At 42.7% G+C, this 60,948-nt stretch overlaps 2 protein-coding genes across 4 annotated transcripts; one reads left to right on the top strand and one right to left on the bottom strand.

The window, feature by feature from the left end:
- Positions 1–258: 258 nt before the first annotated feature.
- LOC112256769 (sacsin) lies at positions 259–24,809 on the bottom strand. Of its 2 annotated transcripts, none has more exons than XM_024430253.2 (8): positions 24,580–24,809; positions 24,325–24,369; positions 24,022–24,109; positions 23,677–23,788; positions 15,570–15,716; positions 13,899–15,336; positions 13,535–13,623; positions 259–707 (listed from the first exon to the last, which is right to left on the bottom strand). In XM_024430253.2, the coding sequence occupies exons 2-8, from the start codon at positions 24,348–24,350 to the stop codon at positions 493–495; spliced, it is 2,115 nt and encodes a 704-aa protein (XP_024286021.1). In that variant the 5' UTR covers positions 24,351–24,369; positions 24,580–24,809; the 3' UTR covers positions 259–492. The 2 variants fall into 2 exon arrangements, with proteins under 2 accessions (XP_024286021.1, XP_024286022.1); XM_024430254.2 differs by having other exon boundaries at positions 259–686; positions 24,580–24,808.
- Positions 24,810–26,527: 1,718 nt separating this feature from the next.
- LOC112256770 (zinc finger protein 239) lies at positions 26,528–30,143 on the top strand. 2 transcript variants are annotated; one of them, XM_024430256.2, is made up of 2 exons: positions 26,528–26,932; positions 28,545–30,143. In XM_024430256.2, the coding sequence occupies exon 2, from the start codon at positions 28,697–28,699 to the stop codon at positions 29,735–29,737; it is 1,041 nt and encodes a 346-aa protein (XP_024286024.1). In that variant the 5' UTR covers positions 26,528–26,932; positions 28,545–28,696; the 3' UTR covers positions 29,738–30,143. The 2 variants fall into 2 exon arrangements, with proteins under 2 accessions (XP_024286024.1, XP_024286023.1); XM_024430255.2 differs by having other exon boundaries at positions 26,528–26,939.
- Positions 30,144–60,948: the final 30,805 nt, after the last annotated feature.

Genomic DNA, 60,948 nt, shown 5'->3' with positions numbered 1-60,948 from the left:
GGAATCAGCTGATTCCTATCATTTCCACTGGCATTGCAACAAAATGCGAACAGATTTCAAGGGGACTTCTCATTAACTGAAGTGCAAGTTTATTTGACAAGAACGTTGGGCATGATATTGAAATGGATGAGAAGATTAGAATGGACCCCCAAGAGCCTCCTAACCTATCATCTAATGGAGCACCTGCCCCGGGTGATGCAGTGAGGAGGCGGCAGCTCATACAGAGATTGGTGGTAAGAAACAGAATGCTAGACAATATACAAAGCATAGGTTTTTTATTCACGTTGTGGGAAACGTTCAACAATTGCATTATGTAAATTAATCAAACCCCTTCATATTCTTCCGAGTTCAGTCACAATCTGCCCAACCCGTTCTGGTTTTGCAGGACTGAGGTGGTCAGCATGCGAAATGTGGACACAGACATGGATGGGCCATCGACACCTGTAGCCAAACCTGGATAGCATTCCTGGCACCTGCTGATTTGGGAGCACTTTATCCCTGTGTGGAGGGTGCACGGGCTGCAACGCAGCTTCCCTTGGTGGAGGGGGCACGTTCACCTGGCGCAGTTGTCCAGTTGGCTGGTCTCAGACGATCCCGCAGGTGAAGAAGCCTGATGTGGAGGTCCTGGGCCGGCATGGTTACATATGGTCTGCGGTTTGCAAGGCCTGGATGTACTGCCAAATTCTCTAAAACAACATTGGAGGCAGCTTATGGTAGAAAAATTAGCATTCAATTCTCTGGCAACAGCTCTGATGGACATTCCTGCAGTCAGCATGCTAATTCCACACTCACTCAAAACTTCAGACATCAGTGGCATTGTGTTGCGTGACAAAACTGCTCATTTTAAAGTGACCTTTTATTGTCCCCAGCACAAGGTGCACCTCTGTAATGATCATGCTGTTTAATCAGCTTCTTGATATGCCACACCTGTCAGTGGATGGATTATCTTGGCAAAGGAGAAATGCTCACTAACAGGGATGTACACATTTTAGAGAAATACACTTTTTGTACATCTGCAAAATTTTTGGGACCTTTTATTTCAGCTCATGAAACCAACATTTGTTGGTTTATATTTTTGTTCAGTGTACATGATTCCCTGAGAAGACTTCCCTATTAGTGAGTGGCTGCAGTCATATCATGTGTTGAATGTATGAGACTACATGAATTGTATTTTGTTCCCCTATGGCACCATCATCCACCATACCTGCTATGTAAAGACCACTCTGTTTCCTTAGTGCGCTATTCAAACTTGAGATAAGTAGACCTTTATCCAATCTGTACTGGAAGTTCCGCGTTACAGTGTGATTGAAATTTAAATGTAATGTTTTTTGACTGAAGTCCATGTTTAGTGCTCAACTCAATACGTATCGCTGAAGTTCAACATTATAGCATGATTGAAATTTTCAGGTATTTTCCAATTGAGCCGACATATGCAGCGATTATTGTGAAAGCAGTTTCCACACACGCGGGAACATTGCCTACACATTTCAATCGAGCTATAGTGCCGAACTTCAGCGATATGGCTTGAATCGAGTCTAGTTTACTTATCTTCCTCTACTTATCTCCAGTCTGAATCCATCCCTTAGTGCACCGTGTGGGCCCAAGCAGCCACCTGCTGTTTGTACAGAGTTAATGTAAGATGTTCCAGCCGTTGGATCTTGGTGAAGATGTGTGTTAAGAGAGTGAAGATGATTAAAATGAACTTTTCAGACTAACATGTTTCTGCCTGAAGACAATGGAGCAAACAAATGAAAAGATGCCTTGTAACATTTTGAGTTTTAGGAGACCTATTATTTTCTCTTTGTTTGTTATTTAATGAACACCCTTGAAACAGAGCTAATACAATTGTGTCTGATCTGTGTAAATGTCTGGACCAAACCCCCCAGTCTGCCACAATGTATTAACGATGTCAATACCGTCTCAGCAATTCACCAATATCCCTCAAATAAAGTGAAATCCAAATGTTATTTTTTATTTTGAACCTTAAACTACTTGTAATTGGAAATGCATGATCTCTGAGGTACTTGAACTCTAATATTGTCATGTGTCAGAGAGGATGCAGAGAGAGAATGATCTTTATTAAATCATGTTTATTTTTGACATTTATTATAACAATATCTTCAACATAAAAAAGTGGAAAAACATGTTACTGTATTTTTGTGAGCATTTAACAATAATATGGTTATCTTTTTAATTGATTCTTCAAAGGAATTATTGAACCACTATGTGTATAACATACTCTCAGTAAAGCATAAGATCACAACATGAAAGTTACATGTAGCATTTCTAAATCAAGTGAAATAGCCTTTAGCATTTCTAAATGAACTGGGTGTCATGTTTTTGTTTTCTATCAATGCCCAATTGCAATATGTAAGCGATGTCTTTAATCAATGAATATATATTTCTATTTTGCACAGAAGCTTTGATGCCATGTCCAGCACCTCTGATTCGTTCTCATACTTGAACATCTGATTGGGAATGTGTGGTGATGGGTGGTAGTTTGGGTATTGAGTGGTCTTGGGATCAACTCCCAGCTGTTTCAGTTTGCTCACAATGTTGGGTAGAGTGTCTAACTGGGGGCTGTAGCGAGACACCCGCTCAGCTAGGCTGGAGATGGAGCTGTCTTTGCAATGATTTCCATGTCTTTTGTACTCTGCTGCCACCAGAGCCTTCTCCACAGCCTGATGTACCTTGAACAGAGTCCACTCTGTGGTCTTGCCTCCTGTGTCATTGTCAGCAGCGGCTAGGTCACACTGTGCTTGTCTCAGCCAGCGCTCAGCCTCTGCTCGGTTGGGTTGTGGTACATTTCCATGATGTGTCCAGAAGTTGTATCTAGTATTGTGTCCCCTGTAGAACCTCTCTCTCCCACACTGGTGGCGATGAGCTTCTTGGTTCCACTGGTTGTAGAAGTTTCTGAAATTTGTGTTCCACTGCTGTGAGGATGGGTTCCCCGTCCTGTGTGAGGATGGTTTCCCCGTCCTGCCGTTTTCAAGATCCTCAATTCTGTTTTTCAGATACTTGAATGCCTCCGTGGCTAGCTGTTGGCAGTCTGGGTTTTTGTCAGGGTGCCACCTCAGGTAGAGGCGTCTGATGGCCTTGAACCGCTCCTCTGCAGACAGAATCCAAATCTCTGCCAGACATTTGTCTATTTCCTTTTTGGCTTCTTCCAGAGACTGTGGTGAGGTCTTTGTGGATGAAGACCGCTGCACAGATTCTCCCAGTTGTACCAGGTCCATGCACGTTGCTCCAGTGGAAGAGTATGAGAAAGGCTTCTTTTCCCGTTTAAATTGGTAGAGATCAAGGGCACTGACTTCTATGACTTCATCTTTCCCAATCTGTATTTTGTATCTGTAGGGACTCTGTCCTGATTGGCCAGATGGCACACACAGCTGTTCCACTATAACTGCATAGCAACAATGCTCCTCCTCTGCCGTATTCTTAAAGCCAACATATTCCCCAGATTCATAGTTGTTGAGGAAGCTCATGTCCAGGGCATCGTGCCACTCTTCAGGAACAGGACTTCCTGGTTCCGGTGGCCCTTTCATGGAGTCCTCAGTATCAGCACTGTCATGGATTCCATTCTGTTCTAGAGTTGTCTTGACGTCCTTCATGCTATCACACGAAAGAAGGTGTCCTAGAACTAGCAGGAGGTTTGAGCCAAGAATGTTATTAAGAAGGGCATTCATCTCTTTAGTCAGTCTCATGATGATCTCACTCTTCACTTTGTGGGCCTGGTCGTCATTGTGTTTCAGGTAGAAGGTACAACCTTGCTGGCCCTTTTTTACGTACACCTGTGTGACAGCAGTGGTGTCACTCAGTACCTCCTGGCCAAGTTGAAGCACTGTTTCAAGGCTGTTGCAGCAGGTGATCTCAATGCCGCCAAAGGTTTTCTGACACATGGTGGCAGCATCGCCTTGTGATATCTTGCCCTGACACTGCTCTCTGATGAGACACACTAGACCATGCATGAAGGGAGCTGAGGATAGGTGTGCCCCAAACCATCCGCTGAACTCGCAGCCCTCCCCGTACTCACACAGTTGCATGTTGGATTCCACCACATTCTCTACTGTAATCTGAGAGAGCATTTTGGGTTGTATCTCCAGGGGCAACAACTGCATGATTTTACAATGTTCATACATGTCGTTCCCTAAATGGCAATTGCTCAGTTTCTCCAGGAGTTTCAATTTGTCTTTAATGGCACCCTCCAATCTGCTAACCTTGAAGACTGTGTCATTGAAATACAGTGAGGCTGAAGGGTACAGTCTGCCATCGGTTGAAGGTAGATACAAGGTCTTGGGAATTTCTGAGGTCAACTGATTTTCTTGCAATTTGATGATCAGATGAAAAAGCTGCTCCACAGCTCGCTTGACAGCTTTCTCCTGATTTGGCTGAAGGGTCTGCTTGTCGGTGGAATCTGCATGGATTTCTTGTAGAACTTTGCAGTACTGCTCTGCAGTAGGCTCGTCTTTGACGCCAATTTTCTTGAAGAATTCTGCAAACCTGACATCCTTTGGAGGAATGCAGTACAAGTACGGCCTGAACTCCATACAATGAAGCAGTATCAGAGCTGTTTGCTTGCTCTTTACAAGTGCAGAATCTTCCTCCACAAGCACCACAGGGAGATCAGTCAACGGCTTGGGGTCAAACTCTATTGTTTGTAGATAGGTGTAAGATGTCCGGAACACTTCAGCTCGTGTTCCAACCAAGTCAGCAGTTTGGCATGGTGACTGACAGATGTTTCTGAGGTTCTCTGTCACACGTTCAGAAGGGGGTTGGTCAACTGCACCTGCTTCTCTAATCATTTGAATATGCTTTTCATCGCAGTTTCCTACGTGCAGTATTGGCATGGATGTCCAAATTAGGCATGGGTGGAGGACATCTTTTTCAATCAGACAACCTCTGATTGAAACTACAGTCCTCTTTCCTGCAAATGACTGGTGGTAGTTGCACAACCTCTTTTGAATTTCCACAGGAAAAACAAACTTGATGTCAGCAATCGTTTTCAGAAAGTCTGGTTCTAGCTTTTTGACATTTCTTTTGAAAATAGTTTCAAACAATGTAGACGACATCAGTTTCAGCCCTTTGAGGCTGGCAGTGCCTTTGGCATCCAATTCAATTTGATGAGCAAATTCAATTATTTCCTCATCTGACACAGTGCACTTCATTCCAAGTTCTTTGAGCAGTTGCCTTGCTTCACTCTTGAAAATGATGTTCGCTCTATTATGAAATTCATTCCAGAAGCTTTCTGGCACAAATCTTTCTTGCGGCAGCATCACCTTGTACAACGTCTGATTCTCATCAAAGAAGTAGGAGGCCATCTGCAGATTCCCATGGATGTCCCGAATGAATTTCACATTTTTCATTATAGAGATGATTTTGTCATGGTACTGCTGATAGTCCTGTTTGAGTTGTAGTGACAACAACAGCTGGACAGAGTGGATAATTTGGTTGTTGTTTAGCTTGTGCAGGAAAGGCAGAATGAACTGGACATAGTACTCCAAATCACTTAATATCTTAATGCTCAGGTATTTTGACAAGCTCTCATTTACAATGTTGTATTTCAGGAAAATGTTGTTGTCATCTGCCATGTACACATCTGGAAAGCTTTCCCTGAACTCTGTGTTGAGGATGTATACATTTCTGGGTCCATCAATACGCTGCCGTCCATCCTGTATGGTTTCAAATAGTGGCAATGACTTGAGCTTTCTCTGGTAGTCCTGTTTGTTTTTAGATGAGCATATCCCAGACTGTAGGACATTTTGAAGTGTCTTCAACTCGTAATCTGAAAGATGCTGAAATTCTGAATGTTCCAGCTGGTGGACTTGGTCTAACACAGCACTGCTGTCGCTTGTCCTCAAGAGCTCAGGGAGTAGATATTGATGCAGATGCCTGTTCACATCTTGGAAGAATGTAAGGTCCAGTTTCATGAGACCAAGTTTCATGAGAATTAATATCATTTCTTCTTCTGAAAACAGAATCACACTGGACATCTTCCTCATTGTTTGTAGAACATATTTGTTGTTTAGTCTTGGACACACAACAGGCAACATTGGGCAGTCAGAGAACAGCTCCTTGATGGCTATCAGAGCCTGGTTACCATCTCCATTTGTTGAAGCTGTAGCATGTATGTGATAACTAAAGAATTCCCATAGTTCTTTCAGCCATGAGTGTATTATCTGGTTTGGTACATGTAGCCCACAGTGTGGATCGGTTTCACAGTTTTGAAGGAGATGCAGAAGTATAGGTTTCAAATACTTTGCTGCGACTGGAATTGTCAATTCTTTAAGAAAGTTCCCGTCTTGTAGAACCTGAAAATGTTTGGTGTTGGTTATTAAATCAGCAAAATCCTCATGATGTCCATGGAACATTCTGTAAAATGTTGACAGAAGCTTGGGAGAGTCAGGGTCAAACACTCTAAGAATCTGATCTTGAGTGAGAAGCAGTGGAAGTCCGGTGACTGAACTGGAACTCTTCCTGTTAGCATCTTTTTTAAGTCTACTGTCAGAACTGGACCTGTCCTCACTAACTACAACATTTTTGATACAGTACTCCAAGAGAATGGAGCATCTCATTTTGTCTCTGATCAAAGTCTGGCCAATAGGTAGAGGTAAATCCATTTCAGTGTGAGTTGGATCATTCAGTGGTTTCTTCCTCAGGTAGTTACCCACTGTCAAAGGACTGACTTTTCTCACTTCAATCCCAGCCGATTTGAAGCTGGTCCATATTTCCACCATTTTTCTGGATGAAGGAACCAACTGCATTCCAAGATCATCTAAAATAGAAACAATAGATCTATTTTCTTTGCTCAAATGAGGTGCATCACTTGGTTCCGTCTTGCTCACACTAGACCACTCAACAGTGTACTCTGTTATTGACCTGTGTTGAACTTGTCGAGTTGAGCCGTGTAGCACTGGAATAAGGTCAAGTTTTCTGTCATTGACTGACCTGTACACTTCATGAATCATTTCATGCCAATCTTGGCCAGTGTCTTTGGAGATGGTGGGGAAGAAACACAAGTATGAGCTATCAAGGACTGAATCAATATGTATGGAATTGACTTTCACTTTCTTTAGGTCACAACGGATGTAATTGAGAAGGTCAGCATACAATGGGGCGATGACATTCAATTTCAGGGACTCATTCCAATCTATCTTCAGACTTTTCCCATCTTCTTTCCAGAAACCCCGTCTGGAGGAATCTACCTCAAAGTTCCCGTTGACATGGACTGGAAGTCCAGTTTTACCAGGCAAGGGCAGGGAGCAGAATGCTTGTCCAATGAAGTCATCCTGTTTAGGCAGAGAGCTTGTGCTGACAATTTTTCCTCTTTCTCTAGGCTGAGAGCTTACACATGCTGCCAAAGCTGCCTGGGGAACTCTGCCAGTCTGTCCTTCCATATCAGTGTTTACTTTAAAAGAGCCAAACTGCTCTGCAATGATCCACTCGCTTTGCCTTTTACCAGATGATGAAATCTTGACACTGTAAATGGCTTCCTGTGGTGTTTGTCCGTGGGACAGCAGCGACTGTTGTACATGGTTTTGAAAAGAAACCCATTCTGCAATGCTCTTCTCATGTATACTTTTTTCAATCGAGAAAGTAGTCTTGAGCTTTCCTGTGCCTGGGTTGATTTCATGAAACTGGATTTTCCTGATGTTCTTCAAGAACATTATCAATCCCTCAGGGTCTTCACAGAGAGCTGAGGACAGTTCTGCCATATCTTCGACATTGACCCCATTGCCGGATATTTCGGAGGTTTTTGCCATGGCACCAGTCCTGATAGGCAACCTAAACATGGTGCCTTCTTTAAGAGAGAATTCTTTTGGGAGAAATGTATTGTAAACATCAATGAAGGTGTTCTTACATTCCTCTTCCCATAAGATTTTGACACCTGGTGATTCTCGTGATGCTTCAACATACTTCAGATTGGGATCAGATATGCAGAGCCATTTGTCACCGGTTAGGATCGAAGGACAGTCAGTCAGGTGGTAGACTGAGTTAAACCCAAGTCCATATTTTCCGGTTTTCCCTGGAATGTTGTGCTTTCCACCTTCTCCCAGCTGCTGAATACCTTGCAGATCAGCAGGAGAAAACACCTGGTTGTTGTACACACACAGTGCCGGGCCCTGAAGTGGATTCCATCTCTGTCCAAATGTTTTCTCTGTGCTGTGCTGTCTTTTGTCCCAAACAAAGTGAATTTCTGTGGCCTCTGCATCATCAGCATTTTGGATGAGTTCTTTCAGGATGTCCTTCTTCGAGGGATAAGCTGAGATTATGTTTTTAATGCGAACTGTCAGTTTCTCACGTTGTCCAAACTCTTCAGCAAATGGTGAGAAGTTCTCTACTGAATGCTTTAGCAGTGTGTGATGTCTTGTTGTGATCACCCCAAAATGAAGTGCAACGGCACGAGATATTTTTGCATGGCACAAAGTGACATCTTCTGACACTTCCATCCAGGGGCTGTCATTGAAATACAGCTGGTTAGATGGCTGCAAAACACACATTTCATCAGGTATGAGACAGTCATCCTGTTTTTCATCTTTGGCCTTATATAATCCCCTTTGGACTATTGTCAGACAAATTTCTAGATCATTATTGGAAAGTGGGCTGATGCCATAGGCTTGGCTGAGTTTCTTCAGTACACCATGAAACTGTTCTGGTGTGAATTGCTTTTGGATGCATAGACATTTCCAGAGATTCTTGAAACTGGAGAAGGCAGTTGGAAGCACATGAAGATAAGGTTTAGCATCAAATTCCTCATTTTTAGCCACAGACTTTACATCCACAAACCTGTCTTCAACAAGGATAAAGGGAATGAGTGTGCCCTCTCAAAAATGGCAGTCAATTCCTTCTCATCATACAGCCATCTGTTCAAAAAGCTGTAGCAATTATGGGCTGTGTTGAAGAGCGTCTGTTTGTCACATGTTTCCGAGTGCTTGGATGATTCCTGTAGCTGCTGAAGCACTGTCTCGAGTGATGGGCTTTCACAAACTCCCAGTATGCATAGCACTGCATCGTCACTGTGTATTTTCAGATTTAAAGAGTCTACCACAGACTGTGTCATGTCAACTAGATGGCGACATCTGTCACTGTAAATGTCAGTAGGCTTTTGAAGTCTGACTATTCCATCCTTCACTGCTCCACCCTTCCCTGCGTATGTAATAACTGGAGGACATGCTGGAATGAACACGGTGTTTCTCAGAGTCTCCCAGTGAGGCGAAGCTTCATCTTTTAGGGAGTCCCTCATCAGCTCCAGGATGCACTGGAGATGCTTATATGCTTTGCCTTTGTCTTTTTGCCAGATTTTGTCAATGGTCTCTGCTCTTTCTGTGATGTCCTCCAAAGGGAGCTGGTCACTCAGCATCCCCAGTTCTGACAGACGTTGAATCCTTTTAGGGGAATGAAAGTCATTTTTGGTTCCACCGAGGAACCGTCCTTCCTCTTGCTCAAACAAGTGTGCCACTTTTCCAGAAGTATTCACAAGTTTTTTGATGTACTGAAGTTTTCCACTTTTCTTTGTAGGAATGCATGGGTAGCTCCTTAGTAGATTGTCAATGGCATCGTTCTTCAGGTCAATAGCATGCAACACAAGAGCATTCCTACTCTTCTGGTCCATATTGTTCAGGTTGTTGAATACCACTTCTTGGTAAAATGCTTCCCAGTCAAATGTTCTCTGCTGGAGAATCTCATCTAAACCGGTCTGTATGAAACTCTGTCTCACCCACAAAGGCAGAGGAACAACAAGATAAGATGTGTTTGAATTGCTTTTACACACCTTCATTGCAAGCTCTCCAACAGCTTTGTCCTCTTGAATATTTGGGTGCAGAAATCTGGCTTTGTCCATTGAGCACCAGTTTTCCCCATCACTGAAGAGCTTCAGAGGTTTGCCAGAGAAGTGCTGACTGACGACCAAGTAAAATGTATCAACCAAGGGTTTGAAGGGTTTGTTCACGTTCTCTCCATTAGGCCAAAAGGTATAGTACTGATAACGTTGAAGGGTTCCATTTCTTGACATGTTCTTCAACACTAGCAGTGTACTGACATATGCGGTTGTAACAGCATCCTGAAGGAGAGCTTTATTCCAGTCGTATTTCACTCCACTCTCCCACAGACCTCTCCGATTAGAGGTCACAGCAAAGGATCCGTTCAGGTTCACTGGGAGCCCTGTGGCAACAGAGAGAGGGAGGAAGCAGAACGCCTGGCCAACCAGGTTGGTTTCTCCAGGGACCCATTTCCCTGTCTTTGGTTCTTTGTTTAAAGGTACAGCAACACCTCCGATTGGCAAGGAGAGCACTGCCTGCTTATTATCTCTCTGGACCATTTGTAAAGAATTCTTTGTCCCAAAGCAATTGTATAGGAGCCAGAACTGGACATCAGATCCATCACAATGTTGTTGCGTTAGTTCAGCTATGTTGGCTCTATGGCAGTCAATGACCTCTTGGCATTTCGCATCACGCTTCATCAGACATTTCAGAGCATCATTCTGTAATATTCCTAGAGGAGTGTCCTCTGGAATCTTGATTGTGCTCACAACCTTTCTGGTGGCAGTGAAAATATTCTCTATCTGGTCGTCTTGAGGAGGAGTGGAAGCATCAACCGGAAGGTTTTGAAGAGATACCGTGTTTATGTTCTTCAGAAAGAGGAGGTGAGTTTGTGAGTTGTTTGTCAGGTCTTGTTGAAATGTCACTATGTCATCTCTGTCATACACATTTCTGCTGATTTCTGACTTGACAGCCTCCTCTTGTGTTCTGAAAGGTAGTTTAATGAGCGTGCCCGGGTAGAATTTCTGAGTGCTGTCTCTTGAAAGATTGCAATTAAAAATCCGCTCATATGGTCTGAATTGACCAGGAAACCTGTGCAGAAGCTGCTCCCGAGACAAGTTGAGCTTGATACCAGGAGTTGCTTTGTTTTGTATGTGCTTTTGCAGGTGTGTAACATTTGGATCAAGTATCAGAAGCTTGTTGCCACTGAGGATTGAGGGAATATCAGTCACATGGTACACCGCATTAAATCCAAGTCCAAATTTCCCTATTTTTTCAACCTGGTTTTCCTTTGAGGCAGATCCGAGTTTGACAATGTTTTTCCAGTCATCTTCTGTGAACAGCCCGTTATTGAAGGCCCAGAGACACGGTCCCTGACAGAGAACCATGCCTTGGTCTATGAGGCTGTCAGCAGGGTCTTTGTGTTTCCTGAAATCCACCATGAACTTACAGGTGTTTGCCCCAGCATCTTCTGCATTCTGAATTAGCTCTTTGAAGATGTCATTTTCTTCGTCATACTCCTTCAGAATGTTCTTAATCCTCAGAGTTATGGGCTCCGACTGCCCACACTGTTCTATTCCAATGAACTCTGGGCGCAGGATCCGGGTGCTGAGGAAAGGGATGTTCAGCCACTGTGCCGTCGCCGGTGGAATCTCCTCGTGGATGACATGAATCTCATCCTGGTCATTCTGTAGATCTTCCAGACCATCCCTGCTTATATCACAAAACACTGTCTTTGACAATGGTTGCAGGGTAAATCTCTGACTCCCTGCCATGACCGGCACTGGGATATTGTCCCTGACTTTTTTCTTCTCTCTCCACATCCAGTTCAGAATGGCTATTGACACTTTCAGCTCTGAGGATTTTCCAAAAGATTGGGGCCTTTTTTCAATGGTCTGTTTGATGTCATGAAGGATGTCCTCTATTTCTTTCTCTGAGAGTGATGTCTTCACTCCAAACTCTGTCAGCAACTTTTTGTATGGAAGAAATTCGTCTAGCACCTTCTCAATGTACGAGCTCAGATCCAAATCAGGTGGGTAGTCCAAGACTACATCGTGAGGAAAAACAAAATGATTGTGTATCCACAGCCAAGGTATGACTCTTTTGTGCATCACTTCCCTGACCTCACAGATGTGATCTTGCATGTATTTGTAAATGCTATGCAGCTTGGTTTTAAACTGCACGTCTTTATCTGGATCGGTCATTGCCTTGGCCACAGCTGCCAATGCTGACAGATTCTCCACAACCTTCTCAGCAGGAGGTAGGCGTAGCAGACCAAGTTTGCTGCTTACTTTCTGACTAAAGTCTCCTGTAAGAGGCATGACATGCCCTACAATGCCAGCGTACTCTGAATGTCGTATCTCCTCTAGCTTGTAGAAACCTTTCCCCCTATTATTTTCTTTCATGATGTAAGGATTCTCACAAGGGACCCACTGCAGCTGTGATAGGTGCTGCAGCTGCTGAGGTGAGAATTGGGAAAGCAGGTCATTGCGATTCAATAGTCTTTGAAGTGCTTCTGCTTTTTTGAAAGCGTTTTGTGAATGAACATGTGATTTATCAATATGGGTGCCAACATGCAACACGTTGTCTGCTGAAACGTCAGTTTCCTTTGTCTGCAATCCAAGACGTATTAAGCTGTCAAGCTTCTCTGGAGTATTTGTGAACACTGCAGGAGGAAAGAATTCTCTTTCAAAAAGAACTTTGAAGGCTTCATTGTTTGGATCAAAAATACTGGAGGTCTTCTTCAGCTCTCCATCTATTTCGATAAAGCTCAAATCTTGGCATTTTTTGTGCAAGGTCCCATTCTGTGAGAAGAGGATACTGCCATGCTGTAATATCCAGGTCATAATTCCCTCTCTCTCTTGTTTCATGAAATACTTCTTCTCAACTCCATCAATCAAATTAACAGCCACCTGAGCAGTATTCAAGAGATCAATCTTGAGCAACAATAGGAGCCTGCGATCAGCCTCAGTTGCACACCGGACAATGGAATCCGGCATTGGGAGCTCTGTGGGGAGAGCTGGGGTGGAACCCAAATCCACTGCCTGCTTGTATTGGGTGGGAACATATTCTCCTGCCATTGATTGGAAGAGAGGCATCTTTGAGAGCAGGTCTCTCTCATGGACTGTGAGAGAATCCAGAGTAGAGAGGTAGGCTTTGAGTTCCTCTTTCTCATGGTAAGGAGCAGACCTGATTCCACTGATGACCTGACTAGCAGCTAAGTTCATGAACACTTGTAGAGTGTTCTGTGGCGATGGTGGTAGTACGTACGAGTCAAGATCTTGGTGTTTCAGGCATTTGTCTCTGTTAACGACTGTTCCCCCAACCTTCTTCATGACTTCCTTTATTTTGTCTGGTAAGATGGATTGCGTGCTTTTCTGAAAAATCATGATTGGATTCCGTTGTAGTCTTGCAAGTATGACAGAATGGCTAGTATCGTGTAGTGGTTCGATGGGTATCAGTGGCATGCCTTCAAAACGTCTCAGATCTATGCAGTGAGTGTTGAGACATTTCCAGAACTCTCTGAGCCATTTCAATGGTGGGTGCTGAGCACTCCCTACCTCCCAGGTGACATGACCTGTCTGTTTCCAGTCCTTTGGGAGAGTCTTCTTGGCAAATGTAGCCACAATTTCCACATCTACATTGAATACTTTGAATATATCTAAAAAGATGGAGATATGAAAATAATAGCCATGTGACAAACATGCAGGTATTTGCAATTCTACATGATATCCAAAACCTTTCATTGTTAAATATAATTGTACAATGTATTCTCTTACTTGTTGCAGCTAGTTGCTTCAAATGTTGGATGCTAGTGGTGCTGAGATCATCAGGCAGAAACAGGTCTTTGCAACCTGGCAGCAATACTCTGTATGAAGAGAATACTTACTTGTAAATTATTAATGGAGAAAGGGAATGGATTATCCATATGAAAAATACTATAATGTATACAGGGATGGAATTTAAGGATTTTTCGCATGGGCCAGCCGGGATAGAAGACTACAATGTCTAATAGCCCAGACGGAGAGCGAAGGGTCCAAAATCTATGCCGTGTGATATTTAAGAAGACACAGTTCTGGCATATTTTCTACTAGCCCTGTCTAGCTTTATTTCCATACCTGACTATGACAATTAAGAACTTACCTTGGAAATGTGTCATTGTCAATGAGAGTGATGTCCTTCTCTTCATTTGTGAATGTCTTGAAAGTCCCGTCACTGAGAGGCAGCATCTTCAGACCCCTGAGGTCGTGGTAATTCTCATCAGTCAAGATGTACTGCAGCAGAGACAGTTTGTCATTGTTGGAGAGATTAGACACAACACCTCTGCGGAGAACACCCCTTACAAGAGCTGGAGTCACCCATTTCAGTGTGTCCGGGTCTGGGAAGGCCAGCTGGACAGCTCTGGAGACATGATCTGGGAAGGTGACAAGTTTTTCTCCACCTGCAATCAAGGCCCTGGTCACGGCAGCCATCATTTCAGGCGGCATGGTATCGTCGGATGGGCACACAGCCACGGCGGGAGAAACAAACTGTCTTTCATCTTCAGCTAGAGAGAAGATGGCAGTATTCTGTTTGAGTAGACGTTGTAGAATGTCTTCAGCAATTCCATGCCACTTGTCTTTGTGTTTGGTCTGACTGAGGTCTGGCCAGATGTTGTACACATATGAGACGGGGAGTGTGGAGCTCTTGGCTAGGTTGGTGGCATCCTGCAGCATCAGGAGGTATGTGTGAGGGAGGACCTCCTTCACCAGCAGCTCATTCCACTTCGCAGCTTCATCATACTTCTGGTCTTCCTCCTGCCATTTGATGTGTCTCCTGTTGTCAGTGAGGCCAAAGCAGGCGTTCACATGGACCGGGTAGCCAGTCTTGTTGGAGTCATTGTTTGGGAGGGGCAGGAAGACACTCAGTCTGCCATCAGTCAGGACACTCGCCTGGCTACACTGGAATGCCAAGTCAACTTGAGGGCGGAAACTCAGCTTCTTGGCCAGTAAATCTAGCTCTGGAACATTTCCCTCTTTCATGCAGCATGTTGTCAAAAGCCACTTGGTCTTTGTCTGCTTCTTGCCTTCGGAAGTAGAGGTGATGGTTTTGAAGCAGGTTGATCCATCAATGTTTGACTCGTTCCTTGTCTTCAGACTCAGATCAACTGTGGGACTTGAGGTCACTGCAAGCCGGACATTAACAAACCCTTTGGTGTTGATGTGCTGCAGGGAGACTGATGACACATTCCTCAGGAACAGAGTGCTTATGTCTGCATCCGCAAGAAAGCTGTCGAAAAGCTGAACTACTTTATTGGAGTCATACAGGTTGTCTGAGATCTCTGAGGCCTCACTGCGTAAAGGAAACCTAAAGAGTGTCCCTTTAAAGTGCTTCTCCTCCTGGATGATATCCTTCCACCTTTGGCCACTGACTAGTTTGACAACATCTCTGAATGGTTGGAACTGATCTTGCAGATTCAGTAGAGTTTCCTTGTCTTCCTCTTCCTCCAGAGACCACCGGAAGCCTCGAATTCGCTCCCCAAAGAGCTTCTCTTGGGGGTCCAGGAAGCCCAAGTACTTGGAACTGAATATGGATGGCACATCTAGAAATGATCAATATTACTGAGTGTGAATAAAATGCTGTAATGTAATGAAAAGCTGGCTATGAAGAGAAATTAAAACGTAGCAATGGGCGGTATGACTACATTTACAGTATACCGGTACAGATCCATGTGCTGTGATATGGATTTTGGCATCTCAAGCAGACCTTGTGATATAGCTAGCACATGTTCATGGTTAGATTCTTTCATTGTGATAATAATACTCTGAGGTTCACCTGTTATGTGGTAGACAGAGTTGAATCCGATCCCAAACCTGCCAACTTTATTTGGGTCGTTGCGTTTGACGCTCCGGCCGGTGGTCTGGATCCCCTGCCAGTCCTCTGCTGTGAACTCTGCATTGTTGAAGGCATACAGAGCAGGACCTGCTCACAGACACAACAACGTTCATACACATCAGTAGTATAATTAATCAGGCTGTAATATACAATTCATTGGTATACACATCCTGAAGCTAATGCCTGATAAATCATGTAAATGTTCCTTACAAGCCAGAATGTTAAATAAAATTACATTTACACTTACTCTACCGATTTATCTGTGTGGTTTGTCCTTCAGCTGCTCAAAATTTGCATCTGAATCTGAATAAAGGTATATAGTTTGGTTTGGCACAGAGGTCAAATTATATTGGATATTCGGGTTTCTCTTGCTATTGAACCAAGCATGCCATGACAATGACAAAATGTATATTCTGAATCAGGAGGGTGGAGAACAATAAAGACAATTTTTTGTGTTCATCTTTTTATTTAAAATATTTTCTGGAGAATCCTGCATGGAATTTTGGGGAAAGGCTGTTTGCTGATCAAGCTCTGTGACAATTTTGGCCTTTATTGAACTTCACGAGTTAAAAGTACATATTTGACCTTCAAAATCGGACTGGCAATGAGTCAGGATAAGTATTCAAATGAAAGACGGCATCAAAGAGAAGATACTCCGCTATGTTCACCGTGTTTAAGTCGCTAACTGAGCCCAACTCCACGAGTTGGTAGAGGCTGCCATCACAGCCGAAACAGAGATGGCGGAGGTTCATCTCTCATGGCAAAACTGAAGTTATTTCAATGAGAAACAGCCACCTCACTTGACAAGATGCAAACCTTTATCGATTGCATGAAGACTACTCTAGAGAAAAATGATAAACGGATGACCCACATTGAAAAAAAAGAGGAACATGACAAAAAGCTAATACAACAAAACCAGGCTATTAACTACCTGATGGGCCAAGTAGAGGTATTGTAAAAAAAAAAGTACAGTTGGAATAATATTCAAATGTTTGGGCTCGAAACCAATGCAGAAAAGGGGCAGACAATTTCTACATTTGTGGATAAGATGCTGAGGGAGGTCTTGGAAATCGATACTGCTACACCTTTGGTCATGGAGAGAGCCCACAGAACGGCACCTGCAGCCCAGAGTAGGCCCGGAGCGAAGGACACACAGAGGCCCAGCTCTATCATCGTGCGCCTTCTCAACTTCGAAATGAAACAGGAGATAATGCAGCTGTTGAGAACCAACGGAGAACTATTCTACAAGGACAAGCACATATCTATCTCTCAATAAAAACATCACATACTCTGATGTTCCCTGTGAAGCTGCACCTCACCCATGAGAGCAACCCACATCTTTGATTCTGTACCAGATGCCAAGTCTTTCCTGCACCTCATTGGGATTATACCACCTTCCAGACCGAGGACAGGGTCTGAAAAAATATGCCCACTATGTGAAAAACTCCCAGAAGGAGTGAGACAGAAGAACTCAAGGCCCAAGAAGTAGCTCAAATCTACCACAGAACATTGTCCAGTCCACACTGACTATTGAAGCGACCCCTTCTTCTTAAGGACTTGAAACTATTTGAATTTATGCTCATAATTGGGAGTTTAATGCTGGAATAATTCATCAATCTTTGACGTACAGTGTGTCGGGATGAGTATTATTTAATCTGGAAAAAACAGAATAGCCTGCTTTCCTCATTCCCACCTTCTCTTTTAGTAGGCTATAGGGTAAAGATGATTTATTTGTATTCATTTTTTAAAATGTTTTATGGCAATTCCATATAGGCTACCAAAGTGTAGGTTACTGAAAATATTAGCCTAAAATTTGCTGATTATTTATTGATTTAGACAATGCTTTTGGATTACATTTCATTTCCAGCATTTAACCCTTACTGTTTAGGACAGTCTGCTTTGGAGATTCTCTATTGCCACTGTTATTTGCCCTTACCCTCTGGCAGAAGCTATTCGAATTGCCATAAACATTCACAAGATATCTCTATATACAGATGATGTCATCCTGTACTTGAGGCTGAGACAACAATTCCAAAGATATAAAAATGAATAGGTGCTACATCAGGCTATAAAATTAACGTTGGTAAAACTATTGCAATGATGACATTTGGTGATGCACCCTTGAGTATCAAAGACAACTACGCATTTAAGTGGACTGATACAAGCATGCCTTACTTGTCTTAATATTACGTCAGACTATTTGAAACTATATGCTTTCAACTACACTGTGATTAGTAAAATCACTGAAGATCTAGACCGTTGGATGCCCCTCTATATATATCTAGCAGGTCGGGTTGCTTCAGTGAAAATGAATGTCTTACCAAGACTGCTTTATCTGTTTTCAATGCTTCCTCTTAAAACTCCCGCTAAAACCTTAACTAGCCTAAATGCAGCAATAGGCTAATTTTAATGGCAAAATAAGAAGGCTACTATTAGTTATAAAAAAAACTACAGTTGTTCAAAAAAATTGGGTGGGCTTGGCCTCCCTAACCTTAAAATCATATTACTGGGCGGTGCAACTTAATCACATAGCATCATGGATTCAACAACCAAAGGATTTGTCATGGCTTGAAATTGAGAGTTAATATTGTGATATGCCTTTACATTGTATTCTCTTTATAGCAGACCCTATTTCTATTGACAGGGATAAACAAAACCCAAGTATTACTCTTACATTGAAGACATGGAGGGAGGTTCAACACCAATATTAAATGAGTAATGACTCATCTATTCCACAACCCAGCCTTTCTTCCTGCTACTATGTCCCAAGGATTTAGGGACTGGGAAAAGAGATGTCTTTGTAGTCTCTCAACTATTCAAAGGCTCAATTTTTAAATCATTTCAAGAAATCCAGGAGGAATTCATTGTATGCCAAACAACATCCGCAACATCTGCTGAAATGGCAGAGCGCGAAATTCAAAAATATTTTCGAAATATTTAACTTTCATACATTCACAAGTGCAATACACCAAATTAAAGCTTAACTTCTTGTTAATCTAGCCATCGTGTCCGATTTCAAAAAGGCTTTACAGCAAAAGCACACCATACGATTATGTTAGGTCAGCACCTAGTCACAAAAGATTTTACAGGCATTTTCCAGCCAGAGAGAGGAGTCACAAAAAGCAGAAATAGAGATAAAATTAATCACTAACCTTTGATGATCTTTATCAGATGGCACTCATAGGACTTTGTTACACAATACATGTATGTTTTGTAACCGAACAAGGGAGATTCAATTCAAAGTACTACATTGTTTTTTATGAGTCCTGATAAACTTAATAAAATTAAAAAAGGAATATCCGCTACGTGTTGGAGGCAGTGTGGACGAATAGGTACTTTATTACTTATTTTGGCAATGTCCAAAAATCCAGTATTTTTGGTCTGAAATTCTCCATGTTATACAGGACATCACAGGTATTATTATTCAACCAGACCCATGTCATCTCCTTCTAGGTATTGTTCCTAGGAATACACTCCAATCCTCTCCACTTTAATTGATAGCTTATCTTTTAGCAGCAGCAAGGAAATCTGAAACAAAATGCTGGAAAAATGAACATGCACCCTCAAAAGATATGTGGTTAGGTCTATGTGGGGAACTTGCTAACATGGAGAGAATTACATAAATCTTGCAACATAGACAGTATAGGTATGAAGGTGTCTGGTCAGAGTTCCAGACATATCTTACTGGTCTTATTCTGTAATTCATTTTTGTTTGTTTCTGTTGTTTTTCTGTGGCTTTATCCAAATTGTATTCTTATTCAGACTCTTGAAATATTTACACTATTCAGCCTAAATGTAACCTTAACATGTGAGTGTAATTACCCTCATTAAAGACAGCAAAGATATGTTGTGTATGTATGGCACATGTTCTTTATGTGCTCTTGAATAAAAATGTATAAAAAAAACAAATTAACACAATTTCAGATTTAATCTTTTTAAAATGTTGAAAATTCTAAAAATAAACAAGTGTAGATTGTTCTCCATCCTCCCGATTCAAAAAATACCATTGTCATGCATTCATTGTCAAGGCAATCTTGAATATTCAATGTTAAACAAACTTTACCTTGGTGGCTTTTGAGCAGTTGAAGGACAAACCACACAGACAACCGGTAAAGTATGTTTAAATGTAATTTTATTCAACATTTCCTAGGTTTCCATCCAATTGGCGACAGATTTTCATGTGAATATTCTCAAATCTACATAGAAAAAAATTGCTTGATGACACAGTGCACATAAAAGCACTTTTGCACTTACGCTTTCATGTACCAAAAATGTTAAATACGTTTTTTGTGTTTCCATCAAATGCTCAACTCTACCATGGTTTTGTTACAAAAACTTGTGATAAATAACATACTTGCTTATATGATGAGATACGGATAAAGATCATTTAATTAATTGGCAGCCAAGAACCGATCATCATGTCACCAGCATCATTCATATGATAGGGCCTAGCCTACCCTCAATATTTTTGGGAAATTTGCATGAAGCTCGTCACCGTGCAGTTACCCACCATAAGTTAAGTTCTAAATAAGTTATGTTCATGATAATTTATTCCATATGCATATGAACTCTGTATGCTTTTCCATGTCTTGGTGGTAGTAGGCTACAACCATAGAGAATAATGGAGGCCTCTAGTGGCCAAAAGGCAGTTTTAGCATGGGCAGTGCCATAGAGCCCCACAGTGGAGGTGTCATTATACCCATAAAACCTAGAGGTCAACAGTGGTATGGTTCCAATCGTTTTCCCACCATTTTTCACATAGGGGGTTTTAGAAACACTTCAAATAAGGGCTGTGTTTCGTGTAAGTTTACCCTGGCGTGACATTTTGATAACCATGTAAATGTCTCTCGGACAAGGTGACTTTTCTCAATATATTCGGCTCTATTAACTATCAGATTTGAAAATGAAATAGTATTTGTCACATGCGCCAAATACAACAGGTGTGGACCTTACCATGAAATGCTTACTAACAAGCCTTTAACCAACAATGCAGATGTTTTTTTAAGAAAGAAAGAAAATATTTGCTAAAAAAATGTACATATAAACTAAAGTAAGAAAAAAAGTAACACAATAAAATAACAATAATGAGGCATTATACAGGGGGTACCAGTACAGAGTCAATGTGTGGGGGTACAGGTTATTTGAGGTAATTGAAGTAATATGTACATGTAGGTAGGGGTAAAGTGAATATGCATAGACAATAAACAGCAAGTAGCAGCAGCATAGAAAAGGGGGTCAATGCAAATAGTCCAGGCAGCCATTTGATTAACTGTTTAGCAGTCTTATGGAACTTTTTAGACCTACAGTGGCAAGAAAAAGTATGTGAACCCTTTGTAATTCCTTGGCTTTCTGCATAAATTGGTCATAACATTTGATCTGATCTTCATCTAATAATTTAATAGTTTAACATTTGCAAGCCCTGCCACATCCGACGAGCGTCATTTCTGGTGTAGTAGTTTTTAATCTTAATCCTGTATTGGCGCTTTTGCCTGTTTGGTGGTTCGTCAGAGGGCATAGCGGGATTTCTTATAAGCATCTGGATTAACGTCCTGCTCCTTGAAAGTGGCAGCTCTAGCCTTTAGTTCAGTTCGGATGTTGCCTGTAATCCATGGCTTCTGGTTGGGATATGTACGTTTACGGTCACTGTGGGGACAACGTCGTCGATGCTCAAAATCTTGAAGCCGTTGACTGATGTGGTATACTCATCAATGCCATCAGATGAATCCCGGGAAAATATTCTAGTCTGTGCTAGCAAAACAGTCCTGTAGCTTAGCATCATCAGACTACTTCCATATTGAACGAGTAACTGGTACATCCTGCTTGAGTTTTTGCTTGTAAGCAGGAATCAGGAGGATAGAATTTATGGCCAGATTTGCCAAATGGAGGGAGTATGAGAGCTTTGTACGCATCTCTGTTTTGTAGTAAAGGTGGTCTAGAGTTTTTTTTCCCCCTATGGTTGCACATAGAAATGAGGTAAAACAGGTAAAACAGATTTCAGTTTTCCTGCATTAAAGTCCCCGGCCACCAGGAGCACCGCTTCTGGGTGATCATTCTCTTGTTTGCTTATGGCTTTATACAGCTCTTTGAGTGCGGCCTAAGTGTCTGCATCGGTTTGTTGCGGTAAATAGACAGCTACAAAAAATATAGTTGAAAACTCTCTTGGTAAATAGTGTCATCTACAGCTTATCATGAGGTACTCTACCTCAGGCAAGCAAAACCCTGAGACTTCCTTAATATTACAGATCGCGCAACAGCTGTTGTTAAATGGATCCAACCTTTTTTTTCAATTTTCACCTAAAATGACATACCCAAATCTAACTGCCTGTAGCTCAGGACCAGAAGCAAGGATATGCATATTTTCGATACCATTTGAAAGGAAACACTTTGAAGTTTGTGGAAATGTGAAATTAATGTAGGAGAATATAACACATTAGATCTGGTAAAATATAATACAAACAAAAAAACATGCGTTTTCTATATTTTTTTTGTTCCATCTACAATCAGATAGGAGTTTAGATGTAATAGACTTTGGCCACCAGATGGCAGCAGTGTCTGTGCAAAGTTTCAGACTGATCCAGTGAAGCATTACATTACTACACAATATTTTGTATCAAGTCTGCCAGGAGTTTGCCAAAATGTGCCGAATTGGTCAATTGTCAATTTAAAACTTGCACAAGACAGTTTACAGAATTGTCAATTTAAAGAAATGTAGCCAATTTATTCATTACTACATTTAGCTAACATTAGATAGTTAATCCATAGATTCTTACCTTTGCCTCGATTTGGCAATCTCGTCCAGATCATCATGGCATTTGCAGTTCTTCATGATAGCCACATTAGCAGCTAATTAACATTTCATTTTTGGGGGGTAAATACAGTGAATATATTGATAAAGGTCACCTTGTTCTAGAGAGATTTACACGGTTATCAAAACGTCACTTCAGGGCAAGCCTACACGAAACACAGTCCTTATTTGAAGTATTTCTAAAATCCCCTATTGTAAAAGTTAATGGATCAAAAATGATTTCAACTATTTCCCTGTTTAATCACTAGGTTTTATGGGTATTATGACACCTCCACTGTGGGACTCTATTGAGGGCTTCCACCATGCTTTCACCATTTTAAAGTAGTCAACTGGGTGGGGATTCCTATGGTTTATAGCTTCAATGACATTGCCCATGCTGTCACAGAAGCCATGATGGCACAGATATAAAGATTAGTCCTCTATCTATCTCAATGGCTACAACATAATTGCTTGACTCCAATATTTGTGCATGAAAGCATTCCCACCGCAATTGTTGCATCATGTATTTCACAGACCCCCAAAAATATCCCACCATGTCTAACGTATTTATTTTGTCAACATTGAGACATTTTGTCGACATTTTGTTTCCATAAGGTCTGTAGTGACTTTTCTTATGCTGCAGGTCATTCATCCGCATTAAATGGTTGGATGGAAACCTGGTTATTCTGGCTTGTACATTTACATGATTTTGCGAGCATTAGCTTCTGGCGGTAAATACCAATTAATTGTGTATCACAGCCTGATTATCAGAGTAAAACATCAGGACCTGCTCTCAGACACGACAACATTCATACAGATCAGGACCTACTCTCAAACAGGACAACAGTCAAAGTTTATCCCTCTTTTCAACACTTTTGCTTCAATATTTGTTTTGAAACCAAATCAAAAGTGATGGGGCATTGCCACACCGGTTTTAACATTTTTGGAAAAATGCCAGCTCCCCACACGTTTGCTGGTGGCACTGCATGAGCCAGGGCAAGCATGTTTCCTGATACTGTGACTACTTGTATTTTTGCATTCCAGTATGATGATCAGGATCCTAATCAGTTCTGCACCTGATATTAATCTGGGCATGTTGCCTTCTGTTTTATGCCTTTTTTTCCAGATGTTGTGGTAGAAACCCTTTCTACATGTACTGTCTAATGTGGGGTTATTAAAATGAAATCAGAACACTTTCATAAACCCACTGTCAAACATCAATGTTATTTATTTTCAATCTTCGCAAATATGAAAGAACGGTACCTTGGTACTTCCCCAGGCCTTCAGTCTTGAGGCTCTGTCTGTCGTAGCATCTCTCATCATGGAGGAACACAACCGCCGACGCCCCGGCATCATCCGCATTCTGGATCAGCTCCTATAGTCACAGTACAGATAAGGATAGGGATGTTTACATAGGTGCCTTTAACTAACGTTTGCATAGTAAATTGGTCTATGGCCGACTTATACAAAACAAGATACTCACACCTCTCCTTTAAATGTAGTGGCTGTGATGATATTTAAGTTAGGTTTACATGTTGGTGATTTAGCAGACACTCTTTTCCAGAGCGATCAGATGACATGATTAATTGATTGATTAATCAAACTCACCTTTAATATCTGTCCTCCATCAGGGTACCTCCGCAGGATGTCCTTCAGGTAATCAATGAAAGGGGGAGCTGTTGCACCAAATGAATGTCTTAATAGAAACAGGTTGAAGTGAAATTGTTGGATATTTTAGTTTTTACAGTATTGTTGAAAATGTAAACTCATGTAAACCTTCTATCTACTAAAATTCGAAATAAATGGTTTTAATTCTATAAACTCGTAAAATATAACTGACATTTCCACACACACCAAGCAACTACTTCAATTGGTTTAAAATAATTACACTGGTAAAAGTATTCTTCTTACCGTGTTTTTCTCTTACTCAAACTCATCCTTCCACATCGTAGGATTCTACAGAAACCAATGAATTAATTATAATAATCAGGGTTATATGGCAGGACAAATATAACTGTACTAATCAGACAGAAAACTAAAATGTCACTAGTTCAGAAATGTAAAAATCAATGTTCAAGTATCCTAGTCATAATTATAACCTATAAGTAAATGAGAATTATCATAAGAGATTTGTTGTATTTAAGATACATAAATTGATCAATTTACCTCAATCATTTCATGGAGTGTGAAGAATTCATCTGAAGCCACCTATGTCGTCAGACTAAATGTTCTTAGTAGGCTAACGGTTTTATATGCCCAGCGTCTATACGTATGAGCCTCTCCCCATTACCCATCCCTACCAGACTGTTCAACAGTTTCAGTTTATCAACATTTCCTCCACAGTGGTGAAATGAAACTTTACAGCCCATTTATCCTGTTCTGTCCGGCCAGAATCGGAATACCAAAGTTGTTTCGTTTTCATGCATTTCCGTGTATGAAACGAAACTTTGATCAGGATGTGAATGTAATTCAAACAAGGGAGCCTGTGAAAGCCTATAGCGCGGCAACTCCGTAAAAACACGCCACTTCGATACATGTGACTTTTCGTGACGCAAATCTCAGATATGCACAACTTCTAGTGATGAATTGTATTGCAAGCAAATATTGTTATTTTGAGGGAAATTGAGACGTTTGGTGGACAGGAATTATAATAATGGTTAATATAAACATTTGAACATTGGCCTTATGATAAAACATGCATTTGCCATTGGTAAGGAGATCGCATAGCAGTTTGTAGCCTAATGTGTTTCTTTGAGTTTTATTGTTAAAGGCCTACATCAAAATCATATTTTCTGGCATGACTGTTATATTCTCACTACACAACAAATATCAGGCTACAATTGATCTATCCATCGCTCATTCAGCTAAGCATGCTCGAAAGTAAATAGACCGGTAGCCTAGACAGTATCGGTAGGCTCCAGTATTGCTGTGCGATAGTTCAAGGTTTATTTAATCTCAGAGCCTATACCATGACAGGAGATCGAAACAAACATCTATTGACAAACAAAATATTGAACAACAATTAATATTTTGCACAGTATGGGCTGTAGCATTTACTTTTAAATTGTTTCTATATATAATCAATCATGCAGAATGCCAGGCCAGTGTTTGGCACTTGCTATAGGCGAAATGTATTTTTTGTTTGAAAAAGTCAATTGCAAAAAGATTAAAACATCCTACCAACACCTCTACAGAAATGTGCTAGAATTTAATTAATTAAGATACACCCAATTCCAACCTTTCCAAATCATACAGAAAATTAGGACGTTTTATAACCATAAAATTAGAATTATGGGCGTTTTCCAGGCAGGGTAGCGCTCATTCACTAGTACACATTTATAATATGGCTCTGATTTATCAATGAAAACATGCTTATGTTGTGTGCGATAGTTTCAGAAATCCCAATCATTTGTGTGGCAAGCAAATCCTAGAATCTTCACTTGACGGAATTTAGTAAGACATTTATGTACGTTTCATAAATAATGCCGCAGGTGCCCAAAATTATGACGTGCTGGTTTGGAGTTAAAAGCCCCCCTCCCTGCTATAATGTGCACTTTGTCACTTAAAAACATTTACACATTTCTCCTGGAGGCCGCTAGTCTTGCTCAACTAAAAATGTAATGTCTCATCTCAACATTTTAAGTTAGGTTACTCCCAAAATATTTTGAGTTAGGCCTACATTGGGCAAACAATTTGTAGTTTAGAAAAAGTTATATCTAATTAAGTTTGAATTTATACCAGTAGGGAGCCTAAAGGTAAATAATCAACTTGGTTAGAGTCCCCAATAGAAATTTTTTTTTTCACATGACCCTCCTCTTCAACCTGGTCGCAGAGCATTTCATATTATTCACTATGTAAATCCGAGACACTCCATTTCGTATTATATGTTAAGTGTAATATGGTATGTATTAATTTATAAATGTCCATCACCCATTTCGTAAATGTTACGAAATTACGAATTACAATTCTTATTGTGTTACGAATTTGCAAACGTACTATAAATGACTAATTTGCTAAACAAATGATTCAGTATGTTACACATCCTACCTAGGTGGTTAGGTTTAGGAAGTAGGTATTTTAAGGGTAAGGATAGTGACGTCCCAAGGATCCAGGTTAGCGCTAACCATGCTACCGCAGACGTTCATTTCGCCGAGACGAAATCTGCTAGAAGCAAACCGAGTCTATGTATGCGGACTCGTATGGGACTATGCATCTCACTCGCAATTTTTTTCTGGTTCAAATAGTCAATGAACTAAGCAGACCAGACCCAGCTGCTATCGCATTGGTGTCAATAGGAGAGCCACCATGTTATAAGCAGACTGGAACTGACTTTTTATAAAATATTTTTTGTTATCGTAAACGGCCTGAGTAAACGATCTTCATTTATCCACCATCTTTGGTTAAAAAAAAACAACAACACAGATTTTAGCCAACCTTTGGAGCAGCAGCAGGCACAATCCCGCTGTCGCCTTTTCTCTGATTGCGGTCATTACCCTAATTATGGGAGTCGCCAGGGAAGGTGCGTCGTAAGTAGCCTATGCTAATAATATAGCCCACTACAGAATATGTATTCAGCATGGTTTATTTGTAGCAGTCGCTGTATTTAGCAGCATCAGAAAGGCAGGGTCTATTTTCCTTCTCGCTACACGACCATTTATGATGTCCACTTAAATCCAGGAAACAGAAGGCGCACACATAAGACAGTGTAATATGCCGAACTCAACATTACAAAGGCATATAGGTTACTATATGATTGTCGGTGAAAATGTTCCGTTTATAGAAGAATCAGCGCAGGGACTGGTAGTCTACACCAGAGAGGAAGATGCGAAGCGAGAGGGTCAAAATCTGTCCTGGCAAAAATACAGCGACAAACAGACCTTCTACCTTCCCGCCTTTGGGACAACGAGTCCCTTTGTAATGGCGGAGACAGACCGTCTCGTTATAATCTACACTATCTCTGGCTACACCCGCCATGTTGGCCACTTCTCATCACCCAGGCAAAAAAAAATTGAACAAATATAAGGACAGATGCATGTTGTTGTACAGAGATGCTTGTTGTAATCAAGGCTACATTGCGCGATTTCATGAACGTGTGCGGAAAATGTGATTCCATGCCTGCCAGTGATTGGCATGCATTTTATTTTTATTTAACTAGGCAAGTCAGTTCTTGTCTGACTGCTGTGCTAGATAGAGCCTAAAACCGAGAATGAAGTGCTTAATAATTTGATAGGGCAACAGCCAGTGGTGAAAAGTACTTAAGGAAACATACATTAAAGTACTACTTAAGTAGTTTTTTTTGGTATCTGTAATTTACTATTTATATGTTTGACTGCTTTTACGTTTACTTCACTACATTCCTAAAGAAAAGAAAATACAGTTTACTCCATACATTTTCCATGACACCCACAAGTAATCGTTGCATTTTGAATGCTAGCAAGACAGGAAAATGGTCCAAGTCACACACTTATCAAGAGAACATCCCTGGTCACCCCTACTACCTCTGATCTGGCAAACTCCCTAAACACAAATGCTTGGTTTGTTATGGCTGAGTGTTGGAGTGTGCCCCTGGCTATCTGTAAATAAAAAATAAATAAAATAAAAGTGTCTTCTGGTTTGCTTAATATAAGGAATGTGAAATTATTTCATACTTTACTTTTGATACTTAAGTATAATTTGGAAATTACATTTACTTTTGATACTATATTTAAAACCAAATACTTTTAGACTTTTACTCAAGTAGTGTTTTACTGGGCAACATTCACTTTTACTTGAGTCATTTTCTATTCATGTATTTTTACTTTTACTCAAGTATGACAATTGTACTCTTTCCACCACTGGCAACAGCTACCTCATATAGGCTAACAATGTCAGTGGTTAGATGGCACTTTAGGCACTATAGTCCTTCACAGACTTTACCCAGTAGGCTACTGTCGTGATTGGCAACCAATTATTGGTCAAAAGAGACAATTTGATGCTACACTGTGCAGTTTTATCATTTTTATCAGAATATTTTGTTGTCAGAGCATTATTATAAGCGAGTTCCCATAGAAAGTTCAATAAAGGTTAACATTGTGGCTTCACTTGATAGCGAGAACTATCACTAATGCATCCCTATATGTTTTTACTTTCAGGTTTGAAGAAGAAGAGAAACGCCTTGTCATGATGAAACCTTTGACTAACCGTCAGCAGGGTTAATGTGTGTTTCATCCAAACACAAAGCCAGGTGTTAGTGCCACTGCCAAACGCATGATCAGGAGTAGATACAGGTGTTAGTGTCAAATCCATGTCAAGTAGACACTCACCAACCATGAGGCCTGACAATAACAACAACAACAACAGTGTGCTGGATGGAGACGGAGTGGAGGACGGGTCTGGACCAATCAGCAGGCCCCGTCAGCCCCAGTGCCGCTCTCTCTCCTCCGGCCGGGCGCGTCACAGCCACCGCCGCAGCAGCAGAACAGACAAGCAGCCTCACACCTGTCCTCTCTGTTCCAAAACGTTCATCTCCTCCTCTCACCTGGCCTTACACCTGCGCTCCCACAGCGGGGAGAGGAAGTATAAGTGTGGCGTGTGTGGGAAGCTCTTCCTACAGTCAGCCCACCTGATGCGCCATAAGACCACCCACACAGGGGACAGGCCCTTTAAGTGTCCAGACTGTGGAAAGGGCTTCGGTCGGGCTTCTCACCTGAAGACACACCGACGCCTCCACACAGGGGAGAAGCCATTCCAGTGCTCTGTCTGTGACAAAGCTTTCACCCAGAAGGCTGGGCTGATCATGCACCACCGCCTGCACACTGGAGAGAGGCCCTACAGGTGTGATCACTGTGGTAAAGCCTTCCGCTCCTCCACACACCTGCTGGCCCATCAGGCCCTGGAGTCAGCCAAACAGAGCTTCACCTGTGACAGGTGTGATCAGAGTTTCAGGTCAGCCTCGTCCCTCAGACAGCATGTTAAGACACACAGCAGCACCATGGAGGACCTCTGCTGTGGGGTCTGCTGCCGGTCCTTCGTCCGCTCCTCCTACCTGCAGCTGTACATGAGGCTCCACAGAGGACAGAGGCCCTACCACTGCAGGGTCTGCAACAAGACTTTTGCTAAGATGACCACCTTCCAGAGACACTGTGACAAACACCTGAGGAGGAACGGGGACATGGACCAGGGGCAGGAGGAGGAAGAGGAGGAGGATGTCAAACCTACATTGCTCCCACCCTCCAACCCTCCTTCTCCTGCCCTTCTACCTCTTCCTGTTCCTCCATCCACCCTTCCTCTCTTGTCTGAGGTCAATACACGCTCTAAAACTAGAGCCAAAATTAGGATAGAATGACTGTTCTGGACTTGGAGTATAACAATGGAGAAAGAACATAAGTGGCAAACGTGCTATTACTTGCAACAGTCATATTATGTATATTTACTGATAGGGTATTACAAATTACGTAAAGTTTTTAATTACACAAACTGTACTGTAATGTGGTTAATGGTATTGATACATTTTAAGCATGCTTTTGTATTTACTAATACACACTTAGACTTTCCCTGTGTGACTTCAACACTCTAAAATGTGCTATACAATCCTGATGCTTTTGGATTGGATGGATTGGATGCTTCCTGATGCATATCGTACAGTACCATACTATACCATAACGTAAAGTTTGTATGATCATATCACTCCGTCCTTGGACCAAGTATTAACTTTTTTATAACAATAAATGTTGATTGGACAGGTTACAGTATTTTATCTTCTCAATCATGTGATTCTTCCAGGTTGTGAGTCTTTAATGTTGCTCAGTATTCTGTGTATCTGATCTGAGTTCCACAGAAGAAGCAGACGTTAAACCAAGTATCAGCATTAGAGGTCTGCCTGCTACATCCATAACTATGATGTCACGGGGAAACTCTTTGTCTCGACCTACAGGGGAGAAAATAGCTACAGGTGAGGTGGCTCATATCTATAACTTATTGTATATTTAGATCTACAAAAAACAATTGAATTTGAAATATGTTCATGTCAGAAGATAGAGAATGCAAAGTAATTAACCTACTGTACACACTGGGACAATTGTAACTTCCACATAAATAGAATTTTCACAAAATTACCCAAGGCCGGCTCCAGGCATAAGCGACATATGCGGTTGCTTAGGGCCCTAGGCTGCTAGGGGGCCCCCCAAAACAAAAACTAATTTAGGAACTCAAGTCAGGGTCTCAACTTACTGTAGAATACACAAGGTGCAAATTAGAAATATGGTTGTGCATCAGAAATTTCTCTTGTTATGTCTGTCACTGACTGTCACTCAATTAGTCATTTCAGTAACAATTTTTAGATTGTTAAATTAGTCGAGGCAGTCATCTAATGTGGCAGACCAGGGGGGGTTGATCTAGACGTTTACACAGATCAGACACGGGCAGAAGGGTGATACCTCTGTTTAAAGGGTTTTTACTTAAACCAATAAAGAAAAGAAACAGGTCTTCTCCAGGAGACCTCTTCCAGGTTACTGCCATCTGTGCTCAAGGGAATGCTGTCTCCTCTGGGGTAGAACACAGAGCTCCTAGGTTCTAGCAGACCGTGAAGACGTCTAGCCGGTAGCGACCTCTCACTACCTCCAACCCTCCCTTGTGCTGCCCTCCTGGCAGTTTTATTGGCCCCATACAGTTGGTGAGCAATCAGCCCCTTGATTACTCACCAGCCTAAATCAGCCCCAATTAGGCCTGGCCAGAGGAACAGTTGAGATGTGGCACGTCCAGCAGAGGGAGCCATCACCGCGTGATGCAGACTCCGTCTGTCACCAGGCCTCGACGAGTCTCCTGCTGATGGCTTGTCTGCGGTATGCCAGGGGCCATCTAGACCAGGGTGAAGTGCGTAAAGTGCATGCCCAACAGGTAATACTTAAGAGTGTCAGCACCCACTTCACCGCTAGACACTCTTTCTCGACAATCGAGTACTTATTTTCTCAGGGGTATCAACCTCCGACTTGTGTACATGATGGGGTGTTTCTCCCCATCATGTACCTGGGACAGGACGACCCCTAGCCCCGTGTTGCAGGCATCTGTCTGCACCAGCATCGGTACCTGGAAAACGGGCGTCACAAGAATTGGTAAAAATACTTTAAAGTACTACTTAAGTAGTTTTTGGGGGTATCTGTACTTTATTATTTATATTTTTGTCAACTTCAATACATTCCTAAAGTAAACTATGTACTTTTTACTCCATACATATTCTCTGACACCCAAAAGTACAATTTTAATGTTTAGCAGGACAGGAAAACTGTCCAATTCACGCACTTAGAGAACATCCCTGGCTATCCTTACTGCCTCTTATCTGGTGGACTCAAGAAACACAAATGCTTAGTTTGTAAATGATGTCTGAGTGTTAATTAAAAATGTCTTAATATAAGGAATTTTAAATTATTTATACTTGCACTTTTAATACTTAAGTATATTTTAGGGAATTGCATTTACTTTTGATGCGAAAGTATATTTAAAACTTTTGCATCAAAAATTCACTGGGTGACTTTCACTTTTACTCCAATTCTTATCTATGAAGGTATCTTTACTTTTACTCAAGTATGACAATTGGGTACTTTTTCCACCACTGGTCACGAACCGCCTGGACCTTCCTCCCCTGGGGCTTGACGTTCCCCTGTCCAATCAAATACTCCACTTCCTCAAACCCTAGTTTGCATTTCTTGCCATTCGCTGTCAACCCGGCTTGCCTGAGCGCATAAGGTGATCTTTCCAACCTTGGCTGTGGATGATAATGTCATCCAAATATCAAATCAAATCAAATCAAATCAAATGTTATTTGTCACATACACATGGTTAGCAGATGTTAATGCGAGTGTAGCAAAATGCTTGTGCTTCTAGTTCCGACAATGCAGTAATAACCAACAAGTAATCTAACTAACAATTCCAAAACTACTGTCTTATACACAGTGTAAGGGGATAAAGAATATGTACATAAGGATATATGAATGAGTGATGGTACAGAGGAGCATAGGCAAGATACAGTAGATGGTATCGAGTACAGTATATACATATGAGATGAGTATGTAAACAAAGTGGCATAGTTAAAGTGGCTAGTGATACATGTATTACATAAGGATGCAGTCGATGATATAGAGTACAGTATATACGTATGCATATGAGATGAATAATGTAGGGTAAGTAACATTATATAAGGTAGCATTGTTTAAAGTGGCTAGTGATATATTTACATTTCCCATCAATTCCCATTATTAAAGTGGCTGGAGTTGAGTCAGTGTCAGTGTCAGTGTGTTGGCAGCAGCCACTCAATGTTAGTGGTGGCTGTTTAACAGTCTGATGGCCTTGAGATAGAAGCTGTTTTTCAGTCTCTCGGTCCCTGCTTTGATGCACCTGTACTGACCTCGCCTTCTGGATGATAGCGGGGTGAACAGGCAGTGGCTCGGTGGTTGTTGTCCTTGATGATCTTTATGGCCTTCCTGTGACATCGGGTGGTGTAGGTGTCCTGGAGGGCAGGTAGTTTGCCCCCGGTGAAGCGTTGTGCAGACCTCGCTACCCTCTGGAGAGCCTTACGGTTGTGGGCGGAGCAGTTGCCGTACCAGGCGGTGATACAGCCCGCCAGGATGCTCTCGATTGTGCATCTGTAGAAGTTTGTGAGTGCTTTTGGTGACAAGCCGAATTTCTTCAGCCTCCTGAGGTTGAAGAGGCGCTGCTGCGCCTTCTTCACGATGCCGTCTGTGTGAGTGGACCAATTCAGTTTGTCTGTGATGTGTATGCCGAGGAACTTAAAACTTGCTACCCTCTCCACTACTGTTCCATCGATGTGGATAGGGGGGTGTTCCCTCTGCTGTTTCCTGAAGTCCACAATCATCTCCTTAGTTTTGTTGACATGGGGTGTGAGGTTATTTTCCTGACACCACACTCCGAGGGCCCTCACCTCCTCCCTGTAGGCCGTCTCGTCGTTGTTGGTAATCAAGCCTACCACTGTTGTGTCGTCCGCAAACTTGATGATTTAGTTGGAGGCGTGCGTGGCCACGCAGTCGTGGGTGAACAGGGAGTACAGGAGAGGGCTCAGAACGCACCCTTGTGGGGCCCCAGTGTTGAGGATCAGCGGGGTGGAGATGTTGTTGCCTACCCTCACCACCTGGGGGCGGCCCGTCAGGAAGTCCAGTACCCAGTTGCACAGGGCGGGGTCGAGACCCAGGGTCTCGAGCTTGATGACGAGCTTGGAGTGTACTATGGTGTTGAATGCCGAGCTGTAGTCGATGAACAGCATTCTCACATAGGTATTCCTCTTGTCCAGATGGGTTAGGGCAGTGTGGTTGAGATTGCATCGTCTGTGGACCTATTTGGGCGGTAAGCAAATTGGAGTGGGTCTAGGGTGTCAGGTAGGGTGGAGGTGATATGGTCCTTGACTAGTCTCTCAAAGCACTTCATGATGACGGAAGTGAGTGCTACGCAGTAGTCGTTTAGCTCAGTTACCTTAGCTTTCTTGGGAACAGGAACAATGGTGGCCCTCTTGAAGCATGTGGGAACAGCAGACTGGTATAGGGATTGATTGAATATGTCCGTAAACACACCGGCCAGCTGGTCTGCGCATGCTCTGAGGGAGCGGCTGGGGATGCCGTCTGGGCCTGCAGCCTTGCGAAGGTTAACACGTTTAAATGTCTTACTCACCTCGGCTGCAGTGAAGGAGAGTCCGCATGTTTTCGTTGCAGGCCGTGTCAGTGGCACTGTATTGTCCTCAAAGCGGGCAAAAAAGTTAGTTAGTCTGCCTGGGAGCAAGACATCCTGGTCCGTGACTGGGCTGGATTTCTTCGTGGTGTACTGTTGGAGGGGTCAGAGGACTCCACCAACCAGGAACTTACTTTCTGTGGTGGAGAATAAAACTAGCACCTTGTCACCCACATGGAACTCTTGGGGCTGGGTACCATCCACTACAATCACTTGGGCCACGGCGGCTTTCAAGTTCAGATCCTCCCACTGGCTTTTTCCCAGCTCGTGCCTCCACAATCTCGTCCCACGAGGAGGGGTACCGGCAACTCAGGTATGGCACCTACCACCATCTGGCAGCTCCCTTGTGTCACGATGGTGGCCTGCCCGGTCGATTACTGCTTGGTGTCGACGTGGACACAGGAGATGGACATCTCCTCACCACGGTCAGTCGGATGGGCCAGCAGGCGTGCTTGTATGAGCTTTACCACACTCCCATAATACAAAGAGCGTGGGTATCGTGACCGTCGACTTTCACCGGGACCATGAGTGCTGGTGGTTCGCTGTGTGCCCAACAGGAGGTTGGTGGCCCGCCTCGTATTTGGGCCCGCTGATGGCATCGACTACTCTCGACCCGGGAACTTCCATGCGAGGTGTCCCCGGGCTCCACACTCAAAACAACTCCTTTGGTCTTCATCCACCTGGGGTTGTCGTCGGTAGGTCAACTCTCCCCCTTGGCTGTTTCTCCGTGGGTCAGCAGTCCTCTAGCCCGGCTGACTGTCGGATTGGGGAGTACGGTGGTGGGGTCGTCTTTCCGTCCCCTCCAACGGCTCCTGGACTCGGCCTGCGTCCCCTTCAACAGGGCCTCTGTATTCTGGTGCATCTCCACGGCTCCCAAGAGGTCCTCCAAGGCCTACCTACATGTACAAATTACCTCAGCTAATCTGTACCCCCACACATTGACTCGGTACTATCAGAACTCAGGATAAGACCCAGATGCAGACAGCTAGAGTCACATATGTTTATTGACCCAAACGAGCGAGGGCGACAGGGCACAGATTCCCTTTCCCTCCTACATTCTCAAAGCCGCCCATCGATCTGGATGGTCAAGGCTATGAGGGAGTCAAGGTCTATGGGCAACTCCCGGGCTGCAAGCTCCTCTTTGATCACCTCCGATAATCTGTGAAGGAACATGACGAACAATGCTTCCGGGTTCCAGGCACTCTCAGCCGCCAGCGTGCAAAATCCACCGCATAGTCTGCCACTCTACGGGAGTCTTGACATACAGTGGGGCAAAAAAGTATTTAGTCAGCCACCAATTGTGCAAGTTCTCCCACTTAAAAAGATGAGAGAGGCCTGTAATTTTCATCATAGGTACACGTCAACCTATGACAGACAAAAGGAGGGAAAGAAATCCAGAAAATCACATTGTAGGATTTTTAATGAATTTATTTGCAAACCACCTGGTGACGCGATCGTTTGTGTCCCTTCCTCTGGCCATCCAGACCAGGGGAGCATGGTCCGTCACCAGGGTGAAGTGAGTACCTAACAGGTAATACTTGCGCCCACTTCACCGCTAGACACTCTTTCTCAACAATAGAGTATTTTTTCTCTCTGGGTATCAGTTTTTGGCTGATGTACATGATGGGGTGCTCCTCCCCATCGTGTATCTGGGACAATCTCGTCCCACTAGGAGAGGTACCAGCAACTCTGCTACTGCACCCACCATCATCTGGCAGCTCCCTTGTGGCATCGCGATGTTGACCCATGCGGTTAGATACCGCTTTGTGTCCCTGTGAACACAGGAAATGGACATCTCCCTACCACGTTCCATCTCCTGGTTCAGCAGGCTCATAGTTACGAGGGTAACCATACTTCTGGAGTCTAATGGAGCTTTCGCAATTCCAGGCAATGTGCCCCCGGGCGCCACACTCAAAACACCTCCTTTGGTCTCCATCCACCTGGGGTCGTCGGTGGCGGGTCGGCCCTACCCCAGCCGTCTCTCCAGGGGTTTGCTGTCCTTTGACCCTGTCGACTGTCGGTTAGGGATACGTCCTTCCGACTCCTCGAACAGGTCACCGACTCGGCCCGGCTCCCACTCAGCAGGGCCTGAGTGTTCAGATGCGTCTCCACTGCTTCCAGGAGGCCCTCCAAGGTCTGGGGTGCGCATAGACTCGCTGACCTCTTCATGTCGTGGGGTAGTGCCCGTAGGAAGCGATCCAGGACCACTTTGTCTTGGATGGAGAGGGTGGATACCACGGTTAGGAGCCTTCCCCTGGTGACGCGCAGTAGGTTGCTCATCTGGGCTCGGGGGGATGCGTCGGCTACAAACCTCCAGTTGTGGAAGAGTTGAGCCCGATGGGCCAGGCTGTACCCGTAGCGGCTGAGTATCTCCCGTTTGAGTCCGTCGTAGTTAGCCACCTGTTCATCGTTCAGGTCCCAATACGCCTTTTGGGAATTCCCAGAGAGGAACGGGGCCAGCAGACTGGCCCACTTCTGTCTTGGCCATCCTTCCCGTAGTGCTGTCCGTTCAAAGGTAGAAAAAAGGTGAAAACCTGAACCAGGACTAGAGGTTCCCTGTCCGGTGATCCCAGGGGACCAGGTCTACATCCGAGTGTTCAGGAGGAAGTGGAACGAGCCAAGGCTAGAGGGTCTCTACAAAGAAGTCCTAGCAACACCAACAGCTGTCCAGGTGAAAGGAAGCACTACGTGGTACCATCTAAGCTGTACCAGTTCCGGGTGGGATCGATGAGGAAGCAGAGGATACTGATACATCAGGCAGGAGCTCGGAGGGAACAGAAAGAGAGGATGCTGAGACACTAGGCAGTAGCCTGGAGGAAACAGAAGGAGAAGAGGACCAATGTCCAACTCCCAACAGGCAACAGATACACTCTCCTGAATATCCAGAGAGTCCAGGGATGGGGAGGAGTGACATGCTTGTTGCTCCTGATGACATACCTACTCTGGCAGATACCCCTGACGGAGGCGTTGTCCAGGGGGACGGAGAAACAACGACAGGAGAATGGGAAGGAAACGTCCCTACCATTGACTTCTCTGCCCTCACATGGTCTTCCTAACAGACAGTGGAAACCAGGACAGATGAAGAACGGTAGAATGGCCTTGACAGTAACAGCGGCAAACCTAGAAGAAATGGTAACAGATCTACCTACAACCATACAGTACACCAGAAGTAGAATAACAAAACAAGTTTCTCCTAAATCTCCTTTGAAAAAGAACAGGATTAGTGTTTTTATTCCAGCCCAAATAATGACAGGAGCAGAAATCGGAAAACCCTTCTCAATCAGCAGAAGTAAACCTTTACCAGAAATAGCGCTCTGTGGATGGACCCATTATTCAATAATGGGAGAAGCCATCTCGGATTCAAAGGATGTGACCTAAAAATATACAAAGGAAAAGTTGATTGGCAAATTACTATGAAAGGATTTGACCAAAAGGAGGGCGAGGAATACGTCATAAGAATAATTAACAATAAAAAAGGGACAGAAGAGAATAGTGTGACGGTTATCCAGATGGACCCTACCCTAGAGACCTTAAAAAGACCAAGAAGAGCTACAACATCGGTAAAATCACCTCCCACTAGCACTAGTATACCAACTAAGACAATGGCAAAACCACAAGAAAGTGGGTTGCTGCAGAAAATCTGGACATCTGTTACCAGTTGGGGTAGCCACAATGAAGAATCTACCCCAGAATCAAACTGTTACAGATACAAGTATCCTGTGTGTGTATCCTGTGTGTGTATTTCTTTTCTCTCCTTCTCCCCTCTCACAGGTGGCAATTATCAGTCACTAATCAGTTGCTAATCAGAAGACACCTGCTCCTTTTCCCTTACCCTACTATCACATCCCCTTTCCCTTGGTTTAAAAACCCAGTCAGTTGTTTTCTCTGGAGCTTGATCTCTCTGTGTTTCGATCTCTCTGTGTCTCTTGCTCTCTTTTTAATGAGCTCGCTTTTGGTTTTTGTTCCTACATGTCACATTTGTCCGGAATGATGTGAGTATGTATTGTTGTGCTTCATGACTGTTTGTTTGTTGGTGGGAAAAGGGGGTACCAAGACAATTCGCCCATGGGCATACACTACCCGTAGGTAAACTTTGTCTAAACACCCTAGTTAGAACTGGGAGGACCACCCACTGTATTTTTGGTTAGTTAGCTAGCTGTTCTTAAAGCAGGCTAGTCTAGCTTAGGGGAGTTTTAGGATATTTATTATTTATTTCCTTGGGTCCAGCTCAGCCCCTCTTCCCACCCCCTTTACCGTGTGTTTAAAAATAAACCCTGAGTGTTTGACTGTAGATTTAATTTGTCTGTGGTTTTTGTTCTCACTGTTACTTTTTCACTGTTATAATATGCATGAGTTATGTTACGGGTCTTGTTGCCATCCCCCCTAGATTGTAGAGCCAAATGGATTTGTAACACAAACATTGACCCAAAATTGAGGAAAGCAACAAAAAATGGCTGGTATAAGTGGGCTCAGAATACAGCCCAAAAACATAGACTGGACAATTGTATACTGTGTAGCAAATCCCCCATGACAGATATATTAATAGTACCTGAACCTGCGGCATTTGTGCAAATGGTGCAAACTAGATGATGTGAAACTTTTCATCATGCTGTTCCCTTATGTTGGGATAGGGAATGTGTTTAAAGTATACACATAGTATAACAGAATATAATCATGTAGTCACTGTTAAAGGGATATAACCATGTAATCAATGCTAAAAGTATATAACCATGTACTCAATGTAACAGTTACTGAATGATAAATGATGTTAGACCTGAATATCTGTTTGCCCTAGAACTGTATGTGACATAGGGTTTTCCGGTTACAAGAGTCCACGGACCATGCCCATAATCCTCTAACAGGTTTTTTCACTTATGACCAAACAGTTGTTGGAGAGGTGTCTGTGAGGGAGGGCCATATGTTTAGGTGTCATATTGAGAACAACGTTAAAAGGGTTTATGAGGTTCAGTTTATTATTTTTGATGTTTTTATTGTTCTTATATTTTACATAACTGAGAACCTGGGGCAAGGCAAAGAAATGCATGCACATGCTTATACACAGTATGTTAAAGGACAATTGGCTTAAGGATGGATCTTTTCTTTCTTTCTAGCTATATGTGAAATGAGAGGTTTGTCCTGAATCCCCAGTATGAATGAGGAAGAGGTGCAAAGACTGACAAGGAGAAAGGGAGGCAGATTGCCTCCATAACAATACAGAAGGTGCTTCTCCTTCTCACTTGTACTGGAACAAATTTAATGGTTGGGACTTATTAAGTCCCAAAGGGGGGAATATATGATAATTTTTCACTAGCATATTGTTAAATAATAATGTAATGAAACAGAATCATTAAAAGCTTTAAAAGAACCTGTAACCACACCTGTATAGCATAAGAAAAGCCAATGTACAAAAGAAATAGACACACATTGTAATCCAGATGCATGCCTGGATAAAATATGTCATAATCTATATAATGAATGTACTTGTGACTGTAGCCTGGTGGGTGCTGATATAATCTATATAATGAATGTACTTATGACTATAGCCTGGTGGGTGCTGATATAATCTATATAATGAATGTACTTATGACTATAGCCTGGTGGGTGCTGATATAATCTATATAATGAATGTACTTATGACTATAGCCTGGTGGGTGCTGATATAATCTATATAATGAATGTACTTATGACTATAGCCTGGTGGGTGCTGATATAATCTATATAATGAATGTACTTATGACTATAGCCTGGTGGGTGCTGATATAATCTATATAATGAATGTACTTATGACTATAGCCTGGTGGGTGCTGATATAATCTATATAATGAATGTACTTATGACTATAGCCTGGTGGGTGCTGATATAATCTATATAATGAATGTACTTATGACTATAGCCTGGTGGGTGCTGATATAATCTATATAATGAATGTACTTGTGACTGTAGCCTGGTAGAGGCCCCTATTCTTTTTTTTAACCAAACTGTCACAGTTGCGCCACTGTTACGGATACAGTTATCCTGTGTGTGTGTGTGTATCCTGTGTGTGTGTTTCTTTTCTCTCCTTCTCCCCTCACAGGTGAAAATCATCACTCCCCAATCAGTCAACAATCAATCATCAATCAGAAGACACACCTCCTCCTATTTCCTACCCTATCACAGTTCCTTCCCCATGGTTTAAAAACCCCATCATTTGTTTGCTCTAGGTGCCTCAGGGTAACTGTAGTTTGAAAGTCTCAGTCCCCGACCGCAGTTATGAACAATTCATTTTCGAGGGGTTTGTGTCCCTAACGAATGACGAAGCGTCTCAGCGTCCGATTAAAATCCTTAGAGATACTGGTGCGGCGCAGTCGTTTATATTGTCTGATGTGTTGCCCTTATCTGACGATACATACTGTGGTTCCAGTGTGTTAGTGTAGGGTATTGAAATGGGTTTTGTCCCAGTGCCATTGCACTTTGTGAAAGTACACTCTGAGTTAATCAGTGGAATATTCAGAGTGGGGGTACGTCCTATGTTGCCAGTGAAAGGTGTGACCTTTATAATGGGTAACGATATTGCAGGAGGAAAGGTAGTACCCGTATTGGAAGTATTGGATAAAAGTGACCACTCTCTCTCGAATGAGCTGGCACAGAGTTTTCCACATGTGTTCCCCGCTTGTGCTGTCACTCGTGCTCAGTCACGACAAGAGGGTGACGTGATAGATTTGTCAAACACTGTTCTGTTCAAAGAGGATGATCAAGAGGATGGATTGTGTGATACCTCTGAGAAGCTGATCACCTCTGACAAACAGCCCAGGAAAGAATCAAAGAAGGCTACTGTTACCTATCTCGGTAAAGAGGTTGGCCATGGACAGGTGCGCCCTGTTGATGCCAAGGTCTTGGCTATAACTGCATTCCCTGCACCTACCACCAGACGAGAGCTACGCCGCTTTTTAGGGATGGTTGGCTACTACCGTAGCTTCTGTAAAAATTTCTCTGCGGTAGTTGCTCCATTGACCGATTTGCTTAGTCCGGCAAGACCATTTGTGTGGTCCCCTGATTGTAAGAGAGCTTTTGAATCAGCGAAAGCACTCTTATGTATTACACCTGTACTTGCTGCTCCAGATTTTGAACAACCGTTCAAACTTGAGGTAGATGCTAGTGCCAGAGGTGCTGGTGCTGTTCTACTGCAGCAGGACAAGAGTGGAGTGGATCATCCCGTTTGTTATTTTTCCCGTAAATTTAATAAATGTCAAACAAACTATGCGACAATAGAACAATCTTGCTTTGTTGTTGGCTCTGCAATACTTTGAAGTATATATTGGTTCCAGTGCCCTACCCGTGATTGTATATACTGACCATAACCCCTTAGTTTTTCTCCACCGAATGTACAACCAGAACCAGCGCCTTATGCGTTGGGCGCTGATTGTACAAAATTATAATTTGGGGATCCGCCACAAAAAGGGTTCTGATAATGGGTTGGCAGATGCTTTGTCTCGTGTGTGAAAATGATTTCTGTATGTTTTGCAAGGTTGTTGCTTTGTTGTGAGTATTCATGGAAATACTGTAGTCGCAACCCCTAGGGTTGCTCTTTTAAGGGTGGGAGTGTTACGGATACAGTTATCCTGTGTGTGTATCCTGTGTGTGTGTTTCTTTTCTCTCCTTCTCCCCTCACAGGTGAAAATCATCACTCCCCAATCAGTCAACAATCAATCATCAATCAGAAGACACACCTCCTCCTATTTCCTACCCTATCACAGTTCCTTCCCCATGGTTTAAAAACCCCATCATTTGTTTGCTCTAGAGCTCAATCTCTCTGTAAATGCCATGTCTGTAGGTCTCTGTGTTTCACTCTCGCTTTGTGTCTTAACCTCTCTCTTTTGTTTGAGCACCTCCATAGCACTTTGTCATCACCTGTGAGTATTGTTTTTGGTTATGGTGTTTGTTTGTTGCTGGTGGGAAAAGGGGGAAACCAAGACAAGTCGCCCATGTGCATACACTACCCGTAGGTGAACTTTGTTAAATACACTAGTTAGAACTGGGCGGACCACCCACTGTATTTTTTTTGGTTAGTTAGTTAGCTGTTGTTAAAGTAGGCTAGTCTAGCTCAGGGGTGTTTTTGGATACTTATTGTTTCTTTCCTTGGGTCCAGCTCAGCCCCTTTTCCTGCTCCCCCCATTACCGTGTGTTTATAAATAAACCTGGAGTTTGATGGTAGATTTCTGTTGTCGTGGTTATTTCGTTCACACTTTTACTTTGTCACAATAATAATTTGCATGAGTTATGTTACGGGTCTCATTACCATCCCCCCCTAGACTGTCGGGCCAAAAGGGATTCGTAACAGCCACCAATATGTTCAGTGATTTTGTAGAGTGTTAAATGATTTGTAGAGGTGGGAAGAAGCCCACCTCAAAGAAGAACTTAGGGTGGGAAAACAATAGTGGCGCAAAGCCAAAAAGAGTTGATCATTAACATAGAGGCATAAGGATGAAAACTGTATAATAGAAGTGTGCCGAGGCTGGGAAAACAGTTGATCCATAGTCCAGCTCGGCTTTTTACTTTGTAATAAAGTCTACTTTGAAGAAACAAGGTCTGGTATCTGAGAAATTATTGGACCAATATTTCTACAATATCCCCTTTTCTCCTGGCCGGCTTGGCCCTTCCCTCCTGCTCCTTGGCTGAGTGACTCATTGCGAGCTTACAAAACAGGGATGCAGGCAGCTGAGCAAAAATGGAGGAAAACGAAACTTCCAGAGGACCTTTCATTCTTTCACTCCCTCCTCTCTACCTTCTCTTCCTCTGTATCCGCTGCTAAAGACACTTTCTATCACTCTAAATTTCAAGCTTCTGCCTCTAACCCTAGGAAACTCTTTTCCACCTTCTCCTCCCTCCTTAATCCCCCCCCCCTCCTTCCTCCCTCCACAGACACTCCACAGTGTCACCCTCCCAGAGTAGAGAACCTTGGCATGACCCTGGACAACATCCTGTTGTTCTCTGCAAACATCAAAGCAGTGACCTGCTCCTGCAGGTTCATGCTCTACAACATTCATAGAGTACGACCCTACCTCACACAGGAAGCGGCGCAGGTCCTAATCCAGGTCCTAATCCAGGCAGATGTCCTCTCCCATCTGGACTACTGTAACTCGCTGTTGGCTGGGCTTCCCGCTTGTGCCACCCCTGCAACTTAGCCGGAACGCAGCAGCCCGCCTGGTTTTCAACCTTCCCAAGCTCTCTCATGACCCTCCCCCGTTCCTCTGCACATTCCACTGGCTTCCAGGTGAAGCTCGCATCCACTACAAGACCATGGTGCTTACCTACAGAACAGAGAGAGGAACTTCCCCTCCCAACCTTCAGGCAATGCTCAAACCCTACACCCCAACCCGAGCACTCTGTTATGCCACCTTAGGTCTCTTGGGCCTCCCACCCCTACGGGAGGGCAGCTTCCGCTCAGCCCAGTCCAAGCTGTTCTTTGTCCTCGCACCCTAATGGTGGAACCAACTTCCCCCTGAAGCTAGAACAGAGTCCCTGCCCATCTTCCAAAGACATCTGAAACCCTACCTCTTCAAACAGTATCTAAAATAATCCTCCTCCTCACCTCGACCCCTCCACCCAAATAAAATAATAATAATAATAAAACCACTTAACCAGCACTTGCACTTGACCCCCAAATTTTGGCAAAGAGATTTATTTATAGACTAATAAACTTGAAATAAATTGAGCGCCACCCTATGGTTGTGATGCAATCTGGATGAAGGGTGGCCAGACTGCCTTCCCAATCTCCTACGCCTTGCGAGTGTCCAGTCTCCCATGGGCTGCAGAGTTGAGTTTAACATATGTCTGTTGGCTTGGGGCAGATAAACGCAATCGATAACGAGGGAAAAGAAACAGTGTAAGTCAATGGATAAAAGCTGAACATTATAATTGATACAGGCAGAGGATGAAATTTCATTGAAGAAATCATGTGCAAGAGAGTGTTTGCACACACAGGAATGGAATTTAGAGGCTAAGAAAAAGTTATAAAAGTTTATTTTTTGTGATCTCCATCCCCAAAAACTTTTGGCAAAAACTTTTGAGCGGGACAAGAAGAACATTAAGAAAGATAGAGGGAGCTAATTTTTGTAGAATCAGAACAAGGGAGAAGGAGGTAGGGTAAGAGGAGAACTGACCTGAGACTGAGGGCAGCAGAACTGGATTGAAGTCTACCTGGAAGCATTACACATGGAGGGTAAGAGAGGACCTACAGTACAGACTCCCAGTCCTCCTCTACATAGATAGGACCTGCTCTACTCCACTCAGCCAGGACCAGTAAACTGCTTTCATTTGATCACTATATCCTCAATGTGGTTCATTCCGGTTGATAGGAAGATGTATGAACATGTATGTCGTTTGATTAGAACAACAATCTAGTCCAGGCTCTGTTGCAGCCGGCCGCAACCGGGAGACCCATGAGGCAGCGCACAATTGGCCCAGCAGCGTCCAGGTTAGGGGAGGGTTTGGCCGGCAGGGATGTTCTTGTCCCATCGCGCTCTAGCAACTCCTGCAGCGGGCCGGGCGCAATGCACACTGACACGGTCGCCAGGTGTATGTATGGTGTTTCCTCAAACACATTGGTGTTGCTGGCTTCCGAAGTTAAGCGGGCATTGTGTCAAGAAGCAGTGCGGCTCTGCTGGGTTGTGTTTCGGAGGACGTGTAACAGGGTTGGTTATGTTTCCACTTGCCTCTAAAGAAATGTGTATTTAATGTTCAAGCATTCTTATTGGTTAGTTCAACTCTGATGACAATAAGGTGTGTTGTGATTGGCCCCGCTTGCAGATAGGGGGAGATCGCGAACGTCAGGTCTCCCCAGTATGAAAATGTGATGCAAGGGGTAGGTCACGTTCTGAATACTGTTTTCTATTTTCTATTTTACAATGTGTACAAGTTTGCTGTAAGTTACTGATTCATACATGTGTGGGTATATGGTACCTGTTAGGGATTGAGGGTCTTCCTGGGATGTGCTTTGGCATATGATTGCTGTAAATAAGTGTGTTAGCTAGCATACACCGATGTAATGGTCACATAAGCCACTGCTAACACAGTTGTCTTCATGCTACAGATTTTGCCATCGACAGCCATCAATACTGTTAAGCCCTGCACAACTAACGTGCTGTTTCCCATTTAACAACAGGTATTTACACATGTTATATTTGTATTGTATTTTTGTATTTTGTTCGCCCAGTATGAAAATGTGATGCAAGGGATTTTGCCATCGACAGCCATCAATACCGTTAAGCCCTGCACAACTAACGTGCTGTTTCCCATTTAACAACAGAAATAAATGCTCAACTGGGACCACTGGCCGAAGTGATTTATTTTGAGAAAACACAACGCATGGAGAGTACATTATACATCTGTTACAGACGCACGGCTCTTGACCTTCCTACAGGAGTTGCAGCGATGGGACAAGACTAACTACCAATTGGATACCACAAAATTGGGGAGAAAAAGGGCAACAACAAAAAAGATATAATAAAAAAATAACAACAATCTAAATGTTATTTATTTTCTAAAGTTAATTAATTGTTTCTGTATTATAATGATTGGACTATCGAGAGATTACCTACCTGTTATAATCATGAAGACGTGACTAGAACGATAATTAAAGTGACCTTGAACTGTGAATCCTAGAAAAGTATGAGTTGTTAATAAAGCGCATTAAACGAGAACCAGGACTACTTCTTTTATTCAACAACACAACGTTTATGGCCACGAGGAATGAAGGACTGTAAACGCGTACCTCAAGGACACGAAAGAAGCTGATTACATGTTCAAACCCTATTCTTTCTTATGCTCAGTTAGCCCTGCCAATCTCAGAGCTGCAGACTTGTACACAACGCTGTGAGACCAGCTACATTGCTTCATTGAATTGGAGCACAAGTGCAGAGAATCTTCGCCAATCTACTGGGAGAAAAAAGTACATTTGCAGACTGTAGCCACGCCTGTTGCCTACATTACACCACAGAGAAATGTGGTGTGGGAAAGGCACAAGCTTAGACAAGGCACAGGCTCAAGACAAAACTATTGATGCTTATGTGAATGCATAAAGAGAACTGGCTAAATCATATGAGTTTGTTGCGCTGGAGTCAGACATGTTGAGGGATCAGCTAGTGGAAAAATGTACATACAAAAGACAAATTAATTGCTACAGGAAGAAGGGTTAACACTACAATGAGCTCTCACCGTTGTTCGAATATTTGAAGAATCAGAATCAAAAGTGCTTTCTGATAATTTTGGCAAGGCTAAAGACAGTCATGTTAATTTTACTGAAGGACGTGCAAACACTAATTAACAGAGAGGCAGAGCACGAAATGGAAACAAAAGCGCTGATCCAGAGGAATGCAATAGCGACACCAAGTGTTTCAGATGTGGACTGACAACACACAAAGCAGATGAATGGGGTGCTAAAGCAGGTAAATGCTTGTACTGTAAGAAAACAGGCCATTATGCAGGGGTCTGTAGGAAAAAAATACAATTCAAAAGAACAACAGCAAGGTGACAAAAATAAAGACAGACAAAGCTAAAACTGACAAACCAGTTAGAGCTGTGAATGAATCTGAATCTGACTCAGATGAGTTTGTGTATTCAATCGATCATGAGGGAAAAGAAACAGTGTAAGTCAATGGACAAAAGCTGAACATTATAATTGATACAGGCAGTGGATGGAATTTCATTGAAGAAACTATGTTCAAGAGAGTGTTTAAATTCCATTCCTGTGAGTGCAAAGAGGCTAAGAAAAAGTTCTATGCTTATGCTCAGACTACTCCACTACAGTGTGTAGGTTACTTAGAAGCAGAGCTAGTATGGAATAATGGTGCAAGAAAATACCAGATCTTTGTGATCAGAGGAAATGTTGAAGCATTGATGGGAAGAAAAACATGTTTTGTCTTAAAGAGTTTGTCAATTTGGTAGAGCAATCACCAGGCAGGTTCGTGCAGCTAGCACAGGAATATGAGTCCCTTTTCCAAGGACTTGTACATATCAATGGATTCAGTCACAAAGTTACGGTGAATGAGCAAATAGCCCCTGTAGCTCAAAGCGTGAGACATGTTCCTTATCCAATACTGAAAGCTGTCAATCAAGAACTGGAAACGATGTTAGATGATGATATCATCGAAGAAATGAATGAAGGATCAGAATGGATTTCCATATTGGAATGGATTTCCAATATTTATCTCATTCCTAAAAAAGACACAAAATAAGTTTATTTATGGGAACCGAACGCCACCCAGTTCCCACAGTAGACAGTGCAATGCAAGGAGCGAAAGTGTTTGCAAAACTGGGCACAGGAAAAAGATTTTGGGAAGTTGAACTAGCCTTAGAATCAAGAAACCTGACAACATTCATCACACACAGAGGATGCTACAGATTCAAGAAAGTTCCTTTTTGGATTATCAAGCATACCTGAGGCAAACCAGAAAGCCATAGACTTTATGCTCCGTGGATTACAAGGTGTAGTTTTCTACATGGACAATGTTGTTGTCTTCGCTGAACAGAAACCGAGGAAAGTCTTCCAAGGATTCCAAGACAGAGGGCTGACATTTAACAAGGAAAAATGCATATTTGGACTAAAGCAAATTGAAATCCTTGGACATGTAGTCACGGCAGAAAGGATAAAACCAGACCCACAGAAAGTTGAGGCCATAGGAAAAGCACCAAGACCAGAGAATGCAGGAGAACTATGATCATTCCTGGGGATGTGGATTAATCATGAGATTCATACCAAACTTCTCAGAACCACTACAGAAACTGATCAGAAAAGGAAAAAAGTGGGAATGGACATCAAAACATAAATAATTTAGAGAACTGAAAAGAGACCTGACTAGTGAACCGTGTCTAGCATACCTCCAACTAGATGTACCAACAGTAGTGATTAGTGATGCAAGCCCAGTAGGACTTGGAGCTACAGTACTTTTGGAAAGTATTCAGACCCCTTGACTTTTTATAAAATGTTATGTTACAGACTTATTATAAAATGGATTAAATAAAAAAATCCTCAGCAATCTACACACAATACCCCATAATGACAAAGCGAAAAAAGGTTTCTGGAAATTTTAGATGATGTATATAAAGATAGAAAACAGAAATAACTTATTTGCATAAGTATTCAGACCCTTTGCTCTGAAACTCGAAATTGAGCTCAGGTGCATCCTGTTTCCATTGATCCTCCGTGAGATGTTTCTACAACTTGATTGGAGTCCACCTGTGGGGTCAAAGGAATTGTCCGTCGAGCTCCGAGACAGGATTGTGTCGAGACACAGATCTGGGGAAGGGTGCCAAAAAATGTCTGCAGCATTGAAGGTCCTCAAGAACACAGTGGCCTCGATCATTCTTAAATGTAAGAAGTTTGGAACCACCAAGACTTCCTAGAGCTGGTCACTCGGGCCAAACTGAGCAATCGGGGTGAAGGGCCTTGGTCAGGGAGGTGACCAAGAACCCGATGGTCACTCTGACAGAGCTCCAGAGTTCCTCTGTGGAGATGGGAGAACATTCCAGAAGGACAACCATCTCTGCAGCACTCCACCAATCAGGCCTGTCGTGACGTGGTTTTCATTAATCTGATGACTGTTATGTATCGAATCAACTTGAATTGTTATTAGATTAAATTAATCATGTAACAATTAACTCGTTAGGAATTTGGGGCTCCGCAGAAGAAGTTGTTTAACCTCTCTAGGGTACGTGGGACGGTAGCGTCCCACCTCATCAACAGCCAGTGAAACTGCAGGGCGCCAAATTCAAAACAACAGAAATCCCATAATTAAAATTCCTCAAACATACATGTATTTAACACCATTTTAAAGATACACTTGTTGTAAATCCAGCCACAGTGTCCGATCTCAAAAAGGCTTTACGACAAAAGCAAACCAAACAATTGTGTTAGTTGAGTGCCTATTCACAGAATAACACAGCCATTTTTCCAGCCAAAGAGAGGATTCACAAAAAGCAGAAATATAGATCAAATTAATCACTAACCATTGATGATCTTCATCAGATAACACTCATAGGACTTCATGTTACACGATACATGTGTGTTTTGTTTGGTAAAGTTCATATTTATATCCAAAAATCTGAGTTTACATTGGCGCGTTGTGGTCAGAAATGCATTGTCTCAAACAAACATCCGGTGAAAGTGCGAGAGCCACATAAAATGACAGAAATCCTCATCTGTCACGTTCTGACTTTAGTTCTGTTATTATGTCTTTGTTTTAGTATGGTCAGGGCGTGAGTTATGTGGGTTGTCTATGTTAGTTTTTCTATGATTTGCTATTTCTGTGTTTGGCCTGGTATGGTTCTCAATCAGAGGCAGCTGTCAATCGTTGTCCCTGATTGAGAACCATATTTAGGGAGCCTGTTTTCTATTGTGTTTCGTGGGTGATTATTTTCTGTCTTTGTGTATGTCACCAGACAGGACTGTTTCGTTTCGTATCATTCTCGTTGTTATTTTTGTTGAGTGTTCTGAGTTGAATAAATATCGTCATGAACACGTACCACGCTGCATTTTGGTCCGATCCTTGCTACTCCTCGTCAGAAGAAGAGGACGAGCGTGACAGAATCACCCACCACCAATGGACCAAGCAGCGTGGTAACTGGCAGCAGCAGCAGCGATCTCAGGACTCCTGGACATGGGAGGAGATCCTGGACGGCAAAGGACCCTGGGCACAGGCTGGGGAATATCGCTGCCCCAAGGCAGAGCTGGAGGCAGCGAAAGCTGAGAGGCGGTGGTATGAGGAGGCAGCACAGCAGCGCAGCTGGAAGCCCGAGAGGCAGCCCCAAAAATTTCTTAGGGGGGAGCACACGGGGAGTGTGGCGAAGTCAGGTAGGAGACCTGCACCAACTGCCCGTGCTTACCGTGGAGAGAGAGGGACCAGGCAGGCACCGTGTTATGCCGTGAGGCGCACGGTGTCCCCGGTGCGCAGGCATAGCCCGGTGCGGTACATTGCAGCGCCTCGTATCGGCCGGGCTAGGTTGGGCATAGAGCCAGGTGCCATGAAGCCGGCTCAGCGCCTCTGGTCTCCAGTGCGTCTCCTCGGGCCGGGTACATGGCACCAGCCCTACGCATGGTGTCCTCGGTTCGCCAGCACAGCCCAGTGCGGGCTATTCCACCTCACCGCTCTGGCCTGGCTACAGGGAGCATTCAGCCAGGTAGGGTTGGGCAGGCTCCGTGATCGAGACCTCCAGTGCGCCAGAAGAAGAGGATGAGCGTGACATCATCATAAACAAGTGTTTTCATGGAAATATAGATACACTTCTCCTTAATGCAACCGCTGTGTCAGATTTCAAATACTCTTTACGGCGAAAGCACACTTTGCGATTATGTTAGCTAGCCACAGAAACGCATACAGCCATTCTCCAGCCAAGGAGTGTCACAAAAGTCAGAAATAGCATTAAAATTAATCACATACCTTTGATGATCTTCATCTGGTGGCACTCCCAGGTCTCCATGTTGGACAATAAATGTTTGTTTTGTTCGATAATGTCCCTCTTTATAAGCAAAAACCTCATTTTTGTTTGCGCGTTTTGTCCAGTAATCTGAATGCAGAAGGCGCATGCACTAATTCCAGGACGAAAAGTTTTAAAAAAGTACAATAAAAGTTAGTAGAAACATGCCAAACGATGTTTAAAATCAATCCTCCGGTTGTTTTTGTCATAAATAATCAATAATATTTCAACTGGACAAAAGCTTCGTCAATAGGAAAGGAGAAACAAGAAAGGCGCGTTCACGATCAGGGCGCATGGCTGATGAATGGAAATTTCCACTGGCCACTGATTGGAAGTGCTGTACTCCCTCATTTTTCAGAGTAAACGCCTGAAACAATGCCTAAAGACTGGTCACATGTAGAGGAAGACACAGAGCTTGTGAACTGGGTCCTAAGTCTTTGTATGGTGGATAGGCTTTCAATGGAAAAGCCTTTCAAAATAATAGTACTTCCTGGTTGGATTTTCCTCTGGTTTTCGCCTGCCATATCAGTTGTGTTATACTCACAGACATTATTTTAACAGTTTTGGAAACTTTAGAGTGTTTTCTATCCAAATCTACTAATATACAGTGCCTTGCGAAAGTATTCGGCCCCCTTGAACTTTGCGACCTTTTGCCACATTTCAGGCTTCAAACATAAAGATATAAAACTGTATTTTTTTGTGAAGAATCAACAACAAGTGGGACACAATCATGAAGTGGAACGACATTTATTGGATATTTCAAACTTTTTTAACAAATCAAAAACTGAAAAATTGGGCGTGCAAAATTATTCAGCCCCTTTAAGTTAATACTTTGTAGCGCCACCTTTTGCTGCGATTACAGCTGTAAGTCGCTTGGGGTATGTCTCTATCAGTTTTGCACATCGAGAGACTGACATTTTTTCCCATTCCTCCTTGCAAAACAGCTCGAGCTCTGTGAGGTTGGATGGAGAGCATTTGTGAACAGCAGTTTTCAGTTCTTTCCACAGATTCTCGATTGGATTCAGGTCTGGACTTTGACTTGGCCATTCTAACACCTGGATATGTTTATTTTTGAACCATTCCATTGTTGATTTTGCTTTATGTTTTGGATCATTGTCTTGTTGGAAGACAAATCTCTGTCCCAGTCTCAGGTCTTTTGCAGACTCCATCAGGTTTTCTTCCAGAATGGTCATGTATTTGGCTCCATCCATCTTCCCATCAATTTTAACCATCTTCCCTGTCCCTGCTGAAGAAAAGCAGGCCCAATCCATGATGCTGCCACCACCATGTTTGACAGTGGGGATGGTGTGTTGCTTTTACGCCAAACATAACGTTTTGCATTGTTGCCAAAAAGTTCAATTTTGGTTTCATCTGACCAGAGCACCTTCTTCCACATGTTTGGTGTGTCTCCCAGGTGGCTTGTGGCAAACTTTAAACGACACTTTTTATGGATATCTTTAAGAAATGGCTTTCTTCTTGCCACTCTTCCATAAAGGCCAGATTTGTGCAATATACGACTGATTGTTGTCCTATGGACAGAGTCTCCCACCTCAGCTGTAGATCTCTGCAGTTCATCCAGAGTGATCATGGGCCTCTTGGCTGCATCTCTGATCAGTCTTCTCCTTGTATGAGCTGAAAGTTTAGAGGGACGGCCAGGTCTTGGTAGATTTGCAGTGGTCTGATACTCCTTCCATTTCAATATTATCGCTTGCACAGTGCTCCTTGGGATGTTTAAAGCTTGGGAAATCTTTTTGTATCCAAATCCGGCTTTAAACTTCTTCACAACAGTATCTCGGACCTGCCTGGTGTGTTCCTTGTTCTTCATGATGCTCTCTGCGCTTTTAACGGACCTCTGAGACTATCACAGTGCAGGTGCATTTATACGGAGACTTGATTACACACAGGTGGATTGCATTTATCATCATTAGTCATTTAGGTCAACATTGGATCATTCAGAGATCCCCACTGAACTTCTGAAGAGAGTTTGCTGCACTGAAAGTAAAGGGGCTGAATAATTTTGCACGCCCAATTTTTCAGTTTTTGATTTGTTAAAAAAGTTTGAAATATCCAATAAATGTCGTTCCACTTCATGATTGTTTCCCACTTGTTGTTGATTCTTCACAAAAAAATACAGTTTTATATCTTTATGTTTGAAGCCTGAAATGTGGCAAAAGGTCGCAAAGTTCAAGGGGGCCGAATAATTTCGCAAGGCACTGTATGCATATATGCATATCCTATATTCTGGGACTGAGTAGCAGACAGTTTAATTTGGGCATGCTTTTCATCCAAAATTCCGAATGCTGCCCCCTACCGTAGTGAAGTTAACGAGTTACCATCTCCCAAATTAAACTCAAGATGATATATAAGATATCGATAACAGTAATTTATTAATCATTACCTTATATCAGTCTCATTCTGACCTTCTTGAATCCGCAAGAACCCCAGCCTTTTTGATTATTCAGTTCTACACAAATTGATTTAATTATTTATTCACTAACTAACTGAATAATAACACAGAATAGACATGCACACTTACATGAGACAAAAGTCCCTAGTGGACTGACGAGATATGATGGCTTATTACACACAGATGGAGAAGGGGGTGGGGAAAATAGAGATAAGGGACATTTATCATGGATACATTCTATAACTATTCTAGCATTAATCATATGCCTTGCACAGAAACCACCGCCTGTTTGGGTAAGAATTGCAATGTATTTATGTGTAGATTTCTTTGTTCGTTGTCTCTCTGTTGAAACCAATCAATCCTTCTATGGGAAGAGCTCGATGGGTTGTCCACCAGAGGTCACAATGTCCTTCTTCTTAGTTGTCTTGGCTTGGAGTGGAGTTTCTTCATAGCAGCTACTTAGATGCACCCGTGATTGTTTGAGGTGAGCTTCTTGCCTCTTTTCTCGGGTAGATAGTAAACGTTATAGATCCCTTTACATGCACAGCTGCAGACTGTCAAATGTTCTGGTCTAGAGAGTGTCTTCTTCACCTCGTGTTGAGTTTGAGTTTCCAACCATTTCAACGTATAGCCACTGCTGCACGCTTTCTGGTCTGGGAGTTTCAACCATTTCAACGTATAGCCACTGCTGCACGCTTTCTGGTCTGGGAGTTTCAACCATTTGTAACGTTTAGCTCACGCTTCATGTCTGTGGGTTTCATGTGTTAATTCTTAGTGAGTCCTTTTGAGCGCTCTTGTCGAAAAGGGCAGTTCCATCACACTGACACGCTCTTCTGACCTCATTCGGAGCGTGGCTTAGTTAATGTGCAAAGGACAGGAAAACTATGATCTCGTTAGAAAACTAAAATCAGATTCATATCTTAACAAAAATAGTTTATTAGTTCTTCATATTTCCTACACAACGTAAAGGATGTAAACCTGACAAACAGTGCTTTTACTTTGAAGTTACAGTATTTGTTATACAGTTTTTAATGACAAAACAAAATGAAAAGCAATATGACATGAATATTATTTAGATTCCCACTGACCATTTCCCAAATTTGTTATGTTAGAATTACTGTTCCAAAGTTTACCTTTTGGACCTTAGAGTTTTTGGCCGCCAAAATGTCTCTGTAACAAAGCCATTCCAATCTTGACACTAACGAGCAGGAGAGGGTTCTCTGCTGCATAAGATTTACAATTGGCGTGAGGTGTCTTAAAACTGACTCAGCCCCCCCCCCTTCTGTGGGAGAGAGGGGGGTCTGGCTATCATCAGTTGCTAATATATGCATATTATTATTAGTATTGGATAGAAAACACTCTGAGGTTTCTAAAACTGTTTGAATGATGTCTGTGAGTATAACATAACTCATATGGCAGGCAAAAATCTGAGAGGAAACCCAAACAGGAAGTGAGAAATCTGAGGTTGGTCGATTTTCAACTTAGACTTCACAGTGGGATATGAATGAAGTTGCACTTCCTAGGACTTCCACTAGATGTTAACTGTCTTTAGAAACCTGAATGAGGCTTCGACTGTGTTGTGGGACTGAATAAGAGCTGAATGAGTCAGGTTACTGGCAGAGAGCCATTTCCTGGTCACACGTATTCCACATGATATCGACTTGCGTTCCGTTGCTCCTCTAGACACAAAGGAATTCTCCGGTTGGAACTTTATTGAAGATTTTTGATAAAAACATCCTAATGATTGATTCTATACTTAGTTTGAAATGTTTCATCGACCTGTAATATAACTTTTTGAAGTTTTTGTCCGAAGTAATGCACGAGCGTTTGGATATGTGTACCTAACGCTAACAAAAGTAGCTACTTGGGCATAAATAACGGACATTAGATTAGCATTTATTGTGGAACTGCGATTCCCGGGAGTGCATTCTTATGAAGATCAAAGGTAAGGGAATATTTATAATGTGATTTCTGGTTTCTGTTGACTCCAACATGGTGGCTAATTTGATAATTTCTGAGCACCGTCTCAGATTATTGCATGGTTTGCTTTTTCCATAAAGTTTTTTTGAAATCTGACACAGCGGTTGCATTAAGGAGAGGTATATCTTTCATTCCATGTGTATAACTTGTATTATCATCTACATTTATGAAGAGTATTTATGTTGAATCGATGTGGCTATGCAAAATCACTGGATGTTTTTGGAACTAGTGAACGTAACGCGCCAATGTAAACTCAGATTTAAAAAATATAACTATGAACTTTATCAAACAAACATACATGTATTGTGTAACATGAAGTCCTATGAGTGTCATCTGATGAAGATCAGAGGTTAGTGATTTAATTTTATCTCTATTTGTGTTTTTTGTGACTCCTCTCTTTGGCTGGAAAAATGGCTGAGTTTTTCTTTGGCTTTTTTTTTCTTTGGCTTGGTGGTGACCTAACATAATCGTTTGTGGTGCTTTCGCTGTAAAGCCTATTTGAAATCGGACACTGGTGGGATTAAAGGACTCTCAGACCAAGAGAAACAAGATTCTCCGGTCTGATGAAAACAAGATTGAACTCTTTGGCCTGAATGCCAAGCATCATGTCTGGAGGAAACCTGTCACCATCCCTACGGTGAAGCATGGTGGTGGCAGCATCATGCTGTGGGGATGGTTTTCAGTGGCAGGCACTGGGAGACTAGTCAGGATCAAGGGAAAGATGAACGGAGCAAAGTACAGAGAGATCCTTGATGAAAACCTGCTCCAGAGCGCTCAGGACCTCAGACTGGGGCAAAGGTTCACATTCCAACAGGACAACGACCCTAAGCACACAGCCAAGACAACTCAGGATTGGCTTTGGGACAAGTCTCTGAATGTCCTTGAGTGGCCCAGAGACCTGAAAATAGCTGTGCAGTGATGCATCCAACCTGACAGAGCTTGACAGGATCTGCAGAAAATAATGGGAGAAACTCCCCAAATAAAGGTGTGCCAAGCTTGTAGCATCATACCCAAGAAGACTCAAGACTGTAATTACTGCCAAAAGTACTGAGTAAAGGGTCTGAATACTTATGTAAATGTGATATTTCTGTTTTTTTGTTTTAATACATTTGCAAAAATTTCAGAAAAGCAGTTTTTGCTTGTCATTATGGAGTATTGTGTGTAAATAGTTTTTTTTGTTTATCCATTTTATAAAAATGCTATGTCGTAACAAAATGTGGAAAAAGGAAAGGGGTCGGAATATGTTCAATCCTAAGAAATCGACCCTGTGTCCACAGAGAATCCAAAGATAAACAAACATAGCAGATTCCTTATCTTGATTTTCCTTAACTGAAACTGAAGAAAATGTGCAGAGAGTGCTTTCAGTTAGCACACATGACTTACATGCATTGACAATCGAGGATGTGAATGAGGCAACAAACCGGATTAGACCTTGACAAGGTTGATTCAAACTGTGGAAACAGGAAAATGGCCAAATTCAGTTCCCTAGGATTTACAACCAAACAACAGATGTTCAGTGGAGCTATCAACATGATGGACTTATTCTAAGAGGACACAGGTTTGTGTTACCAAAAACAAAACTCACGCAAGCGTTGAAAATCGCACACGAAACTCATCTAGGAGTGGTACGTACAAAACGGTACCTTAGAAGCAAATTCTATTGGCCTAACGTGAACCTGACAACAGCTTTGAAGATAGTCTAGCCAGCCATGTCGATGGTTCCCAGTGGGGTGATGAGAGTAGCGTAATACAATGTTTTGAGCAGAGTAATAGAATGGTCCCACTTAAATTCAGAAACAGCAGGGGATCCAACTGCAGAACCCAGTTCCTACATTTGAATATAAAAATAGATTTTATCTAACAAAACAATGTTATATTTTATCTCTGGAACCCACAGGATGACAAATCAGAACAAGATTACTGAATGTAAGTACATTATCTACCTTCAGAGGTGAATGTATCAAGCCAGTTGCCATGATAAAAGTTTTTTGTTGTTGTGTACTGTTCTCAAACAATAGCATGGCATTTTTTCATTGTAATAGCTACTGTAAATTGGACAGTGCAGTTGGATGTTACTTACAAAGTCACTCTAGTTACATTAGCGCACTTTAGCAACAACCGTCCCAGTATAGGGACACCGATGCCGTAGGGGTTACTATCGTGAGATTACCTTCTGTACCTGTTCTAGTCATAAAGACGTGACTAGAACGAGAGAATGGACATGTCTTTTAACTGTGGAACCTAGAAAAGTATGAGTTGTTTTTAAAGCGTGTTAAACGAGAACCAGGACTACGTCTTTAATTCAACAACACAACAGTTTCAGCTCATGGCCACTCTTTCTGAAATGTTTGAAGACAAATATTTGTTGTAATTTACTCTTTCATTTGATCCCGGCTACAGTTTACATCAGAGGAAACTGTTATATGTTCATTCTTACCATGATATAATGCAACTTAAGTAAAGGTTCCTGTAATGATTGATGTCTGCTGACTGCAGGGAGTCATTTTTTTATTTGATAAATTGGTTGTACTGTTGATCGTCATACATAAAATGTCCAACAGATGGTAATATTATCTTCAGTTGCATGGGCCCATATCTTTCTCTTTCTAGAAGATCAGAAGCAGAGCAGTGTGAGAAGACGGGTATTTCCTCTGTTTGAATTTCCTTCGATTTTGACCTCATTCCTAGGTGTGAGTCTGTTTTGACTGTGCATTGTATGTCTTTTAAGATGTTGCTGCGTCTAAGTGGATGTAATCTAACTTAGCAGACGTAAAATAAACGCCTGGACTGTGTTTCTTTCCTTCTTGGTCCTGATGCAAAAACTTTTTTTGGGGGGTTCTCTTCTGCACTGTTGAACCAATCCAGTAAATGTGAAGGAGGTGTTAAGATGAAAGTGTCGCCTTGAATTTGTAAACCCAGAGCTACAACAACCAGAGATTTCCGGGAACGCTGTTTCGAAGCAGACCAGGCCGGGGTTTGGGGTTTGAGAAGACAATGAAGAGAAGAAAAAAAATCTTCCTTCATTTTCTTGAAATATAAAGGCACAACCTATATTCGCTCCAGTATCTTAAGTAGTTGAATGTTATTACTCCAACCTGGCTTGCACAGACGTAGTTCGTCGCGAGACGACCGTTAGACCCGATGACGTGTTTTTGCGCACAAGTATAGCTAGCCAAGGTCTCCATGACATCGCCTACAAGTGTGATCATGGATTTTTATTGAAGAAGCAGTTTCTGCTTATCTTCATACTGTACTCTTTGTTTTTAACATCCAAAATGTGAAGCAGCTTCGCAGGTTCTCTTTCCATTTCCCTGAAAACCAGATGCATCCAGTTGTTGACCCCGCAGAGTGTGGCTTGGAAGAAACGCATGAAATGGCTCAGTGTATCGAGAATATTCATGCACAATTTCATGGAACCAGCAGAGGGCATCTGCACATCAACATTGGGACAGTGCTTTGATATTGGTTATTGAACCAGGATGGAAGACCTTGATCATTCTTTTACTTCTTTCCCTGCTTCAAGATTATTCTATGTTGACATTAGTATTACATTATTCTCATATGCATGATTAGACAGATAAACAAATGCCCCAGCACATGCATTATATATACAAAAGTATGTATACACCCCTTCAAATTAGTGGATTCAACTATTTCAGCCACACCCGTGGTAGAGGGGTGTATAAAATCGAGCACACAGCCATGCAATCGCCATAGACAAACATTGGCAGTAGAATGGTCTTACTGAAAAGCTCAGTGACTTTCAATGTAGCACTGTCATAGGATGCCACCTTTCCAACAAGTCAGTTCACCAAATTTCTGCCCAGCCCTGTTATTGTGCAGTGGAAACATCTAGGAGCAACAACGGCTCAACCACAAAGTGGTAGGCCACACAAGCTCCGAGAACGGGACCGCTGAGTGCAACCCTCACTACGAGTTCCAAACTGCTTATGGAAGAAACGTCAGCACAAGAACTGTTAGTCGGGAGCTTCATGAAATGGGTTTCCATGGCCAAGCAGCCGCACAAAAGTCTACATCACCATGCGCAATGCCAAGCGTTGGCTGGAGTGGTGTAAAGCTCGACGCCGTTGGACATTATTCTCATAGCAGTGGAAGCGCATTCTCTGGAGTGATGAATCACAGTTCACCATCTGTCTGGACGAATCTGGGTTTGACGGATGCCAGGAGAATGCTACCTGCCCCAATGCATAGCGCCAACTGTAAAGTTTGGTGGATGTGGAATAATGGTCTGGGGCTGTTTTACATGGTTTGGGCTAAGCCCCTTAGTTCCAGTTAAGGGAATCTTAACGCTACAGCATACAATGACATTCTATAGGATTCTGTGCTTTGGTGAAGGCCCTTTCCTGTTTCAGCATGACAATGCCCCTGTGCACAAAGCGAGGTCCATACAGAAATGGTTTGTCGAGATTGGTTTGGAAGAACTTGACTGGCCTGCAGAGAGCCCTGACCTCAACCCCATCAAACACCTTTGGGATGAATTGGAATGCCGACTGCGAGCTAGGCCTAATCGCCCAACATCAGTACCCAACATCAGTGCCTGACCTCATTAATGCTCTTGTGGTTGAATGGAAGCAAGACCAACTCTATATCAATGCCCATGATTTTGGAATGAGATTATTGACACACGGGTGTCCACATACTTTTGGTCATGTAGTGTACAATACAGAAGCTATATTCATCTTCATGATGAATTGTTATCCATCACAACCCCTGACCATTTGTGTGTTTCCTGGTCCCCACTCTGGGCCCTGCCCTTTGTCTCTGATCCATACTAACACACTCACCTCATCACTGAAGTGCTCTTGTCCTCCTGACCAATCATGGCAAAACTGACAGGCAGCACCATGATAACATGGGCCCTTTCTCTGTGTGTGGGCAAAGACACTTATCACATTATCCTTAAGAGAGCCATTGGGCTGTTTCCAAGAAAACCAACCACTGCTGTTATGCTCAGGTGTTTCTGAGCTGTGAGATAGGCATGGGGTTTGAGGTAAGGAGAAAATATAATGGATAGAAAGAAAAACATAATGTGATGTAAAAGAGTTGTGTTTGGCCTCCTTAACCCCCTGCCAATAAGCTGATTCTCTCTCTCCGAGGAACAATGAGTGTACCACAAACACCTGTTGGTCCCCTCACCTCCACATCAATGTGCCCATCGAACAAAAATATAAACGCAACACGTTAAATGTTGGTCCCTTGTTTCATGAGCTGAAATATAAGATCCCCAAAATGTTCCATACGCACAAAAAGTTTATTTCTCTAAAATGTTGTGGACAAATTTGTTTACATCCCTGTTTGTGAACATTTCAGATTAGCCTAGATAATCCTGACAGGTGTGGCATATCAATAAGCTGATTAAACATCATGTCCACCAGAGCTGTAGCCATGGAACTTAATGTTAATTTCTCTACCATAAGCAGCCTCCAACGTAGTTTTGGAGAATTTGGCAGTATGTCCAACCGGCCTCACAACCGCAGACCAAGTGCAACCACACCAGCTCACGACCCCTACATACAGCTTCTTCACCTGAGGGATTGTCTGAGACCAGCCCCCCGGACAGCTGATGAAACTGAGGAGTGATATATATATATTTTAACAGCCTTTTTCTCCCCAATTTCGACCTTGTCTCATGGCTGCAACTCCCCAATGGGCTTGGGAGGCACAGGTCGAGTAATGCTTCCTCCAAAACATGACCCGCCAAACCGTGCTTCTTAACACCCGTCCGCTCAACCTGGAAGCCAGCCAGACCAATGTTTCCGAGGAAACACAGTTCACCTGACGACCGAGGTCAGCCTGCATGCGCCCGGCCCGCCACATGGAGTCGCTAGAGCGCGTGAGCCAATTAAAGCCCCCCGGCCAAACCCTTCCCTAACCGTCAATGCTGGGCCAATAGTGCGCCGCCCTATGGGACTCCCGATCACGGCCGGTTGTGATGGAGCCCGGAATCGAACTCTGTGCCACTCGGGAGG

Source organism: Oncorhynchus tshawytscha, linkage group LG08 (genome assembly GCF_018296145.1).
Source record: "Oncorhynchus tshawytscha isolate Ot180627B linkage group LG08, Otsh_v2.0, whole genome shotgun sequence".
NCBI lineage: Eukaryota > Metazoa > Chordata > Actinopteri > Salmoniformes > Salmonidae > Oncorhynchus > Oncorhynchus tshawytscha.
Note: the sequence above shows the minus strand (reverse complement) of the source record. Positions and strands in the feature narration are given on the sequence as shown.

Excerpts from the sequence above, each read along its gene's own strand:
- LOC112256770 (XM_024430256.2), top strand. The coding sequence starts at position 28,697 with ATGTCAAGTAGACACTCACCAACCATGAGGCCTGACAATAACAACAAC.
- LOC112256769 (XM_024430253.2), bottom strand. The coding sequence starts at position 24,350 with ATGAGTTTGAGTAAGAGAAAAACACG. Across the intron at positions 15,717-23,676 it reads AGGCCTGGGGAAGTACCAAG|GTCCTGCTCTGTATGCCTTC; the intron begins GTACCGTTCTTT and ends GTCTGTGAGCAG. Across the intron at positions 13,624-13,898 it reads GACAATGACACATTTCCAAG|AGTATTGCTGCCAGGTTGCA; the intron begins GTAAGTTCTTAA and ends CTCTTCATACAG.